Source organism: Pinus tabuliformis, chromosome 1_2 (assembly GCF_031772625.1).
Source record: "Pinus tabuliformis cultivar Carrire ecotype Pingquan chromosome 1_2, CPIR1, whole genome shotgun sequence".
In the NCBI taxonomy this organism is placed as follows: domain Eukaryota; kingdom Viridiplantae; phylum Streptophyta; class Pinopsida; order Pinales; family Pinaceae; genus Pinus; species Pinus tabuliformis.
In genome coordinates this window covers 669773984-669846072 of record NC_142298.1, presented here as the reverse complement: position 1 = coordinate 669846072, position 72089 = coordinate 669773984, and the positions used below count along the sequence as shown (strand labels likewise).

Here is a 72089-nt window from a genome sequence, read left to right as displayed (position 1 = left end):
AATTAAAGATGTTTTATTTTTTTATTTTTTTATATGTTTAAATTTATTTTATTTTATTTAATATTATAAAATTAAGTATAAAAAATATCAAATTTATTCAACTGAGGTGCTTGAGGTGCAACACCAAGTGGCTCTTGTTTTAACTAGTATTTTGAGTTTTGCAATATTTTTAATTTTATTGAAATATATAATTTTAAGTTTCATTTTAATTAATAATAATTTATAAATTTCACTAGATTAATTTTATATTAAAAAAATAAGAATTATTTTTTAATAATATAATAATTAATTATTATTAGTAAAACTGTAGTTTATATGCTCCAAGTTTCAGAGAGTTTTTGATATATTTTCGGTTCAAATTTTCTAGAATCCATTGGGATTTCTTAGAATCACAAGTTTGAATTGTAAACTCTCTACAATCTAAATATCTCATAAATTTTCCAGAGTGCTGAATCCATATATATAATCAACAACCAATATTAAACAACCAAAATTAAAATTTGATAACTAGTAATATCCGAGTGACAAGTAAATAATTAATTTACTTTTACTATAGTAATTCAGTGAATTTAAAATTTCTTTTGATTTTATTTTTAAATTGGTTATGGTCAAGGAGGGAATTTATAGGAAAAGACACTAAGTGAAAGTTTCACTTACCAGATAATTAGAGACAGTTACTCCCATCTCTAGAGATAAATAACCTCAGTTTGGGGAAAGAATCCAAGGAGGGTATGAGAGGAAAAACCTAAGGCAACTAAGAAGGGAGATGGGAAAATACTAAACCCCCTAGCAGGACGTTGATTGCAATCACATTTTTTCATGTATTTCTCATTTTTTGTATAGCAGGGTCCATCAAAAGTATGCAACATGGGTACTCTTTGGATGAGGAATTAAATTTTTGATCCAACGAATACTACTACTCGAAATTTGGTAACACTGGAGATAAGTTGAAAATACGAGTTGAAAAAATAGTTTTATTATTTTTTAATAATTTTACTTTTTAACTCCAAAAATGGTAAATGATCCCCATGGTTGAACTCATCATCTTGAATCTTATTGGTTCTTATAAAGTTTATTTTGGTTGTACATTTTTTTTAGAATTCCCATTTTAGGCCTCAAAATTCCCTTAATAAATTCCTTAAAAAAAAAGAAAACGAAAAAACACAATTAGAAGTGAGCACCTGTAACTGCACCATAATCTTGAGAAATAACATTTAAGCCTTAAGTGACCTATGGAAGGTGGAATCTGAAATTATTGGGGAAAAGGGCCTTGGATCGAGGAAACCACCCTGTGAGTAGAAGAAACTGAAGGCGTAGGTAAGTAAGCTAAACAATATTCTCCTTCCTACATAAATATAACGAGTACATTAGCTTATGTTGAAGCCTCTTGGTGAAATTGAAATCTAGACATGGTATTATGACACATAAAGAAAAGTGTATGGGGATTTACCTCAAATAAATTCGAGGAAAAGAACCCTGTAAGCATGCCTTACCACCATTGATAGTTTTTCCATCACCTAAAGCAGAAGATGCAATTTTCCAGCCGGTAAACTTCATCGAAAGACGAAACCCTAAGGAAATTGCAGAGAGGCATTGCAAAGTTGGTAGGAGGTCGAATGAGGGCTCTAAGGCGCGAGGGAGGAGAGGGTAGTTATCCTCTAAGTCCTCCAAAATTATCTTTGTCGTTGATCTTCCCCCGAAGTTATAACTTCTTTGATCTACTGCTAATTCCCAGATACTTTCCCTCCATTGATCTGTTGGAAATTTCGAGGAGGCATTGCAGAAGAATGAAAGGGCTTCAAGAGACTTCGTAATATCTGGGTTAGGCTAACCCAACTTCATCAACCCAAGAACATACGGTGGGGTGATTAAAAAAAAAACATCAATAAATGAAATATAAACATATAACTTTGGAGTTGTGCCAACCACCCAGCGCAAATAAAAAATATTAGAATATGAAGTGTTTTCATTTGCCAACATTTATATTTTTACCAAGTTACATATATATTTTTTATTTGTGATATATATATATATATATAATCATTTCATTCCAATTCACTTATCTTTCTAATATATTTATATTTTTTTAATTGAACTTTCATTTTTAATGGACTTTTCTTTTCTATGAATATTCTGTTCCAAAGTCCATAAGTCACTATGAAGAAATAGAGTTAAAAACTTGAGGTTGCCATTATTGTTTTCTTTTCTGCTTACACTTAATATATTACCCATTACCTTTTGAATGGGCAATCCATCCTATTCAATCAAAGCAAATTTATAACAAAGCCTTATGGCAAACTAGGGAAACTACGAACAACTAGTTGGTGTCGTTTGCTACGTTCAATGAACCCACCATTAAGTGTACGTCAAGAAAGTGAATTCAACGATTTAACACTAAGCTAGTACCTGATTGCAAAATACTTAAACTATACATGTGTTTTTTTGGGTGCGTATAGCACTTAGAAAGGGTAAGCAGCAGGTGGAACTCAAACTGCGTTGGAGCTTTATGTGATTTTTCAAAATGGTTTTGTGATTTTTTTAATTAGTATTTTGAATTTTGGAATATTTATAGTTTTTTTTTTTTGAAATACTATAGTTTTAAGTTTCATATGAAGATTCATCTTAATTAATAATAATTTATAAACTTCATTTTATTAATTTTATATTAAAATATAAAAAATAAATTTAGTTTTTATTAATATAATAATTAATTATTAAAAATAAAAAAATCAAAATTATTTTTAAAAATATAATAATTAATTAGTAAAGTTGTAGTTTATTTGTTTTGAGTTTCTCATGATTATTTTTTTATTAATTTTTAAGTTTAAATTATCTAGAATTTTAAAATCACAAATTTGAATTGTAAACTTTCTATAATCTAATATCCCATAGATTTTTTATAGTGCTAAATTCATATATGTAATCAAAAACCAATATTAAACATAAAAAATTTAAGGTAAATAAACACTGTAATCACTGCAATACTATAAAAAAAGCATTGGAGCTTTCTACTAAATTGCCCCATCATTTATAAGATGCCTTTTTCAATTAGTTTCAATCTCATTTGGTTGTCTTTTTTTCTAAGTATAATTTACTTAGTATTTTTTTTGTCGTTTTTCTTTGTATGAAATAGAAGTTGTGGATTTATCCACGTTTTTGTTAAAATGGATGTCTCTAAGGTCCGTTCTTTCCCTCAAAATTTAGGAGGGGATTAATATATCATGTAGGGTTAAAAAATGTCTCAAAAATTAGAAGAATAACTTATGATTTATTCCAGAGTGAAGCGCACAATTATACAATTCAGATATTGCTTTATGTTGCAAAGGCAAATTACAACTGAGAGAAAGATTAGTTTAAGAGATGAGACACAAACCTTCGAAACTGTCGGTGCTTATTTTGACTTGTTTCATTGACTTGTGATGTGTTAAAGAATCTCTGAGTGATGTGTTGTTTTAAGGTGGGAGGAATCATCAATGCACATTTGGGAAGGTGACTATAGTTTGCCTTGAGGTATAGGGAATTACTAAAGGAAAACTACTCTTGTGTTTCTCTTCATCAGCTAGGAGACTTAAGGTACATTCTCTTCATGACATAGGAAGCAGAAATTTCAAATACGAGAGTAATTTTGATTCTGTATTTATTGGGCACCAACCATTTTTTGTAAATTTTAAAGCTCACTAGAAGCGGCAAAGAAGTGAACGTATGAAATGCTATTAAAACCAACTGGTTCAGGTGCAAACCAGTTCGACCAACTAGTTTAGGTGCCCAAAAACAAAGAAGGAAAACATCTTTGTAATCCACTTATAAAAAACCTAACCCTCATCATGACCACTTCAGACCTAGTCATGTCAGCGAATCAACCTCCTTTTCAGAACTGTATTTAACTTATAAATTTATAATATTAATTCTTAAACTTAACATTGAAAGTTGACACCCATTTCAAAACGGGTGGTAGTGAAATCTGACTCATCATACCACACATGGAGAAAATAGAAAGTGGAGCATTTACAACTTTTAGCACACTTAAACAATTTTTCGGCATTTCAACATATATATGCAAGATAAGACCCTGGACTCCTTTAAAGTGGAACATTTACAACTTTTAGCACACTTAAACAATTTTTCGGCATTTCAACATATATATGCAAGATAAGACCTTGTACTCCTTTCTTCACTGCTTAAGCTGGGAATTGTAGAATTCTAAGATTGAAACCTAAAAGGGGAATAACTTACTCAATGGTGCCTAGTGATTAAAGCTTACAGAATGCTAGCGCAACGAAATCATCAAATGATAGTGGCTATCAAAGCCAGTCCCCAAGAGAAAACGAACTTCTGACTGAAATCATCCAATGGTAGTGGCTATCAAAACCAGTGCCCAAGAGAAAACGAACTTCAAATTCTATTATGCAAGTTTGTGCAGTGGTCAATGATTGCGAAATTTTAAATTTTACCACATGATAAGTGAAATGTTCGCTCAGTCACATCAGTCGAATATCCTTCATTGGTAAAACTTTGACAAAACTTCAAATTCTTAAACTCAATTGAACCATTCATTGGTAAAACTTACAAAACTTCAAATTCTTAGACTGAATTGAATCATTCTAGTAAGATATACTTCCGATGATCTATGGCCTCACCTGATGAATCAACACGGTAAGATATAACGACATACCTCCGGAATTGGCATGTGTGCATGTGATCGATAAATCAAATACGAAGTTCTACTGCATATACAAATAAACATTAATTTACTTTGTATAGTGTCATACAATGGATGATGTCTTGCCTCAAGATTTTTAGCCTTAGTGGGGCTGCGGGCAGACGTCACCCAATTTATTACAAACTAAACCCCAATTAATGTCTTGAAAGGTGCAATTTCTTTGATATAGCTGCAGGCAGGTTGAACACTGCAAAATCTATTTCCTTGAATCTTCCGTTATTGTCAGTCAACATATATTTGATTTGTATGTAGGTAGGTTAATACCAAATTTATTAAACTATACCCAAATTTATCCCAATTCATTACCATCTAAACACCAATTCATGTACTGAAAGGTGCAATTTCTTTGATATAGCTGCAGACAGATTGAACTCCAAAATTTGTTTCCTTGAATCTTCCATTATTGTCAATCAACATATTTTTGATATATTTGCATGCAGGTGGACCAGTCAAAGTCTCATTCCTTGGAATCATACCTTATTGTCAGTCAACTAGAAATTGATGTTTGTGTAATAGATAAAATTACAGACAGCAATATATTCTCTATTATTCATGAATAAGGAAATTACACACATATTTATACAATCAATAGTCTCAAGATAGGAATGCTATCTTAGACGTACAGTAGTGTGGTTGAGAGATTCTCTCAACCACACACTAAACTAGGAGAAACTAAATTCCTATTATGTAGGAACAAACTCCTCAAATGGAGAATTACAACCATAGACAAGTAGGAATTAATTATTTCTAACTCCCCCCTTAATGACTACTTGTCATGATAGTGATTCACAAAGTCTGGTTGTGGTAAAACATAACAAAAAATATGTCGACGTCCATAAAAGAGCAACCATCCACAAGAATGTATGTGTACCAACCGCTTCAACCGCTAGTCCTTGTGCATACATGATTCTGTCGACCATTATCACTGCATATATGTACCTACAAATCCACCACCATCGGGCGAATTGCATGTGCAGAACTTCCCAAAAACAAAGAGAGATCAGTGCCTTTCTAAGCCAAATATTCATGTCCAAATAACAATCGCAAACAGTTGCGTTGATTGCGCCTTTCGACGCAACTGTCAGATAGAAAAGTGCACCAACCCTCTTATGCTCAGACACACCAATATCTGAGACCATGAGCCAGGTGTTACTGCAGTCCACCTGCTCCTACGAGCACAAATTTCTCGTGTACACGTTAGCCACTCAGGCAATATGCCACCACCGGGCAAGTCTGATCTGCCACCACTGGGCAAATCCTGTAGCCACTAAGCACCACCGGGCAAGTCCGATCTGCCACTACCAGGCAAATCCTGTAGCCACTAAGGCTCTACCACCACCGGGCAAGTCCGATTTTCCACCTCCAGGCAAATCCTATAGCCACTAAGGCTCTGCCACCACCGGGCAAGTCCGATCTGCCACCACCGGGCAAATCCGGAACTTAAATGTGCCACCTTCGGGCAAATTCTGTAGCCACTAAGGCTCTATGGATGGTTTCTGGCTCACCACCAACCAGCCACACAGGCAATCCATTACAAAGTGGTTTTAAGATCACCACGAACTTTCAAATACCTTTAAAAGGCTTACATTTCATTCAACATTTTGGAGTTTCTGGGTACATACAATGACCATTACAACAACTGGACTTGTTTATAACATGCTAGGGAGTCTATTCCACAAACCACACTAACTTAAACAAACATATATTTTACTATCCACCATAAACATTGTCGCTGCTCCTTTACCTCATCTGTGAGGGGTCCACTGATAAAGAAACCGGAACATAGGCACTCATAGTCACACGAAGAGACCACAATTTTCCCTTCAAGAACAATAATCCAGGACTCCACAGTCCAATCCTTTATCGCATTTCAGTATGCAATTCTCCTAGCATCGCAACATAATGCCACTTCCCCTACTCACAGTGTCAAGGCTAGTCACTATTTTCAAGCATACTGCCTCATGCTCGCTAACAATCTGCAACACGATCTCGACCATCCTCCAATCTCTGATGTAGCTCAAATTGATGTCGTTTTCATTGTCATGTGTTCACCATTCCCTGCAAATTTGCTTAGTGTTGGAATGACCAGTTCCAACACACATTCAAAATTGTGACAATAGTTGGTCATTCTAATGTCACTTAAATTACAACTAGTTTCATTGTCATGACAGTTAATAAATATATATTGCAACATCATCAGAGAATTAAAAAATAAATTTCGACAATAGCATAAACTTCTCTATATATCAAGCAGTTCCAACATGGCTGCTCACCGCCTTCCATGCACAACCGGCCACTCTCTAGTGCAAAGTCGGTGTATTTCTCTCTGTGTTGGTGAAGGAACTCGGCATAGTCCCTGCCATCTAGTAGCAATACTTGTTCCACGCGGTAAAAAATCCCTTCCAACGATGCTCTCCAGCACAGATTATTTGTCGGAGCTTTGTCCTCCCACAACAACTATGGAGGGAAGGGCATCCCAGAGAGTCGGCAAAGCGTTCTCTTCTCCATGGTCACCGAGCGTGGTGCAGGTCCTCTGTATCTTGTTTACCAGAGTTATTAAGTTATCCATGACGCTGCCACTAGGTATCCCAAGATCGCCTCCTCGCGAAAAACTTGAGCTTTCTGCCAAAAGCAACGGGCTTGTCCTGCTGCAAAGCCTATGGATCCTTCGTATATACGATCCATGAGCAATAGATCCGAACAATTACGGAACTCATACACTGCAACGACTTCCTCCAGCAATGACTTCCTCCACAAAGTACTTTGTCGGATTAAACCTCTGCCATCACCAACCGTAAGCACAGGTCGAGTCTCGGCTTCTGTAAATCCGACACCAGCAAAATTTCATCACAGAAAAACCCAAGAAGAATAAACCAGTCAACAATTCTGTGACAGATATCCAGATTCCAACTTACTAACACGATCCCCATCACAAGTGATGTGGAACCATCCACATGCACTACTACTATGATCCCAGCTTGAAAATATATTAAGAGGATCTTCCAAGTTTCCCTCCAATGCAATAAGTGCATCACGGAAAACTGAGAATCCAGATTCCAGATAAATTCCAAATTTTTATTTTACCACGACAGAAAATTTCCGAGATAAATTTCAAGCGGAAGAGACCACTACCTTTCCTCTCTTGACTACATGAAGGATCCAATGGAAATTGCATCATACCATGAGCAAACGGAGGACAAACGGAGGTCATGCGGGTCCTTATGCATATTGATCTCCTCACACGCTTCGTGCATTGGGAACTTACAGTGCCCCTGCTCTTCTCGTCGGTCATGACAGGTCCCGCAGGTAGCAGATCTCAACACCAGTTCACCTATTCTTGTTGCAGTGATCGGTTTCAAATTCATAGAGCTTTCCTTGGCCAGAAAAACGATGAGCGCCACCTCTGCATTGCACAACACTGAAAGCTCATAGGCTTTCTTCATCAAACCACCTCGGCGCTTGTGGAAGGTCACCTACCTGTGCACGCTATTCTCGATCTTCTTGGTTTCTATTTTACCACGCCCCAACAGATCTTCCAAACTCTCTTTCCATTCAGGATGAGCTTCTGCGGTCTTCTCAAGTATTTCAACCAAGTCGCCAGCTACAGCCCATTGTTTGCATGCTATGAACTTAGCAGACTGCACTGGAAGTTCCGTGACTTCAAAAGACTTTGCCAAAGTTTGTGTCTGGTAATTCAGAATAGAGACTTGCAAACATCCATGGCTTCGTAGGATGAAGATCTACAGACTTTACATGTTCGGACCTTTGGGCAAGTTTCCTCTTGATTTCAAGTCGGAGAGGCATGGCCTCAAAGTGTGAGACTATGAATCCTTTTGTAATGTTAAAACCGCTGCTAAATCACATAAAACTTGCAAACTTTCAGAATCTGATAGATCTGAGCCAAACAAAAGCAATAATGAGAGCCCCATTCTCAACTCAGAATTTCACCAATGTGGTTGAAATTTAGCAGCAACAACGTTCACAGATCTTCTCAATTATTTCCCTCAACGCAGGAAGGGCCAAGCCCAGGAGGGGCCAGGCCCTCATGGGCTCTGATACCAAGATAAAATTACAGACATCAATATATTCTCTATTATTCATGAATAAGGAAATTACACACATATTTATACAATCAATAGTCTCAAGATAGGAATGCTATCTTAGACGTACAGTAGTGTGGTTGAGAGATTCTCTCAACCACACACTAAACTAGGAGAAACTAAATTCCTATTATGTAGGAACAAACTCCTCAAATGGAGAATTACAACCATAGACAAGTAGGAATTAATTATTTCTAACTGTAATGACTAAGAAAGGCGCAGGGATAGGATTGTGGATAGCTGGTTTGTTGGGACTGTTTTGCCGTATCTTTGTGGAATTATTAATAAAGGTTTGTGGAATGTTTGTGGAATTTTTTGCCATAATGAAAACCCAGCAACCGGGAAAGACCACAGGAAAGCACACGAAACAGTTGGGCTGCAGGAGACTATTTTGTCCTCTCCTTTCCTGAATTTATTTATAAAAGCTACCGCTGGGAAATCGATTAGAGGGTGTAGCAGAGAGAGCGTGGGGCAACAGTGCTGTAGAGGCTGCAAAGTGTTGGGCATAAATTAAATGCCATTCTCCCAGTAACTGAAGAAATCATTGGGTGCAGACTGCAATTAGAGAAAGAAATCGGTGGCTGTAACGATTTCTGTGTAAGAGATCAGACTATATGTTATCCTTAAATCATTATCAGACTAGAATATTGTGATTTTGCTGTTGTTGAATCCAATCCAGAGTCCTTGTGCCTTTTCTTTTGTCTCATGAGATGCATGCAACATTGATTACGGAGTAATCTACCCAGGCGGAGGAATTTCCCGGTTTCCGTTGCCGCCGGGAAAAACCTCCGGCTCCGGCCACTGGAATTTCCTCCTCCCTCCACCACCCTGACGGACATTCCGATTTCCATCGTGTCTGACCACCGGGAAGTTAATTCACCATGGAATTTGAATTCAGAAATAACCCGCGAGCTGCTCCCTCACCAATTCCTCAGCCTAGGTAAGCTACTCCCTGCCATTCAACTCCACACAGAATCCAATCCCATGAATCTAGTGAACGCTCCTGCCATGGTCAACCACGCAGACTCTTTTACTTATGTCTCTCTCTTGCAGGCTTGCATTCGAAAAAACGATTTGTGGAGAGAGCAGCCATGCTGGTGTCTACCTCTGGTCTGAACCCCTCTGAGGGCAATGGCAAGGTCGTCAGTGTCATGGATCCATCTAGTTATGTAGGCTTGTGGATTGTTCAGGGCCTTCTGCAACAAGGCTATTCAGTGCACGCCACTGTGCAGAGAGACGCTGGTATGTTTATTTATTGAAAAGAGAACAAGATTTTGTAGTTTCTTGATAAATTTCACGTTAAGATGAATCTATGAATTTAATATTTTAACCCAAGTTTGATGCATTACCTTTTTTTTCAAACCCCTAAGAATAAATATATGAAAGTTGTGCCATCCCATCCCTATTTTGAATTCCCAGTCACCTTGAAATTGAGATGAAGGTTTTCACATTTCTTTTTGATTGAACTTATAGTATGTTGGCATTCTTCATTGATGATTTTAAATGGTGGCAGGCGAAGTTGAGTCTCTCAGAAAATTGCATGGGGATCGATTACAGATCTTCTATGCAGACGTCTTGGAGTATCAGAGCATTACTGATGCGCTCAAGGGCTGTTCTGGTCTGTTCTATACCTTTGAACACCCTCAGAGTGTTGCAGGTTATGATGTAAGTTAGTGAACCTTTGAATTAAAGATGTGGGCATTTTCGTATATGTATTGGAAGGGTTGAATATTGATAGATGTGGACTTGTGTAATACAGGAAGTGATGGCAGAACTTGAAGTACAAGCAGCCAACAATGCACTGAAGCGTGTGCTCAAACCGAGACCATTAAGAAAGTTGTGTTCACTTCTTCTGTGGCTACAACAATTTGGAGAGAAGATGGAGACTACAAGGTTAATGCCCTTGATGAGAGGCATTGGAGTGATGCAAATCTTTGCAGGAAATTGAAGGTCTGTATATATAATTTTTCAATGACAAAATGTTAAGTTTAGTATACAATCTAAGTAAAGTGGACTGATTTATCACTTTTTCCTTTTAACTTGTTAACGATATCTAACTGAATGGTATGTTCGATAGCGTTGGTCTGATTAGTTGCTTAATCTAGTAAGTAACTCAGAGGTTTTCATCTAACGCTGCTTTGATCAGATTAGTTAATCTAATAAATAACTTCAATGTTTGCATCTACAGTTTTTCTAAGGCTAGCTACAATAGTAGTTTTCCATCGAATCCATGACAGTAGTATTTCTAATATGAGCTAAACATGTCATTTGTAACAATTGTATCTGGGTGGGAAAGCATAATTGCTCCTTCCAATCTAAAGAAATAAATCCAATTGGCTCTTTCATATTTTAGTTTGTCCACCATCATTTTACTGAGCTATACAATGCATCTTGCTTCAGCCTTCTCTCAGTCCATGAATCCACATCCAATTAGCTTTTGGCTTTTTGAAATTACTCAAATGATAATACATGCTACATATTCATCTTGCTTCTCTCAGTCCACGAATCCATATCCAATTAGCTTTTGGCTTTTTAAAATTGCTCAAAATACATGCTACATATTGCAGATAACCCTGCAATAATCCATATCCAATTGATCTTTTGCCTCTTAAGATTGCTGAAATGATGCCACATCATAGACAACAGAGTGCATATATCTTCTCTATGTGCAACAATCCATATCCAATTCATTTTTGTCCTTGAATTTTCCCAGGTTATAAATTCATCAAATAATGAGAAGGTCTAGATATGTAACCTTTGTCTAAATCTTTGGTGCATACTGAATCAGGGCTAAAATGGCTTTGTGCTAAGTCTATATATTTTTACAGAGAGAAACTAAATACATTGTGGTACAGTATTCATCATTTTATTGAAGGGGTATATGTATAAAATTTGGGTGTTTCTCAAAGATTGTGGAGTTCAAAGCTGTACAGTTTAATAACAATATTCCGAACCTTGCAGTGATCTGTGGTATTATGTTCTAATTATACAATATTTTCTGTTCACAGTTGTGGTACGCATTAGCCAAGACACTATCAGAGAAGGCTACATGGGCAATGGCCATGCATAGGGGGTTGAATAAACTCATCTCTGATTGTGGGGCCTGGTATCACATACAAAAGCTCAGGATCTACCATTGCATATCTTAAAGGTGAGGGTGAGAGATCTGCATATCAAATAGACTTTGCTCTAGAATGTACAAATATGGTATAGTAATCCCTTAGAGAGGATCTAATCTATGGAAGTGCAAAATATTAGCTAGTTTATTTACAGTGGCTAGTCTTTGTGATCGCAGGGGCTGCACAAATGTATGAGAAGGGCACTTTAGCTAGTGTAGACATAAGGTTTCTAGTGGATGCACATACACGTGCTTATGAAGATCCATCTGCCTATGGGAGATATATATGTTTCAATCAAATAGTCAGTAATGTAGAAGATGTTGTCAATTTAGCACAGAGTTTGCAACACCTGATACCATTCCCTGATAGGTACATAGCAATTAATTATTCTTCAGATACTAAAATCACTAAAGATTTTATATCTTCAAGATTTAAATTGGGTTGCTTACCTAATGATATTTTATCTTAGCTATTATGTCACAATGAAATTAATCATACATAGATAGCGTCGAAAGATAGTCATAAATTCATTATTTATTTGATTTTTTTCATAATTTGGTAACATATTTCAAGACTCGACGGTTTGCCAAGAGCGTCTGAGTAATAAGAAGCTAACTGGATTAATGGTTGGATATGGAAACCGTGCAACCCTAAGCAGCTAACTGTAAGGGAAGGGGGAACTTTTCCCCATGTTATAGCTTAATAGCAGCCATCAATAAGGGGCATAAGAAAGCTTGGGGAGTTTACATGTTCAAACTATATCCATTTTTGTACATAATGTAATGTAATTTTCACTTCAAGGTTTGTTGGATAGTTGGCAATTAGTCAATTTCCTTCACTACAAGCACCAACGTTCATTTGATAGTTGGCAATACTCCTAAGTCGATTTCCATAATGACTAGCATCAAAGTTTAAGCATGTGACTAAAGCTCTCTACCATGTGCATTTTTTTGGTTAATTTCTGAAGTAAAATCAAATTCATGATTCCTTGCAAGGAAAACTGAAAGCAAGCTTTGTTGATGGGTTGTTTTGTGTGTGAATAAAAAGTGGATACCTCACACTCTAGAATTGTTTTATCATTATGAAAGTTCCTCCTATTTGTTTTACCATTATGGGAAGTTACACTTTTTAAGCATCAGCTATGTTATGAATGGAATGGGAAGTTACACTTTTTTTGTTTTATGGAGTGTGTAATGTTTTATGGAGAGTGTTGTGTAAATGTGTGACAACTGTAAATCCAATCTGAGTGATTTGTGCATGGAGTAATTTGCTCTCTGCCAAATCGTTTTTCCGAATGCAAGCCTGCAAGAGAGAGACATAAGTAAAAGAGTCTGCGTGGTCGACCATGGCAGGAGCGTTCACTGGATTCATGGGATTGGCTTCTGTGTGAAGTTGAAAGGCAGGGAGTAGTATATCCAGGCGAAGGAATTGGTGAGGGAGCAGCGCGCGGGTTATTTCCGAATTCAAATTTCATGGTGAATTAACTTCCATGCGGCAAGATGCGATGGAAATCGGGATGTCTGTCAGGGCCTTGTCAGTCGTTAATATTAATGCAGAGGGTGGCGGAGCTGGGCGGAGGCCGCAGAGGGTGGCGGAGTGCGGAGGAATTGCCGGTGGCCGGAGTTGGAGGTTTTTTCGGGCTACGATGGAAGGTAGACTACTCCATGTTATTGTGGTTATGATATCATATGGAATCATTTAGGTGTGGAAAAATTTTAGGTGAAATCTTAATTTGGGTTATTTAAACTGATTTTTTTATTGTAAATATGAATTTAAATTGGGTTTTTATTGTAACTAGAATTCAGCACTATGAAACACTCATAGTCACTTGGATTGTGCAGAGATTACGTATCAAGTTTGTGATTTCAATAAATTCTTCCAAATTTTAGAGAAATTAGACCCGAAAATCCCACCATAAAAACTTTCGAAACATCTTAATAAACACAATTTTCTTCTTTTCTGTCTGATGAGATGCAACCTTGCTTCTCTGGGGTAAAACAAACTTATTGTTTTGAATAACATCTTTTACTGTGGCTCTGATTTTGTGCGGATATGCTATGCATGGGTTTTGTTGCAGAAGTTGTGAATTGGAAGAGCGAAGATGGAACAGGCGGTTATTACCACGCTTGCAGAAAAAATGGCTTCAATGCTAGCTGATAAACTATTTCAAGAAGTATCGCTAGTTATTGACTTCAAAGACGATTTTGAATTCATTTGTGAGGAGGTGAATTCCATTAATTCCCTCTTGAACGACGCGAGAGGAAAGACCGCTTCCAATTCAATTGTGAACTGGGTGGACAAAGTTCAGGACTTTCTGTACGATGCTGTGTACTTAATAGATGAATTCGAGGACCGTGAGCTTAATTTTTTCAACATTATAATCTTCAAGTATCAGATGGGCTGTAGGATTAGGGCATTAAAGGAAAGGATCAAGAGGATACACAGTAGTGCTAAATATCTCAAATATGTGACATCAGTCCTCGATGCAGACGTTCGGCTTCACGCATTCAATAATGCGTATGATTTTGAAGAGCTATACAGCAGGAGAAAACCAAATGCTCTACTCAACAGGTGTCAATCTTACACAGTCGGCATGTCAGTTGAGGTGAAATGCATTACTAAATGGATACTGGAAGATGACGGCTATGGGGTCATTGCGGTTGTGGGTATGGGGTGACTCGGCAAAAGTCATCTGGTCGAAAACGTGTTCAACAGCCCAGAGGTCCGAAAGGGTTTCGCCCATCTAGTCTGGCTAACAGTTTCGCCGAAATGGTTGGTTATAAATCTCCTTTTGGTGACGGGAAGGCACTATATGAGGCTTGGGGAGGAAGACGATAAGGGTCATAAGATGTCAAAGCTAAGCGAGGCGGAGCTTGCCCACAGAATTAATAGACATTTACATGAAAAACGGTGTTTATTTGTTCTAGATGATGTGTGGGACAAAGAAGCTTGGGAAAAGATTGGGCTGCGTTTGTCATCTGACAGACGAAATAAGATTGTGGTGACCACTCGGGACAAGGATGTTGCAGAGCAGATAGGAAATCGTCAAAAGGGGACTCGTCAGATCCACAAAATGCAGTATTTGTCTGATGATGACAGCTGGGAATTATTCCGTTTTCATGCCAATTCTCCCGTGACTACTCTCCCCCCTAATTTTCCGCGTATTCTTACCAGTACTTCACCTCAAGAGCCACTATCGGAGAAGGGTATAAAATCAAACCAACCATCTGACCAAGAGCCTGACCAGCTGACCAGCATTGCCTACCGTATTGTGAAAAAATGTTCAGGATTACCGTTGGCCGTGAAAACAATAGCAGCGTCTATGACAAGGTTGAAGACGGTTCCTAATGAGTGGGAATCCACGTTGCATCATCTCAATGCCTTGATCGTCCAAATGAAGGAGAAGGAGACGCAGCCCTCGTTCTGCACTCACTCCGCTTAAGTTACCAAGCTTTGCCAGCTCACCTTAAGCCTTGTTTCCTTTACTGTTCTGCCTTTCCTCCACATTCTCAAATAAAGTCAGAATACCTAGTGCATGCGTGGATTGCTGAAGGTTTTCTTTCTACTTCTACTCGAGATGCAGATGCAGGAGATGCAATAGAGGTGGGACGCTCTTACCTAGACAAACTTATTAATCTATGCATGATCGAAATCTCAAGGGTTGTTTCTGATGGCCGAGTCAAATATTGTCGACTTCATGATTTTTTGCATGGTCTAGCTCTTCTTGAATCTAGCAAGGAATCCAAATGTTTGTTAGAGCCCGGAAAAGAGTTGAAAGAAGTGCCCATGGATAAGTGCAAGGGCGTACGTAGAATTTCTCTGATTTGTTGAAAATGTAATTTCAACCGCACATCAGTTGACCCGTGGAGCAGCAATTAATGCACCCAAAACCGCTCAGCGAAACCACCAGAGCATATCGGACCGCCTTTATCATAAAGTAGTTTCCGTATAATCGAGCCCGATACAATTATACTCAGCGACGTGGTCCTCTACATACGTCAGCAGGACTGACATTTCGGAGCCTAAAGTTCAGCGTGAAGTGGGCTCCCGATATTCATTCCAGCAATCCGATTTACTTGATCGTTCTCCGCCGTCCATCAACCAAAGTAGCATACGAGCCTCCATCGAATTCATTACATTGCGTGGAATAAAATTAAGTTTGGTTGACGCAATTTTTTTATTGAGGCATTTAATAAATTGTCATAGGTGTTGGTAAACATTTAAGTTTTTTTTATTTACGGCAAGTAAAGTTATTAAGTTTAGTTTTCAATAAAAAAGTCAAACAAGACATGTAGTTTTTTTTTTTTGTTGATGTACGTGTATTGTATTGGATGTAAAAAATATATATGTGGTGCACATCAGTGCGTAGAGTTAGGGGATGGAATTTTTTTTGGTTGACTTTATATGTGTAATGAAAAGTGCATAAGAAACTAGTCGCTCATTGTAATGTAACTCTGTAGTGTGAGAGAGGATAATGCACAGCAGTGCTATCCGCGAAGAACAAGGGGGAGCAGCATGAAGTTTTTATTTTGTATGGTTGATTATTGAAAAGAGGATATATGCACAGCAGTGCTGGGAGTATGAGTTCTTTTTGGAGTTGCATATGTAAAGTTTTTTTACAGCAGTATGCATAAAATAGTTTTACACCAGTAAGTGAAAAAGTGTTTTTACAGCAGTTTATGTAAAATCTTTTCACTGCAGTAAATGTAAATGAGTTTTTACACACCAGCAGTGTAAATACTCAGGAGGAGACAGAGTAAATATTTTGTTGGATGAATGTTATTTTTGGTGAATCCCTCTCAGTAAAAGAGGATGAATATGTATTAGGCATTTTGTTTTAATGAATAGAAATCATTTTCTGGGTGTGTAATACTCTGTTCTCAAGAAATTTTTTTAAAGCTTCCCTGTGCAAAGGATCCTGAGGAGAGAAGGAAACAGAGCATTGCCTCTGTGTGTTTAGTTTTTATTTGTTTTTGGGATTTTACCAGAAAAATCCCCAACATTGGTATCAGAGCACGCTTAGGCTCTTTGAAGGTGTTCAAGAAGCTGAAGGGAGGAGTCTTTTGTTGCAGCAGTAAATCTTCTCCAGCAAAGTGAAGTCTCAGGGAAAAGATTCAAGTATTCCTCAAAGTTTTCTTTTTGTTACTGCTGAAACAGTCAGTGTTTTAAAATACTCAGTCAAGAAATTGAAGCATAGTTGAGGATGCAAGGAATGGCTAGCACCAGCACTAGTATGGGTATGTTTAATACCCAACTCCCACAGTTTAATGGGAAAAACTATGACTATTGGGCCATAACCATGAGAGCCTTGTTTGTCTCACAAGATCTATGGGAGCTTGTTGAATCTGGGTTTGAAGAACCAGCAGATGAAAATCAATTTAACAACTTAACATGGGCAGAGAGAGATCTGCTGAAGAGCAATAGGAAGAAGGATGCAAAAGCCATTGTATTTTTGTATCAAGCAGTGGACCAGAGTGTGTTTCCAAGGATAGCAGCAGCTAAGACATCCAATGAAGCATGGCAAACCCTCAAAACAGCCTATCAAGGCATGGAGAAAGTAAAGACAGCAAAACTACAATTGCTGAGGAGAGATTTTGAAAATCTGAGCATGAAGGAGTCAGACACCATTGACTCATTTTTCACACATGTAATTGGTCTGGTCACACAGATGAGGACTCATGGAGAAACCCTTGAAGAAAAGAGGATTGTGGAAAAACTGTTGAGGGTCCTACCCTCAAAGTTTGATGTGATTGTCACCACCATAGAAGAGACAAAGGATCTCTCAAACTTTTCAGTTGATGAGCTTCATGCATCACTGATAACACATGAGCAGAGGTTGAGTAGAAATGAAAACTCATCTCTAGATCAAGCCTTTAAGACCCAGATGTCCTTTGGAAGAGGAAGAGGTCAAGGTAGAGGAAACAAGAGAGGAAGAGGCAGAAGCCAGAACAGAGGTGGAAGGAACAATCCAGCAAATTCTCAAGGAAGAGGCAGCAATCCAAATCAGAACCAAGGCCAAGGCAGCAGCCAACAAAGAGGACAACATCATGCTCAAGGACAAAGGTATGAAAATCCAATGTCCAATGCTATTATTGTAAAAAATATGGGCATTATTCCAGTGAATGTAGGAAGAAGCAACATGATATAAGTAATAGACCAAATGCAAATGTCACCAGAGAAAACATCAGCGAAGATAATGTGTTGTTAGCTTGTAACATGGCTGAAACAAACAGTGATGACATATGGTTTTTAGACTCAGGTTGCAGCAATCATATGACAGGAAACATAGCCCTCTTTTCTGCCCTAGATAAAAATATGAAATCAGAAGTCACACTAGGAACTGATAGCAAAATTTATGTTATGGGAAAAGGAGAAGTAAAAATATTTACAAAGCAAGAAGAAAGGAAAACCATAGCAAATGTCTACTATGTCCCCAGAATGAGATGTAACCTTTTGAGTATTGGACAGCTTGTTCAAAAGGGTTACAATGTTTTCTTTAAAAATGATGTATGCACCATCATGGATATAGCACCCAGCAAACGATGCATTGCTGAAGTGAAGATGACAAGGAACAGGATGTTCCCTCTTAGAATAAGGGCAGATTTGAAAAACAAAGGAGAAATTGCAGCAGTCACCCAAGAGGCTTTCCAAAGTGTGCCAAATGATGAAAATTGGTTGTGGCACTTGAGATTTGGACATCTCAACTTTGGAGATCTAAACTTGTTAAGCAGAAAAGGAATGGTAAGAGGATTACCATTGATAGAGAAACCGGACAGCCTTTGTGAAGGTTGCATTTTGGGAAAACAACATAGAGAAAGTTTTCCATCAGGTAAAAGCATAAGGGCAAAGGCACCCTTAGAGATTGTCCACTCAGACTTATGTGGACCAATGCAAAATCCATCATTAGCAGGCAACCAATATTTCCTAACATTTATTGATGACTTTACAAGAAAAACTTGGGTATATTTTCTTAAAAACAAAAGTTAAGTATTTGAAAAATTCCGAAATTTCAAAGCACTTGTGGAGAACCAAAGCGGGATGCATATAAAAGTTTTGAGAACTAACAGAGGAGGTGAGTATATCTCCAAGGAATTCCTACGATTTTGTAGAGAAAATGGAATTCATAAACAATTTACAGCTAGGTACACCCCACAGCAAAATGGAGTTGCTGAAAGGAAGAACAGGACCATCATGGATATGGCGAGGAGCATGTTGAAGGCAAAGCATTTGCCAAATGATTATTGGGCTGAAGCTATAAATTGTGCAGTGTATATTTTGAACAGGTGTCCTACAAAAGCAGTGTTGAACAAAGTGCCGGAAGAAGCATGGAGTGGGAGAAAGCAAGGAGTCACCCACATGAGAGTTTTTGGATGTGTGGCCTATGCACACATACCAGATCAACTAAGGAGGAAGTTGGACAGCAAAGGGGAGAAGTGTATTTTCATTGGATACAGTGAGGAATCCAAAGCTTACAGGTTGTATATCCCATCTACCAAGAAGTTTTTTGTCAGCAGAGATGTTCAATTCATTGAGGAGGAAGCTTGGGATGGAAGCATAGCGAAAACAGTGAATGTTAAAAATTGTTTGTCTCATGATGAAGATGATGAGGAGGTGGCTGAAATGCATCCCCAAAGAGCAGCGCCAACACAAGGACAGCAAGGGACACCATTGAGGATAAATGAAAGTGCTTCTCCAAGCACATCACAAGGAGGAAATTCAAGTGCATCTTCAAGCACTTGCACACCAAATGAAAGAGGTAAGAAGTTTAGAAATTTAAGTGACATTTATGATGAAGGAATGAATTCCTTATTTTCTTTGTATTGTCATGTTGATGATCCTATTCATTTCGAAGATGCAATTAAAGATAGGAAATGGATAGAAGCTATGGATGAGGAGATTAATGCCATAGAGAGAAACAAAACATGGGATTTGGTTGAGCTACCAAAAGGTAAAGAAGTCATTGGAGTTAAATGGGTCTACAAGACCAAGAGCAATGCTGAAGGAAAGATAGAAAGACACAAGGCAAGGCTGGTTGTCAAAGGGTACAAGCAGCAATATGGGAGAGATTATGAGGAGACTTTCGCACCGGTTGCAAGAATGGAAACCGTGAGAGCAGTGCTGTCTATAGCAGCTCAAAACAAGTGGAAAGTTTACCAAATGGACGTGAAGTCAGCATTCCTAAATGGAGTGTTAATGGAAGAGGTTTACATTGAACAACCTCTAGGCTATGAGAAGAAAGGTGAAGAGCACAAAGTGTGCAAATTGAAGAAAGCTCTTTATGGGTTGAAGCAAGCGCCAAGAGCATGGTACAGCAGGATAGATTCTTATCTATTGGATAATGAATTCGACAAGAGTGAAGGAGAACCCACTGTCTACATCAAAGAAAAAGATGTTAAAATTTTAATTGTTGTCTTATATGTTGATGATGTTATTTTCACAGGTAATGTTGATCAGCTCATTGAGAATTTTAAATCAGTCTTGAGAAAGGAATTTGAAATTACTGACATGGGTTTCTTGAGATACTTCTTAGGCATAGAAGTAGATCAAAATGAAAAAGGAATTTTTATCTCACAAGCTAGATATGTAAATCAAGTGTTGGGCAGATTTAACATGCAAGAATGCAAAGCAGCGATCACTCCCACAGTAATGGGATTAAAACTCAGCAGAGAGGACAGCAGCAAGGATTTTGATCCTAGTTTGTACAAGAGTATTGTTGGCAGCCTTATGTATTTAACAGCAACTAGGCCTGACATTATGTTTGTTGTTAGTTTAATTTCCAGATTCATGGAGAGGCCAAAGGAGGCACATTGGCAGGCAGCAAAAAGAATTTTAAGGTATGTCAAAGGTACCAAAATGTTTGGCATATTATATAGTGTCTCAGAAAGTTCAGATTTAGTTGGATACACTGATAGTGATTGGGCTGGAAGTGTAGATGATCGGAAAAGTACTTCCGGTTATGTTTTTCATATGGGTTCAGGAGCCATTTCATGGGCTACTAAGAAGCAATCCATTGTAGCATTGTCTACAACAGAGGCTGAATATGTGGCAGCTACAGCAGCAGCATGTCAAGCAGTTTGGATGAGAAGAATGTTGACGAGCTTAGGCCAAGAGCAAGCAAAAGCGACAGTGATTTTTTGTGACAATAGCTCAGCTATTGCATTGTCAATGAATTCAGTGTTTCATAAGAGAACGAAACACATTGATACAAGGTTTCACTACATCAGAGAATTGGTGAACAATGGAGAAATTGTCTTAGAACATTGCAGGACTCAAGAACAGGTAGCAAACATCTTGACAAAGCCATTGGATCAGAAAAGCTTTGAATTTTTGAGGAAGTGTCTGGGTATGACCGAATGCCCAGCAGTTGAAATTAAATGGGAGTGTTGAAAATGTAATTTCAACCGCACATCAGTTGACCCGTGGAGCAGCAGTTAATGCACCCAAAACCGCTCAACAAAACCACCAGAGCATATCGGACCGCCTTTGATCATAAAGTAGTTTCCGTATAATCGAGCCCGATACAATTATACTCAGCCACGTGGTCCTCTACATACGTCAGCAGGACTGACATTTCGGAGCCTAAAGTTCAGCGTGAAGTGGGCTCCCGATATTCATTCCAGCTGTCCAATTTACTTGATCGTTCTTCACCGTCCATCAACTAAAGTAGCATACGAGCCTGCATCGAATTAATTACATTGCGTGGAGTAAAATTAAGTTTGGTTGACCGCAGTTTTTTTATTGAGGCATTTAATAAATTGTCATAGGTGTTGATAAACATTTAATATTTTTTTATTTACGGCAGGTAAAGTTATTTAGTTTAGTTTTCAATCAAAAAGTCAAACAAGACATGTAGTTTTTTTTTGTTGATGTACGTGCATTGTATTGGATGTAAAAAATATATATGTGGTGCACATCAGTACGTAGAGTTAGTGTAACATCCCTATGGTAATAGTTGGCGTAAATTATGCAGTTATGAAATAGTAATCCTTTTTTTTTTAAAAGATTACGAATTAGTTTCAACAACTAATTCTTGTTATCCATAACGCTGTCAATTAAAGAATGACAGGGGATGGCGCTAATGGCGGCTTGGTTTTGGAAGCTTCTGGAAAACCAGAAAGCTGGACAGGTGGTCTATGCGGAGGCAGGTAAGGATTTCGTGGATATCCTTGTCGCTTTTCTTGCGCTACCTGTTAGTGCCATCATCCGAACTATACGAGAAACTAATTGAGGGGATCTTGGTAAAAAGAAAACCGCATGGCGGTTGATTCGGTTTTTCTGGGAAAGCTGAGATTATCCATTCACAGGGCTTTTAAAGGAAGGTCGTTTTATGCTAAACCGGGGGGGCGGGGACGAAGCTTGGATCGATAGGACATTGCAGTTTCCAGACACAGTTTATCCAAATTTTTGGTCTCCAACTTTAAAATAGTTTGAGAGAGATGGTAATGTGGAGAATATTTACTCTCCAAAGATGAGCTGCCACCACGTCGAAGGCGGAAGGATTGGAAGGTCCGCCTTCTTCAATGGTTTTCTTCTTTAACCGTCGCACCATTTCTTTGGATACACGGAAATTTTTCAAGGCATAGCCGCCCTAGCTCGCCCAACTCATCCCATTGAAACGACATTCCCATAGTTTTTTCTCCTCGGAATTAATTCCACGTTCTATCAGTTCGATTAGGTGCTTGAAGGGTACCACGCTCTTTAGGTTTGGAGGGCTTGCACTTCCTGATGCTGTCACAAAAAGACGAGTGCGCTCATGAATTGGCTGAGGTCCTCTGTTCGGTCAACGCTACTCTGTATCTTTGTTGGGTCCTGCGTTGGATCTTTGTTGGGAGAGCGTGAGTCTGCGTCAGACCAAATATATGAAGGTCGCGTGTTTGATCAGCGCTCAACGCAGCTAGCACTTCATAATTCTACCTCGAATCACGTTGGAGGTGAACAATGGCCACGAGCTTCGGCAAGATGGATTGCGATGAACAAGATAAGTTGACCTCGTGAAATATTCTTTGTTTATGTGCAGTAAAAGGATGTTAAATTATATGTTTTCTTAGTGGAAAACTTGTTGATGCATGCCGTTAGAAATGATTATTTGATGTATTTTCTTGGTGAAGAAAACATATGGTAAAGCATGCGGTGAAAGATTTTCATTATGGTTATCATATTTATAGTTTGAAAGTATTTGCTTATGCTTGTTTACTTGAACAAAGGTCTTCTCCGGCTACGGTTAAATCTGAAGTTGATTCCCTGCCCTTTTAATCTGATCTATGGCTACTCCTGTAAGGAGGTGCTACGGGAAAGTAACAGAAGCTTAGCCCGAAAACACATGCATGTAGTTATTCATGTATTTATGTTGTTATAGATCTGTTTGCAAGACCATGTATTTATGTTGTTATGGTTCTGTTTGCAAGACCATGGGAATACCCGTGTTCAGGTATTAATTTCAGACGTGGTTGTAGAATGCAGTTTAATATACAAGAACGACCAGGTTATTCACTCTTTTGTTGCTCTTTATGAAGACTTATCTTGGAAAATAGGAATCTGGTTTTGATTCTTTTCTCGGTTTTACATGAGCTAATGAGTTAGAACTCTTAAAGAGAGTTATGCATTAGTAAACATTGTGGAGGTCAAACAGTATTATTTGGGTATATATATGCTAGTTAGCTAGTATGTTATGCGTGCTCATGCATATGAGTGGATGTTAAAAGATCTCTTTAGATGTTGATTATTGTTTGAATAATAATGTAACTAATCTTGTTGCCAAGATTGTTGATGACTGCATTGACAGGAAACGATGGCAGATGGTGCCAAGGAAAGTGATGTTTAACATTATGGCAGGAAAAAGGATTATTCGTCCATGCAGATGAAGTCAAGCTGCAGTATTGTCCATTGCTAGAACAATTATGCCACAAGGAATGCTGCATGTGGCGGTATGTAAATAAAAGATTACATGTAAATTGTAATAGTTTTAGCTAGTTATGTGACAGCTTAATGATAATTCATTGTAAAGATTTTAAGACAATGGTTAAGGGATGGAATCCCTTATAAACCATTGAGTGAGGGGTGAAAACCCTCACGAGCGTTTAATAATAAGATTAAACGTTTGCTGGTTTTCACCCTACGGGGTTTCCAGGGTATATCCGTGTTCTATGGTGTGATTGATGTGATTTCCTTATGTGTCTGTTGATAATGATGGGTCCTTAATGATGATGGTTCTTTATTTGATGTGACAACCATAATGTCTTAGTACATGATTATCTAACATGGTTAAGGATATCAAGAAATGGATGCATGGATTCATGAGACAGTTTGTGTTATTACAGTGATGGTTAAAGGCTATGTAATGGTTATGAAATTTACTGTCTTTGATGGCAATTTACTTGATGTACTAATGAATAGTATATCTAATGGTTAGTGATGATTTGTGGAGTTGTGAATTGATTAATTACTTGTGGTAATTGTATAAAAAAATTCTAACTCCCTACTTTTACATGCGAGGTTACCGGGGTATGTGACAAGTGGTATCAGAGCTAAAGGTTGCAGTACTGGCGCCTTTGGGAATTGGTAAGCGGAAAGGATATTGAGGTACGCCATCAGTAGGCATTAACTCAGGTACGAGTTTAATCATTCACATATTCATTTATGTAGTACACTACTTTTGGCATGATAGGTGTGATTCATGTTTATAACTGCTTTAAGTAGTAAGTAATAAGTTGTTGCATAACTACGTTCATAACGTTAAATTCCTGATGAGGATAAAAGACAATGAAACTTTTGTCACACCTAAGAACAATATAGAGTACTCATTACATTCATGAACAATATTGAACAGTCATTGAGGAAAGTGACAACGAACTACCAACTTTTGGTTTGCAAATATGGTAATAACAATGATATATTCATTTAACAAAATTGAAGTTACAATGAACGAAAACTTAATGAGTCAATGCATGTATATAAATTAAGGGGAACATCCTTGTAGTGGTTCCAGCTAGGGTGCTAGACTGGACTCTATATTTAATATCGACCGAGGTGCGTAAGCTTAGAGGCGTGGTCTAAAATATATAGACATAAAGAATTACCGCCCAGGTGATTATGAGGTAAATTGCAAGGCTTCTTTACAGAAGACCGTTATATGCAACCTATCCTTCACACACCTAGATTACCCTACTGATGTATCTGACTACAATGCGGGTTATGACATGCATCTATCAAAGCAAACTGTGAATCTAAAGACTGTGTATGATTGTGGCAATGATTCTAACCCCCTTACAGAGGTATCACTCAGAAAACCTTTGCTTAGTAAACACACACAGCATGCAAGATATTTACACTATGAAACTATATAAAAAGAACATGAATAGACTGTGAAATAAGGCAGAGTTTATGAGCATGCATCTGTAAATCACACAAGGACCAAATCCCTTACAAGATTCTCGTTCCAGATCCTAGTGCTGACCATTCAACATAACAATAAACCCTTCGGATGCGCACACCATATACATGTAATGAAACTCAAAACATAAAGGAATCGAAAGCTCGGATGACTGCAGCGTATATACTATGTGAATCAACAGTTATGAAAATCGAAACTATGATGCAACCTGTGTGATACATAAATCGAAACCAATACAACACTGTGTAAGCATATAGATTGAAACTAATACAACGCTGTGCAAACATATATATATAAACTGAATGAAATGTAACAAAACGAAGAGCAGTATACCAAACAAAGGACGCAGGGCCCGTCCGCGCCTAAGGGTATACTGACTACCACCGTTCAGCAATTAACCAATGCAAAAGAGTGAACACACGTTGGGACTGTAACCGGTTCTGTGTATTAACTAAACTCTGTTCTGAGAAAATGTTTCAACAACTGATAAAAATTAACCTTCAAAACATTTAACTAACTGTATTTACACATGCGTACATACAGCTATGTCATCGATGCAGTGAATGTACATAGTGCTGTTGCCGCGTTTTTACATAGATTTTTGCAAAATGTTTCCATACCATAAGTTTCAAAAAGAACAAAAATCAAAATGAAAATAGAACAATGATGTTGCTGCTTTTATGCGCCAGAGTACCCTGCTTTGACTGAAGTTGACCGCATGCATAGGAGGCTCGATTTGGATGGAAGATAGGTGTTTGTCCATCCTTGGACATTCCACTTCTCGCCCATGCTTTTCGTTCTCGCTCATCCGCTGCGCCACATGTCAAACGGTAAACTCATTACAGGTTGTGGGTACTTCCTGTAGTCAAGTCATCAAAAACCTCTAATTCTGGAACATTAAAACTCCTAAATTAATTCTTATGCAATTTAATAACTATAGAACAATTAATAATCAATATTCAAGGATTTTGAGGGATAAATGATGAAAATGTATGGATAAGTGATGTGAAACTGGGAAGGAAAAAGGGTCTTAGGATGATACCAACATCTCTCCCCGACTTAAGGACTTAGCATGTCCTCATGCTACCCCAGAGGTACTCCCTTTGAACTCTGTGCCTGCATGGATCTCTGCTGCCTTGAGCAGGGTATCTACATTCTTCTCCACCTGTTGATCCTTCTGTCCCTTGAGCTCTTGCTTCAGCTTTTTATATTTCTCTTTAAGAGCCTTTTTCTGGTTGTACCACTTAGTGGCCCAGTTGGAAATCTCAGACTGCTCAGTCTCTAACTCACTGATCCTTTCCTTTAGCTTTTCATTTGTCTTCTGTACTTCTTTTCTTTGTGCCCTGAGCAGTTCATTTTCTCTTTTGATAACCTTTTCCAACATGTTAGCTTCCATGAGCTCTTCTTTCAATTCCTCAATTTGCTTTTCTAACTTCTTCTGTCTCTTGGTAGGAGGTGGTGAACATTTCTCCTGCTGGTTATGGCTTTCCACCTCTATGTCAACTTCTGGTGCTGGTGGTGAATGACCACCACTTTCAACATCCAAATGGGCAGGGGCAGGAGATTCAAATTGGTCTTCTTGCAGCTGAGTTTTTGAAGTCCTCCTTGATCTTTGGGAGTAGGTGGTGAAGATTTTGTCTTTCTCAGCTCTCTTGACATCCTCTTTTTGCATGTTTCTGGTCCTTATGCTGCCCTCAGGTTGACGTGCTCTGCTGGCCTTGGACACTGGAATTTCCTCATCTATATCCTTCATAAACCCAGAATCTTCTTGCAGCTCTTCTTTTTCCTCCTCATCTTTGATCTGGTTGACAGTTAAGAATTCTTTCCATGGCTTCCCTCGCTTCTGCAACTCATGTTCAATGAGGATTTTAATCAAGCCAAAATGGTATAGACTTTTGTCCTCATTCCCTTTTTGTTTCTGGATAGTTTTGGCCATCTTTGTTAAACTTTGCAGCAGAAAATATGGCACACTGATTATACATTGTTTCTTTAGATGGAGGAGTAGCTTGATGTGATAGAGATAAACAATGCTGTATCTACCTTCACATGTTATAAACTTTTGGATAATGTAGACCATTTCATCCCAAGGATGAACTAACCAGCTTCTTGGAACTCCCTTTTTCCAGTTTACTGAGGAAACTCTAGACCTGGACATGAACTGTGTCCATGATTTCTCCTTGAATTGTTTAGTTTTAAAGTACTTTTCTCCCTCAGGGCTGAGTCCAATTGCCTGAGCTATGGTATCCTCTGAGATTCTGAAGGAGAAGGTGCCTATTAGGGCCTTTTCTCCATTGAAGGTAAAGGCAAATTGTTTTGTGACTTCTTCATTGCTCCCATGGAATTTTTCCAGAAAAGGTAACCACTGTGCTTCTTGAAGAATCTCAATGCAATCGTTATGGTACTGTGAGCTATCGAATGTACTAGTTTCAACTCTATTAGTCATGGTGATGGCAGAGGGTTATGCCTCTAACCCTTCTCTGTCTACACTTTTAGAATTTAAACACAGAGATGTCAAGTCGGTTACCTGGTATATGTAGCTTCCTTCAATCTTCAATTATGGTGCTTTAGCTGGTCGATACGACTACTGTGGGTGTTAGAAGTAGAATGGTGATGCTTCCCTTCTCGGCGCTTACCGGTTTCACTGTGTAAACCGACCCCAAACAGTGATACTTTCCTCTGCGCTCTTTGTTCAAATTTTCACTTTGTAACCCCACTCAAATGGTAACAATCGCCTCGGCGTTCCTTGCTTCACTCCTTTACATTGTAACTCTACCCATATGATGACAATCTCCTCGCGTCCCTTGCTTCAAACTTTCGCTTTGTAAGTTATGGGAACCGAGGATGTGAAATACCCTGTACTCGCCTTACAATGTAATCATACAATTTAAAAACAGAGGGTTGTACGCTTGTATGCATATTAGCATAAGGACGCTGAGAGCGTACCGAAAGTGCTGAGCTATAATGCTGGGTAGCAATGCTGGGCGGCGAGGTTATAATTCGGGTGTGTGTGTGGTGTAAAACATATAGGCTGTTTGTTATGATTCGACTGTATGGAGTAAAGAATATATATATAGGCCGCTTCTATCTCATCCTTTGTATTTTTTTTTTAAAACAAACACACAGCTCACCACGTGCCCTTTTCAATTATATTCAATTATGTAGAGAATGTTGGTATGCCTGGAGGGTATATGTGTTGGTGATGGGTGTTAGGGATAAGTGGATGTAGGGAATGATGAAACTTGGTGGGATAAAGGGTGGTAAGTGGATGTATGAAGGTGTCCTTGAAATTAATTACAACAGCTTATAGTCACCAAAATTACATTAAAACTAATCTAGGAAATTAAATGCCCAAGAATAGAAATACATTACTCCTTTGTTGATCATGTGACATATTGAGTTGCTAATCCTTTTGACTGTTCTTTTGACAGGTCCTCTGAGAAAAGTTTTGAAGATATAACAGGTCCCTTTTGAAAAATTTGAATGTACAGGTCCCTTTTTGAAGACTGAAAATGTAATAGGTCCCTCAATGTGAAAACTGAAGATGCAATAGGTTCCTTAGGAAGATTTGAAGATACAGGTCCCTTGAGAAAACTGTAACAGGTCCCTTGAACAACTGAAGATGTTCATGCAGCTCTTTGTATTATTACAAGTTTACTGAGCTTGCAATTTGCTGGAGTGTTGGTGGAAGTCTGTTGAAGTAGCCTTTGATGTCAAGAAATTTTTAACAGGTCCCAACTAAATGTTTTAAACAGGTCCCTACTGCTGGCTGGAATGTCTCAAACAGGTGTCAATTGCTTAAAACAGGTCCCTTCTGAATATCTTAAACAGGTCCCATTGCATTGATGGTGTTGATAGCATAGGTGTCTGAACAAAACAGGTCCCCCTGCAAACTATTTATAACCAGGTCCCTCTGAAAATCATGACAGAACAACTTATTTGTTAAAGTCTAGAATGCTGGTAACAAGCTGCTGTTGGAAATTTACAGTGAAATATAGAATAAGAAATCTGAAGAATTTACAAGGGAGAGATAAAAGTAACAGAACAGATGTCTCCCTCTCCCCGACTGAAAGTTTGACTTGTCCTCAAGTCATGATGCAACTGAGAAATGAAACAAGAAACAACAGAAATAGAATTCATACCCGCCAATAAATTGGTTTTCAGGTAGGAATTCGGGGTTAGATTGTGCCAGATACTGGTTTTCACATCTAACCCATTATTATATATATATATATATTTTTATTTTTATTTTTTTTGAGTTTTTGTTTTATTTATTTATTTTTATTTATTTATTTTTTTTTTTATTTTTTTTTTTATTTTTGTTTTTTTTTTCTTTTTATTTTTTCTTGATTTTGAAATTGAAAGAAAATGAAACTAAGGCAGTGATACTGCAGCTGAGGGCTGCAGTACCTCAACCTCTTCTTGCTGAGATAATGTATTGAGAAAATCTTGTTTGCTGATGGGCTTGTTGTACAGCTTCAGGCGATGACCATTGACTGTGAAATAATGACCTTTGCCATCAATAGTTTGGAGTTTTACTGATCCATTGTCATAAGCCTGAACGATTTCATAAGGGCCCATCCAATGGGTGGTGAACTTAGCTTTATGATCCTTGAATTTTGAATCAAAAAGCAGAGCCCAGTCACCTTCTTTGAAGTGCTTCTTCTTAATGTGTGAATCATGCCATTGCTTCCTGTGCTTTTGCATGAGGGTGGTGGTTTGTTCTGCTTGTTGCCTCATCTCATCCAGCTGGTTCAACTGCTGGATTCTCTCTTTCTGTGCTTGATCCAAATCAATTAGTAGATCTGCAGCTAATTTAAAAGTGTGAATTTGGAATTCAATAGGAAGCATGACATCCTTACCGTACACCAACTGGTATGGTGTAAATCCGGTGGTATCTTTCCAAGTAATCCGGTAAGCCCAGAGTGCCTCCTTGAGCTTTTCCTCCCAGTTTTTGCGGTTCATTGCAACAGTTTTGGTAATGATCCCCTCCAGAGTTTTGTTGGTTGATTCCACCTGCCCATTGGCCTGTGGATGGTAGGGGGTACTTTTCCTATGCTTTATCTGGTACTTGTCTGTGATGTCCTTCATGAGCTTGGAGGTGAATTGGGTACCTTGATCAGTGACAATTTCTCTTGGCACTCCATACCTCACAAAGATCTCCTCAAAAAGGAAATTGACTACTGTGTGTTCGGTTGCTCTTACCAGTGCTTTTGCTTCTGCCCACTTTGTGACATAATCAGTACACACTAAGATGTACTTCTTACCATTAGAGGCTGGGTTGATCGGTCCTATGAAGTCCAGAGCCCACTTATCAAATGGTTCTAAGTGAACTTGGGGCTGAAGGGGCATCTGATCCGTAGCTGTGGGTCTGCCCATCCTTTGGCAGCTGTCACAACTCTTTACATACTTCTTGGCATCCTTGAAAATGGATGGCCAATAGTATCCAAGAGTAAGAGCTTTGAAGGCTGTTCGCTTCGCTGCAAAATGCCCACCACACGGTTCATCATGGCAAGATTTTAAAATGTCAATTACCTCATCATTTCAGACACATCTCTTAATGATCATATCAAAACCAGTGTAAAAGAGATCGCCATTGAGCCATGAATATCTAACACTTTGTTTGATCAGTCTTTTCCTTTCCTTTGCAGTGAAATGTGGAGGTGTCCTACCTGTAGACAAGTAATTAGCTAAATCAGCAAACCAAGGAGTTACTATGGAAATTGCGAATAAGTGCTCATCCGGAAAAGAGTCCTCAACAGGAACAATCTCACCTGGATTTTGCAGTCTAGAGAGGAAATCTGCCACCTGGTTTTCTTTGCCTGGTCTATCTAGCACTGTGATGTTAAATTCCTGCAGCAATAGTAACCATCTGGTAACTCTGCCACTAGTTATTGGTTTATTCATGAGATGTCGAATGGCAGAGTGATCAATATGTACAAAGACTTCATAACCAGTTATGTAATGGCGAAATTTGTTCACATCATAAATGATGGCAAGTGTTTCCTTTTCTGTAAATGTATAGTTAAGCTCAGCAGGTGTGAGATTTTTACTAATGAAATAAATTGCATATGTACAAGATTCTTCTTTTTGGCCTAAGCATGCACCTATGGCAGTGTCAGATGCATCGGTAAAAATATGAAATGGTAAACTCCAATTAGGCCCTCTTAGGACTGGTGCAGTAGATAGCTTCTTCTTAAGTTGTTCAAATGCATGTTGGCAGTTCTCAGTCCAATTAAAAAGTACATCTTTGGCAAGAAGTTTAAACAAAGGTAAGGCTATCTTGCTAAAATGTTCAATGAATCTGCGGTAATAGCTAGCATACCCAAGAAAACTTCTTACCTCTCTCTGGTTCTGTGGAATAGGCAAATCGGAAATAATCTGTATCTTGGCTAGGTCAACCTGGATGCCTTGAAAAGAGATATAATGGCCCAACACTATCCCTTCATTTAGCATCATGAAGCACTTTTCGTTGCTGAGGGACAGGTTAGCTTCAATACACCTTTTCAAAACTCTTTCTAGATTTTCTAATGCATGTTCAAAAGAATTGCCATATACTGAAAAATCATCCATATACACTTCAACACAATCATGAATCAAATCAGCAAAGATAGCTAACACAGCTCGCTGAAATGTAGCTGGAGCGTTACAAAGTCCAAATGGCAAAACATTGTAGGCATAGGTGCCCCAAGGACAGGTGAAGGTGGTTTTGTCCTGGTCCTCAGAGGCAATCTGGATCTGGTTGTAGCCACTGAAACCGTCAAGAAAGGAAAAGGATGATTTGCCGGCTAGGGTGTCTAACACTTGGTCAATGAATGGCAGTGGGAAGTAGTCTTTGAGTGTGGCTTTGTTCAGCTGTCTGTAGTCAACACAGATACGCCACTTGCCATTCTTCTTAGGCACAATAACCAATGGGGATACCCACTGACTGTCAGAAATAGGATATATAAAGTTGACTCTCAAGAGTTTTTGCAACTCTTCTCTGACAATGTCTTGGAGCATGGGGTTCATTCTTCATTGCGGTTGCCTCACCGGTTTAATGGTGCTATCAGTGTAAATGTGGTGAGTGCATGTGTCGGGGTGAATCCCATGCATGTCAGTGTAATCCCATGCAAAGGCTTTTTGGTACTTTGTCAAGAGCCTAATCAATTTTTCTTGTTGAGATGAGTCTAGGTGGTTGCCTATGTTCAAAGTTTTGCCCGGACTGATCTCTATGACTTGACTCTGAGTATTGGTGATGGATTGAACTGGAAAGATGTCATGAAATGTAGATTGCAAGGAGTGGATAGTGCATGTTTCTTGAAAGTTTTGAGCTAGAAGTACATCTGCAGCATTATACTGTTCATTTCTCAAGTTTTCAGATATATCAGGCTGTGAGAGAAATAATTCTACCAAATCAGTATTATCTTCATGGAAATCATAGATCTGGTCAATGCTAAAAACAGATTGTACCTCCTCTTTGTCATTAAATTTGTCATCAAGCCACAAGTTATGTGTGACTGCAGGTGATTGTGCTGATGGATAGAGGGTGAGCTGTTTCCTTTCGGTCCCTCTAGAGATAATCATGTTACCTGATCGACATCCAATAAATGCATCAGCAGTCGCTAACCATGGTCTGCCTAGAATGATAGGATGTCCTCCTAGATTGGATTTGGGTTGAAGGACTAGGAAATCCACCGAATACTCCCAAGAGTCCAGTGAAACAATGATATCTTCCAAAATCCCCTCAGGAATGACTTTGTACCTATCAGCTAGTTCAAGAACAATTGTGGTATGTTGCAAATTCACAAGCTGGAGTGTTCTCATAGTTTCAAGGGTCATGACATTAATTGCAGCTCCAAGATCTATCAAAGTGTTTGGGATCCGTATGTTGTTAATGGTGGTGGTCACTTTTGGAATGCCCGGATCAACATACTTCTCCATGGAGATGGTATTGGTCATAAGGCCTGCTAAATTTCCTAGAACATGAATGGTCTGAGGATCAATCCTCTTCCTAGCAGGTTTCTTTAGACACATATCTTTGATGGCTTTGGTGTAAATAGGAATGTCCTTTATAGCTTGCAGCAAATGGATTTTTATGTAGACATTTTTAAGTTCATCCAAGACATCAAATTGTGGTGGAGGCAATGGTGGTTTGACTTGGACCAAACGGTCCGGAAAAGGTGGTTGCAGTCACTGCATTTGTTTGTCTCTGGTTTCACTGCTTGGTTGTGTTTGAGTTGTCATTTCATTTTCTTTTTCTAAGTTTTCTCCTTGTTGATCTATTATTGGAGAATCCTTTTGGAGGACCCTACCAGACCTCAGGTTAATGTTTTGTAAAGGCAGTGTGGAGTAGGAAGTTCCTTCCTCTACATTATAAGCTGGCCTCTCTGCTCTATTGTTCGGATTTGGGACAGTTTGAGCAGGTATTTGTGTGGGTCTGGGAGGTGGTGAATTAGTTGGAAATTGAAGTTGTGGGACATTTATTTGTGGAGGAGCAGGCAAAGTTTGTTGAGAAGGTTGGGGCTGATAAACAACTGGCTGAGGGTGCTGCTGATATGGCTGTGAATGTGATGGGTATGACTGAGGGTACTGCTGATATGGCTGGGAGTAAGGTGGGTATGATTGAGGATACTGATGGTAGGATTGGGGATATTGTTGAGATGGTCTCCATTGATTTTGTGATTGGTTTCCATGCTGCCATGGCATAGGTATATTCCATGAGTTTTGTGCATACATCTGATCATTCATAGGAAATTGCATATTTTGATTAGGAAACATACCTTGGGGTGCTTGCCTTGGTTGCCATGGTCGCTTTGCACCCATGTAGTACACGTTCTCCATCTCTGTGTTGGCTGCCATGTTACAGTTCTGCACAATATTAACTTTAGGACAGTCAAATATATCATGATGCTCAGTACAGAAAGCACATACTTGTATATTGTCTAGAGGACAGTCTTTTAATGCATGCTTCTTGCGACACTTGGGGCAGAAAATGGCCATGATATTGTCTTCTTCCTCTTGTTTCTTTTTGGCTTTTAAGGTATCAATTTGGTTTCCTAGAGTACTCAACAAATCTGTTTTGAACTCTTCTAAAAGATTACCAATTTCAGCCCGGGTGACACTAGCAGAGGCAGTTTTTATGACCCTAGATTACAAGGTCCTCTTTCCCATTTTGGCTTTACTTCTTGAATATTTTTCACACAGTTCAGCTATTTCTTCAAAGGGTAGGGCAGAGATATCACCTTTTCCCATTAAGTTGAGATCATCCATGTATTCTTCCCTGATACCTTTCAAAAATATTGTGTGAACTAGATCAGGAGGCATGGTTCGGTGTTTAGATTTTTGCAAGTTATAGACAAACCGTTCTAGATATTCTTCTAAGGTTTCATCCTCCTGTTGGCTCATTCTAAAGATGTCATCTTTAGAATATTTGGACCTGCAATAAGGCTGATATTTCCTCAGAAATATCCTCCTCATGCCATCCCAATCTACTATGGCATGTTCCCCTAGCCCCATAAACCATTTCAAGGCTGTTGCCTTTAATGTGGCTGGAAACAATCTCAGTCTGTGAGCATCATCTGTATAACCATAAGTGCGACACACAATGTCGAACTCAAATAAGAATGAGTCCGGATCCTCTGATGCCATACCATAGAAATTGGGTAACACGGATGGGGGTATATTTTTCATTTTAATCTCCTCATCCTCCTGTGGTTCTTGTATAGGGAATTTAAAAGTGGATTCCTCTTCCTCTTGATGGGGAACTGATCCAGATCCCTCCTCAGCCATTTTGCTTGGTCTCTTAGTGTCTCTTGGTGGAAAAGAGAGAAAGGAATATTGTTTGGTAATGGTGCTACTTTTCCCTTGGGTAGAAGATTTAGGAAAAGGTTGCTGCTGTGATTTATGTGCAAACAAAATTTCTCTCTCAGCAAGAGTAATATGCTGTCCTGAATAAAATTTCTCAGCTAATGTTTGAATATCCTCCTCAGTTGGTGTTGAGTCTGCTCCTGATGATGATGGATTAGTGTTAAGATGGTGGGGGGTTTTCACAAATCTCCCTTGATTGTCCCTAAGTCTAGGCATATATGAACATGATTCTAACTGTGTTTTTGGTTGTTTTTGTGTATTGAAATTTTTTTTCTTTTTGTTTGAATTCTTCACGTACGCCTCCCCGGCAACGGCGCCAAAATGTAGTGGTTCCAGCTAGGGTGCTAGACTGGACTCTATATTTAATATCGACCGAGGTGCGTAAGCTTAGAGGCGTGGTCTAAAATATATAGACATAAAGAATTACCGCCCAGGTGATTATGAGGTAAATTGCAAGGCTTCTTTACGGAAGACCGTTATATGCAGCCTATCCTTCACACACCTAGATTACCCTACTGATGTATCTGACTACAATGCTGGTTATGACATGCATCTATCAAAGCAAACTGTGAATCTAAAGACTGTGTATGATTGTGGCAATGATTCTAACCCCCTTACAGAGGTATCACTCAGAAAACCTTTGCTTAGTAAACACACACAGCATGCAAGATATTTACACTATGAAACTATATAAAAAGAACATGAATAGACTGTGAAATAAGGCAGAGTTTATGAGCATGCATCTGTAAATCACACAAGGACCAAATCCCTTACAAGATTCTCGTTCCAGATCCTAGTGCTGACCATTCAACATAACAATAAACCCTTCGGATGCGCACACCATATACATGTAATGAAACTCAAAACATAAAGGAATCGAAAGCTCGGATGACTGCAGCGTATATACTATGTGAATCAACAGTTATGAAAATCGAAACTATGATGCAACCTGTGTGATACATAAATCGAAACCAATACAACACTGTGTAAGCATATAGATTGAAACTAATACAACGATGTGCAAACATATATATATAAACTGAATGAAATGTAACAAAACGAAGAGCAGTATACCAAACAAAGGACGCAGGGCCCGTCCGCGCCTAAGGGTATACTGACTACCACCGTTCAACAATTAACCAATGCAAAAGAGTGAACACACGTTGGGACTGTAACCGGTTCTGTGTATTAACTAAACTCTGTTCTGAGCAAATGTTTCAACAACTGATAAAAATTAACCTTCAAAACATTTAACTAACTGTATTTACACATGCGTACATACAGCTATGTCATCGATGCAGTGAATGTACATAGTGCTGTTGCCGCGTTTTTACATAGCTTTTTGCAAAATGTTTCCATACCATAAGTTTCAAAAAGAACAAAAATCAAAATGAAAATAGAACAATGCTGTTGCTGCTTTTATGCGCCAGAGTACCCTGCTTTGACTGAAGTTGACCGCATGTATAGGAGGCTCAATTTGGATGGAAGATAGGTGTTTGTCCATCCTTGGACATTCCACTTCTCGCCCATGCTTTTCGTTCTCACTCATCCGCTGCGCCACATGTCAAACGGTAAACTCATTACAGGTTGTGGGTACTTCCTGTAGTCAAGTCATCAAAAACCTCTAATTCTGGAACATTAAAACTCCTAAATTAATTCTTATGCAATTTAATAACTATAAAACAATTAATAATCAATATTCAAGGATTTTGAGGGATAAATGATGAAAATGTATGGATAAGTGATGTGAAACTGGGAAGGAAAAAGGGTCTTAGGATGATACCAACAATCCTTGAATAGGATGAAAAATTGTTTAAAAAGGACATTAGAAGAACCCCTTAGATATTGAAAACATGCAATGAGTCAAGCAGCGAGACTTGATTGTCATAACTAACTTTTGATTCAGTCTTGTCATGAATGCATGAAGACGATTGGTAGTTGAGATTGGTTAGTGTTGTATGACTAACCCATAGAACTTATATGCATTCATTGAATTGGACTTAAGATTATTACAATTCGAAAATAAGTGAAGGTTGATTGATGTCACATGCATGGAATGTGTGTATGAAGATTCTTACTCTCTCTGTGCTATAGTTCTAGTTGTTATGAGAAGAGTTCTTAATTTTATTCACCATGAGAATGCATGAAGAATAGTATATGCTTATGCCTTAATAGATTTAATGATGATTACCCTCTAATTAAGTGAAATCCATTAGCATGGTATGTGTTATGTTAATCATTACTTGTTAGGAGATAAAAACCATTGGAGCCTCGATTTAACGATGGTTGAATTTATCTCTACTATGGGAATGATGGATTTCTTATGCATGTTGCATTCCAGGGTAAAGTTAATTGTAGAAGCATGTTCAGTGGGTAACATTTCTAGGACCCATTCATGGTATAATTACATGTGATAATTATACATAAATAGATTACCTGTGTTAATACAGTTGTCAGTAAACTCTAACTACCTTCCCCAACTATAGATGCTTCCAAAGGAAAAGGAACCAAGGAGAAGGAAGAATACCGTGCTGTAAGGACAGACGGAGAAAGGAAAAAGAAACCGTTAAGTCTGGTGATGACCAGATAGAGCAAGTTTGGAGTATCAGAATCTTGCAGAAGACTCTAAGTCTGGGGACGACTAGATAAGCGCTCGATGTGCATGTTAGTATTCCCTTGACCATGCTTAAGGAGTTGGAAAATGATAACTATAGTGTGTTGATGATAATGATTTTCGTAATGTCTCCTTGAACTCGTTATTCTGAAATGGTCACATAGTAGAGTTATGATAATTGTTGCATCTAGCATCAAGTGATAACTCTGGTGCATGTGTGTCACTTAGGAGATTATGCTTCTAATTGCATATGTAGAGCAATTGCTTCCGGTAAGGGTGGTTTAATTTGTTAGTTATGCATGTTGAACCAAGGAGAAGATAAGTATCTTGCTCACTTTCTTGGAGAACACGTATGAATGTGTTATATGATTTCTTAGTAGAGAAAGTATTTGAATGCATGCAATAAAAGAATGGTTCTTTTATAGATTTTCTTGGTAAAGAAAATGTGTTAAGGCATGCAGTTAAAGATTGATTATTTTGTATGTTTTATTGGTAAAGAAAATAGGTAGTTCCTATTAGGAAGACTCCACGTGAGTCTTGTGTGTGAAATGCTTGTCTTTTGTCTATAAAATCCTTGCTAAATATAGCCAAAGTATCTTCTTGAGAAAAGAGGATGAGGTATATAAATGTCCTGAGGACATAGCATGGCAGGTGGCCAAGTTTTCTTGAATTAAAATATGTATCTTTATTGATAAAAGCTTCTTGGAAAATATATATATATATATATATATATATGCTAATTGCATTATGATTCTAGTTAGTTCTAAGCTCTAGTGAAATGATTATGCATTACATGCATGATAAAGATAGCTGAAGATGTGCTTCTAGGCACATAGATATTCATTTCTAACTTTTTTGAAGAAAGAGTATATTATATATATACATAAATATAGTTTTACTCTAAAAGAGTGTGCATACTTCATGTATGAAGATAAAGGATTTTATGAGAGTTCTTGAAAATGGAAATAGAGGTTCTTTCCTTTAAAGACACATTAGAATAGTGTTCATACAAGAACCAAAATCCTTACTTGTTTCATGAAAAGAACTATGTGCATTGAAGTAAAGTAATTGTGTTAGGAGAACACATGTTGCATATTGGTAGCTATTGTGACTTTGGAATTATGAGTCTGTGTGTATTTAGAGAAAGTGGTCATGTTAGCTTCCTTGAAAATAATAATCTCTTGGAGAGATTGTCTTGTTGGATGAGCTGTGTTGATTGCTTGATTTTGATGCATAAAGGATAAGTAAACCTTGTTTTTGTATCTTGATTTTTATGCCTAAAGATAGATATCTTTAATAATTTCTTGAAAGGGAATCTTGAGAAAACCTCACATCGGAAGTTAGAGAAATGAGGATTAAAATGACTTCCTTTAAGAAAGAGGTATGTGGTTTGTTGTATGAAATGATGGTAGTCTTCTAGTGAAGGGAATAAGTGTTGCATACATTAAAGAAGGGCTTATATGATAAGCAATGGTATGCACAAAGATTAGTCATTGTGACATAAGAGTTATGTTCTTGTATGTTAGAGAAATTATGTTTAATTATACTAACGATGCATGACTAAAGCTAGCCATAGTAAACGTAAGATAATACTCCAATAATGACGATTTGGATTAAGACAACAGACTATGGAAAAATTGGAAATGTTTAGATTATTAACTCAACTGTTGTCGACATTTATACATTGATGAATATTTGCATATGCTTGTATACATGACAATATTGTATGCATGAGAACTCTTGGAAATGGAATACGTGTTAACTGATGCATATTTATAACTAACGTTGCTGATGGGATTAAGTAGTGGTAGCTTAACGGCAAGAAGAAAACTCATCACATAAATTGCTGCAATGTGAAATGCAATTATAAATGAGAAAGAATGATGTTATATGATATGCATGAATTATGTTATTTGGAAAATTTGCATGCATACAACATGTATGATGGATATGTTTCCCATCAATCTTGACGTTGTGGACCCATGTTGGGGGTTAAGTGTAAATGCATGGTATACATGCATGTTTGTTGTGCTAATGATAATGATTATATGGTTCATTGTGTAAATTACTTCGAGAAAGAGTAATAAAAGAGAAATTTAACATGCCAGACAGTTGCGGATAGTTGGGTTGATGACAGTTACCTGCCCGGAGGGGTTGATGGTACTTGTCTGCCCGGATTGTGAAAGGCTTGAATGCCTTGGGTTGATGACAGTTACCTGCCCGGAGGGGTTGATGGTACTTGTCTGCCGGATTGTGAAAGGCTTGAATGCCTTGGGTTGATGACAGTTACCTGCCCGGAGGGGTTGATGGTACTTGTCTGCCCGGATTGTGAAAGGCTTGAATGCCTTGGGTTGATGACAGTTACCTGCCCGGAGGGGTTGATGGTACTTGTCTGCCCGGATTGTGAAAGGCTTGAATGCCTTGGGTTGATGGCAGTTACCTGCCTGAAGGGGTTGATGGTACTTGTCTGCCCAGATTTACTCTTCCTGAAATTCTTGAGCTGGTAGGCCAGTGGAATCCCATGTTAGACCTGGTAAGGTATCTATCAAAGAAACTGTCTGGATGTGAAAATGACTCGGTCTGGTTGTGGAAACCAGTTCCCATGAGTTGGGAATTCTTTAGCCTATTATGGTGCTCATAGCTAAAGAAATGAATGAATCAGCTATATGATATGTTGAAAATAAATTTTATATATAGTGGTGTGAAATGTGTTATGCACTCTTAACAAGAAATGAGTTTAATGTTCAATAAGAAGTTATTGGAAATTTTAATTCCTGTATCATTTTATTAATTTTGTGAAAGTCTTAGTAGGGGCTCAGACCATTTCCAAATGATGCAGTGATTGACTGTTTTGATGATTAGAGAGCTAGGTGCTCTTTTGGTACATCTAGAAGCACCTTGCGGATGTCTTTAGTGAGAATTCGTTCAGTGTGCACGTGAGCAGTGATTTATCATTTGATGATTAGTGTTGGTGCTCTTTAAGTACTTGTAAAAGTACTGTGATTTAGAAATCATTTAGCATTGCACAATTGATTGCTAGTCAAAAGTATTTCATTTGACTCAAAATATAGTGACTAATGTGATTGAATTTGTTAGTCATATATTACAGGAATTACTTACCATGGAAGGTTGAAGAGTGGTCCAACCACTATTGAAATGCTTACATGAAGGTATTCATGATCTTCAAGCATAGATGGTAAGCAATGGTAAGTTGACACAGAGAATTGTTATCATGAATGAATAAGGGCCAAGTGGTGGCGATTAGAAGTTGCATATTTTTGCAATTACGAATGCTTATGTTTATTGATGCTTATAACTAATGATATTTCTTATGACTATATCATTACTATTTTGTTGGTTGTCATTTCCTGGAATGACAACTTTGATTTTAAAAAGGAAGGATCACATTTTGTGTGGTTTAGATGGTAATACCATGAGTAATATCTAAAGTTCCAATGAAAAATGAACACCGAGGACGGTGTTCCTGTTAAGGGGGGGAGTATGTAACATCCCTATGGTAATAGTTGGCGTAAATTATGCAGTTATGAAATAGTAATCCTTTTTTTTTTAAAAGATTACGAATTAGTTTCAACAACTAATTCTTGTTATCCATAACGCTGTCAATTAAAGAATGACAGGGGATGGCGCTAATGGCGGCTTGGTTTTGGAAGCTTCTGGTAAACCAGAAAGCTGGACAAGTGGTCTATGCGGAGGCAGGTAAGGATTTCGTGGATATCCTTGTCGCTTTTCTTGTGCTACCTGTTAGTGCCATCATCCGAACTATACGAGAAACTAATTGAGGGGATCTTGGTAAAAAGAAAACCGCATGGCGGTTGATTCGGTTTTTCTGGGAAAACTGAGATTATCCATTCACAGGGCTTTTAAAGGAAGGTCGTTTTATGCTAAGCCGGGGGGCGGGGACGAAGCTTGGATCGATAGGACATTGCAGTTTCCAGACACAGTTTATCCAAATTTTTGGTCTCCAACTTTAAAATAGTTTGAGAGAGATGGTAATGTGGAGAATATTTACTCTCCAAATATGAGCTGCCACCACGTCGAAGGGGAAGGATTGGAAGGTCCGCCTTCTTCAATGGTTTTCTTCTTTAACTGTCGCACCATTTCTTTGGATACACTGAAAGTTTTCAAGGCATAGCCGCCCTGGCTCGCCCAACTCATCCCATTGAAACGACATTCCCATAGTTTTTTCTCCTCGGAATTAATTCCACGTTCTATCAGTTCGATTAGGTGCTTGAAGGGTACCACGCTCTTTAGGTTTGGAGGGCTTGCACTTCCTGATGCTGTCACAAAAAGCCGAGTGCGCTCATGAATTGGCTGAGGTCCTCTGTTCGGTCAACGCTACTCTGTATCTTTGTTGGGTCCTGCGTTGGATCTTTGTTGGGAGAGCGTGAGTCTGCGTCAGACCAAATATATGAAGGTCGCGTGTTTGATCAACGCTCAACGCAGCTAGCACTTCATAATTCTACCTCGAATCACGTTGGAGGTGAACAATGGCCACGAGCTTCGGCAAGATGGATTGCGATGAACAAGATAAGTTGACCTCGTGAAATATTCTTTGTTTATGTGCAGTAAAAGGATGTTAAATTATATGTTTTCTTAGTGGAAAACTTGTTGATGCATGCCGTTAGAAATGATTATTTGATGTATTTTCTTGGTGAAGAAAACATATGGTAAAGCATGCGGTGAAAGATTTTCATTATGGTTATCATATTTATAGTTTGAAAGTATTTGCTTATGCTTGTTTACTTGAACAAAGGTCTTCTCCGGCGACGGTTAAATCTGAAGTTGATTCCCTACCCTTTTAATCTGATCTATGGCTGCTCCTGTAAGGAGGTGTTACGGGGAAGTAACAGTAGCTTAGCCGAAAACACATGCATGTAGCTATTCATGTATTTATGTTGCTATACATCTGTTTGCAATACCATGTACTTATGTTGTTATGGTTCTGTTTGCAAGACCATGGGAATACCCGTGTTCGAGTATTAATCTCAGACGTGGTTGTAGAATGCAGTTTAATATACAAGAACGACCATGTTATTCACTCTTTTGCTGCTCTTTATGAAGACTTATCTTGGAAAATAGGAATCTGGTTTTGATTCTTTTCTCGGTTTTACATGAACTAATGAGTTAGAACTCTTAAAGAGAGTTATGCATTAGTAAACATTGTGGAGGTCAAACAGTATTATTTGGGTATATATATGCTAGTTAGCTAGTATGTTATGCGTGCTCATGCATATGAGTGGATGTTAAAAGATCTCTTTAGATGTTGATTATTGTTTGAATAACAATGTGACTAATCTTGTTACCAAGATTGTTGATAACTGAATTGACAGGAAACGATGGCAGATGGTGCCAAGGAAAGTGATGTTTAACATTATGGCAGGAAAAAGGATTATTCGTCCATGCAGATGAAGTCAAGCTGCAGTATTGTCCATTGCTAGAACAATTATGCCACAAGGAATGCTGCATGTGGCGGTATGTAAATAAAAGATTACATGTAAATTGTAATAGCTTTAGCTAGTTATGTGACAGCTTAATGATAATTCATTGTAAAGATGTTAAGACAATGGTTAAGGGATGGAATCCCTTATAAACCATTGAGTGAGGGGTGAAAACCCTCACGAGCGTTTAATAATAAGATTAAACGTTTGCTGGTTTTCACCCTACGGGGTTTCCAGGGTATATCCGGGTTCTATGGTGTGATTGATGTGATTGCCGTATGTGTCTGTTGATAATGATGGGTCCTTAATGATGATGGTTCTTTATTTGATGTGACAACCATAATGTCTTAGTACATGATTATCTAACATGGTTAAGGATATCAAGAAATGGATGCATGGATTCATGAGACAGTTTGTGTTATTACAGTGATGGTTAAAGGCTATGTAATGGTTATGAAATTCACTGTCTTTGATGGCAATTTACTTGATGTACTAATGAATAGTATATCTAATGGTTAGTGATGATTTGTGGAGTTGTGAATTGATTAACTACTTGTGGTAATTATATAAAAAATTCTAACTCCCTACTTTTACATGCGAGGTTACCGGGGTATGTGACAGTTAGGGGATGGAATTTTTTTTGGTTGACTTTATATGTGTAATGAAAAGTGCATAAGAAACTATTCGCTCATTGTAATGTAACTCTGTAGTGTGAGAGAGGATAATGCACAGCAGTGCTATCCACGAAGAACAGAACAGGGGGGAGCATTGTAATGTAACTCTGTAGTGTGAGAGAGGATAATGCACAGTAGTGCTATCCACGAAGAATAGGGGGGAGCAACATGAAGTTTTTATTTTGTATGGTTGATTATTGAAAAGAGGATATATGCACAGCAGTGCTGGGAGTATGAGTTTTTTGGAGTTGCATATGTAAAGTTTTTTTTACAGCAGTATGCATAAAATAGTTTTACACCAGTAAGTGAAAAAGTGTTTTTACAGCAGTTTATGTAAAATCTTTTCACTGCAGTAAATGTAAATGAGTTTTTACACACCAGCAGTGTAAATACTCACGAGGAGACAGAGTAAATATTTTGTTGGATGAGTGTTATTTTTGGTGAATTCCTCTCAGTAAAAGAGGATGAATATGTATTAGGCATTTTGTTTTAATGAATAGAAATCATTTTCTGGGTGTGTAATACTCTGTTCTCAAGAAAAATTTTTAAAGCTTCTTTGTGCAAAGGATCCTGAGGAGAGAAGGAAATAAAGCATTGCCTCTTTGTGTTCAGTTTTTATTTGTTTTTGAGATTTTACCAGAAAAATCCCCAACATGATTAAGAACGAAATCTCCAAAATCAGCGATCAGGCGCCCCTTGTCCAGAACTACGCACTCTATTGCTATGGAACAACACCAAGGTTGAATCCATTCCTGACAAGTTCTTCAATAACTTGAAATATCTGGTCGTTTTAGATTTAAGTCAGACTTGTATCGAGTCATTGCCCACCTCCATTGGAAATTCAAAGCATTTGAAGTTACTAAACTTGTCGGAAACGAAAATCAGGAAGCTGCCGGAGTCGTTGAGCGGTCTAAATCACCTCCAGTACCTCGACGTTAGTGGGTGCGTAAATCTGAGCAGCCTGCATTTGGGGATAGGTGGGCACAAGTATATGCTACATTTGAATGTGAAGAGGGCGCTGACTAATCACAAAGAAATTGGTTCAATTACAATCCGAAATCTGCGAAGAAGGCCTCCTCTAAGTATATTTCAAGTCGGAGTAGTCTATAATGCGACTTTTTGAAGATGATGGTCATACATGGCAAGTATCTTGATTTCCCGGCAGCTTCTTTTTCCCTGCTACGCCAGTTTGCATGTCGCGGAGGTCTGACAATGAGCCGTCGCCACTGTTCTGCCAGGACGACTCAATTAAAGCATGCATGCAGAACAATCTTTTACTTGAAATTCAAAATTTGAAATTTGAGCGCGCTACATGAAAGCCCATGCCCGGGGTGAATGCATGAATCCCTGTGGGGTGGAGAGGATGGAAATGGGGATGTCGACCGTGGCTTCACAAAGAATTTATACCTTCCCCGCTTCTGCAACAACTGCACCAATATCATCAACCTTCTCTTCAATCTTGTCGCTCGTACTTACTGGATATCTACATGAGACATACTGTAACTGTGAATATATGTATGGATTTTATACCTGAAGTTAGCCCATGATTGATTTATATGAATATATAATTTTTGTAGGTGTCTACATGCCCCACCCGTGCGAGGCTTACAGAACCCAATACCTTCGGATGATAAGCGAGGTTAGATCATTTTTTGTTGCTCCTACAACAATTGGTTTTGGTCATATAACAATTTCTCCCACTTCAGCTACATCTCCAGTCTCTTCATAGCTCAGTTATCAGGCCGTGATTCCAAAGCAATTGGTGCCCTTTTACGGTGATAGCGATGGTGTTGTCTCCCTGCAAAATCAAACTCCCCACCGTTGTAGTCAATGTCCACCAGAATGCCACGCCTACGGAATTTATTTCATTTTCTGCGATAGAAGCATACTATAACAACCGCGGTGATACCATATACAAGATATCCACGATTTCTGTGGGTTTCCAGGAGCTCTTTTCGTTGCCTTATTTTCTTGTGCGCGCCAAACCGAGCCAATAATTGTGTGTGACGTTTGGTGGAATACGCTCATTCCGTCCACCCTTGTTTTTTCGACCATTGTTTCCACAACAACGATCATAGTCGTCGTCCTTCACGAATTCGTGGACGATTCAAGCTGCTCAAACTTGAAAGGCAACATCAACAAGAAAGCAATCCGCTACTAGGCAACTGTCTTCAAGAGGGAAGATTGACGAGGAGTGGGCGATTTCTGTTGTTGAACTTCAGAAGAGGGTTCGCTATATCTGGAGATCGTGGGGACTTTTGTTAGTGGCTGCTAAGATGTGCATTTATTGTCATTTTAATCGTCTTCTCAGCATGCATCTTGTTCGCCTGGTCCCATCTCCTCTGCCCATGGGACAAGGCCTCAAGATTTCCAGTTTGTCTAGGTTTGTGGAGTCAATGTGATTTCCAGTTTCTCTATTTTATGGAGGTAATGTATACCTCTTGTAGTTTTTCCTTCCAGACGCTATTAGAGTTTACTTCTTGAATAAATGTGTGGCTACTAAGATATGCATGTTTTGAAAGTTTAATCGCTTTCTCATTAAGATGTCCATGTATTGCGATTTTAGTCGCTTTCTCAGCATGCCTCTTCTCCGCTTAGACTTGTTTCTTGGAATGAGAACGAACATTATGTTCTGGTGGTTTTATGTACGTTTCATGCTTTTCTTAATTACAAAGAAATAGGCGTCTCCTGTGTTCGTGTGTAGGTGAAATGGACCTGTTCTAGGATTTACTTTTCTTAAATATGGACGTTGCATGTATTTTTAAATCATAATGAAATCTATTCACTATTCTCTAATATGTTAGGGTTCACGTAACTTTTATGTATTTTTGAATTATAATGAAAACTGTATTCCATATGTTTCGAAGGTTTTTTTTGTGATTTATTGCTTTAATAAATATTAGAAATTTATTTAGTTTTTTAAATATTTATATAATAATTAAAAATAATAAAATGGAAAATTATTTAGTTTATTAAATATTTATATAATAATTAAAAATAATAAAATGGAAAATTATAATGAAAAACCTATTCACTATTCTCTAATATGTTAGGGTTCATGTAACTTTGATGTATTTTTGAATTATAATGAAAACTGTATTCCATATGTTTCGAGTTTTTTTTGCGGGGGGGGGGGGGATTTATTGCTTTAATAAATATTAGAAATTGGGGGGGATTTATTGCTTTAATAAATATTAGAAATTTATTTAGTTTTTTAAATATTTATATAATAATTAAAAATAATAAAATGGAAAATTATAATCACGTTGTTTTGTTGTCGACACAATATTTTATTTAATAAAAAATAATATTTATAAATTTTTGTTTTTTAAAATGTGTTTTTAAATATATAAATAAATTAAATTTTCAAATTGTTAATTTTTTTTGGAGTAATTAAATTTTATAATTTAAAAGAAATTTTACTAAAGTATGTATAAATTAATTAGAAAAAATAAAAATAAAAATATTTAGTCTAAAGAGGTGATGATTTGTGTAGGTAAGTAGGAATTAAGAGGAATCAAGAAAGAGCTAGCAATGCCTTATAATTTGCAACAAAGTGGAGTGACAAGGAAGAATAGTAGTATAGTTGGAGTAGCCAAGGGCATGATCCACGATTAGGATTTGGCTATGTTGTTGTAAAAGAAGGTTTGGGACATAACAATATACCTATATAACATGATTCCTCTGGAGGACAATATTCTTGACTTGGCTTTACAGGAGTGAAATCAGAGGTGAACAACTTTTGTATATTTGGAAGTCCAATGTATGTCCATATTCCTTTTGAGAAGAGGACTAAACTAGAGCCCTCATTTGAGAGAGGGATATTTGTTGGATATAGTGAGATCTCAAAGGACTACAAGGTCTACATTCCGGGGCAGAGTAAGATAATAGTTAGATGAGATGTCATATTTGAAGAGGGTAGGACCTTTAGAAGGACATATGAGACATGTCTAGCAGTGGAAAAGGATTGGGAGTGTGAGGCTTCGAAGATTGGGGAGGAACCAACAACACCAACAAAATGGACACAATCTTCTAACCAAGAGGAGGAGCAAGATGTTCCTTCGAGCTCTGTTCTGAGGAGTCTAATATGGGATAAGTAGAAATTGAGAGATGCTAAGGAGGACCATGTAGATTCTCCTAGCAACACTTTCAAGGAGAGTAGATGACTAGCCATATTTGCCAATTATATAGCCTTGGTGAGAAACATCAGTGAGTTTGAGCCTTTTATCTTTAAAGAGGCAACATACCCATAAATTTTGAGGAATGCAACGGTGAAAGAGTATAATCCTATCATGAGGAACTATGAGTGGGAGATAGTATCAAGGATTAAGGGGAAGTCCTTGGTCACTTCTCAATAGATCTACAAGGCCAAGTATGAAATGAATGGTAGTATTGAGAAGTACAAAGCCAACTTTGTGGCAAGAGGATTCTCCCAGAAGGAGGGAGTGGATTATAAGGAAATATTTGCACCCGTTGCCAAATATGCATCTATGAACGTAGCTATATTTATTGCCTCAAAGATGGGGTGTAAGATTCATTAGATGGATGTGAAGATTTTCTAGCTTAATGGGGAAATAGAGGAAGAGGTGTATATTGCGCAACCTCAAGGATTTGAGGTGCATGGGAGGGAGTCCCATGTATGCAGACTAAAGGACTTAAACATACTTAAGAAGAAACCTTGTGCATGTTAATATAGGATTGATGAGTACCTATTGGGATTGGGCTTCACCAAAAATGAGGCGGAAGCAAACTCGTATTATGTACTTGTTGAAGGTGATCTGCTTATTTTGGTCCTCTATGTTGATAATCTTTTCTTAATTAGATCAAAGAGGCTCATAGGGATGTGAAAGGAGGACATTGCTTCAGAGTTCGAGATGAAGGACATTGGTTTGATGCATAACTTCTTGGGATTGCAGGTATGGAAACAACTATGAGAGATTTCCCTTGGGTTGGGAAAGTATGTAGTTGAGATTATGAGGAGATTCAAGATGGAATATTGCAGGTTCATGTCTACATCTGTGACCACCAATTTAAAGAAATAGAGTGCTTCTAAGGGTGAGTTGGCATTTCTTCTTCCCACCTTTTACAAACAGTTGATTGGGTCCTTGATATATTTGGTCAAAACTAGGCCATATATTTGTTGTGTTGTGAACACACTCAACCAATTCATGGCGGATTCGAAGAGGGTTTCGTGTGTGCCAACAATGCATGTGCTCAACTATCCTCATGGCATAATGGAGTATGGAATGAGATATGTCAGAGTTGGTGGAGTGGAGTTGTGGTGCTACATAGATTCATACTGCGAAAGGAGTGCAACGAACAAGAAAAATACTTCAAGTTGTTTTAGCTTGGGATTAGCTATGATCTCATGCTACAATAGAAAGAAGCACTCTATGGCACTTAGTTGAGTAGAGGTTGAGTACATGACAATGAATTTGGTGAGTTGTAAGGCCATACAACTTCACAATATGCTAATACAATTGTTTGATCTTGAGATGGGGCCCACTATGATTCACTGTGACAATTAGAGTTGCATTAAATTCTATGAGAATCAAGTTTTTCATGATAGGTCCAAGCAAATAGAGATTAGATACCACTTCATTAGAGACAAGGTCCAAAGTTGTGATATGAGATTGTAGTACATCTCCATAGAGGAGAAGGTAGTAAATATTCTCACCAAGCCTTTAGTAAAGGGAAAGTTTGTGTTTTATAGGGACAAGTTGGGGGTGGTGGAGAATGTTGAACCATGGTTGTCATTGATGTCAACCCAAACAACAGCTAAAATATGCCTCACTTTTTATGACCAGAATGAAAAGGAATATCAAACTATTTTGGGTCAGGATCATCATTTTTTATTATCCTTTTCATGTCGATTCTGATAGTAGGTGGTACATCTACTAATTCCTCGCAGTTGGCGAGTTACGCCTTTATGAAGATTGGAGCCCCATTGCTGGCCAAGAAAACCCAAAAGGATATGCTACAAGTCATTCTTGTTCATTCAAAGAAAATTAATTAAATTGGGTTGATCCTATTCTAGTCAAAAGTCAATTCTTATAAAGGATAAATAACCAAAATTTCAATTAAAAGGGTTGTAGGGTTTTTGGTTCCAAAATTAGTTTGTGAAATTCAAATTTCAATTTGGCTCCCACGAGTTTTCAAGTCCACTTTCCTCCTTTTCAAGTCTGCTCCTAGAAGCGTTTATGCCTATATATAGGGTCACATATTCCCTCCTAGTAAGCAAGACTGATCAATCATTAAGCGACATATCTTTGTTTTGGATTGCAACATGGAGTAGTCTTGAATATTTGATGAAGGTTAAAGACCAAAGAATGGTTTCTAGGTTTATTTTTCTTATGGTTATTCACTGGGATTTTGGAGCATTTTTTAAGCTCATTTGGCCTCTTTTGAGGAAAATCTAAGACATGTTTTGAAGCCAAATCCAAGGCTTTTTGCAAAGGACTTTTTAGCCCTTGTAGGAGGACTATTTGGCCTCCTTCCTGAACACATCTAAGGCATTCAACATGATATATTTTCTATCTTTGTAGCGTTTGAGTAGTCAAGCATATCTCAAGGAGATCTAGGGTTTATCCTTTTGTTTTTCAGGTCATGGTGATTTGTTGGGTATTGTGCTTTCTCTGTAGGTTTTCAACCCTTTGAGATAAGGAAAGTCTAAGCCAAAAATTCAGATTGAACTTGGATCACTCTATGTAAAACTCTTTGAAGATCATGTAGACTCATTTAAAAAGGTTCTTGGTTTATTCGCACTATTTTTGAAGCCTAATTTCATAATTCAATAGAGGTGAATCTTTGTGGCATGGATACTCGGATCCTTCTATAGCACTATTTTGTTTTGACCCTAGAAAAGGAGGTTTCTCATATGTTCGATTCAGTCAATACTCAGGCCTAAACTTTTTGATATATCAATCACCTATTAGGGAATATATGTTGATTATTTGTTGGCATTTTCGTTGTTTAAATGCAGATCTGTGACCTAGTCTAAGGATTCTTTAGGCAAAATTTTTGAGAATTATTTAAGGGCTTCATATGTAGCTCTTTTGAGGACAAAAGTGGGATTCATGGAAATATTTCATTAACTCATGTGCATGTATCTAAGGAATATATAAAACCATCATGAAGTTATACCTCCTGAAGCACAATATTTGAAGTAAACTTTGTTGTATTTAAGAATTGATCTATAAGTGAAATGGGCTCTCTTTTGGTTTTGTTCAAAAGAAATTTTGGCATCAATTTTTTGATGTTTGTGGTAAACTTAAAGAACCTAATCCAAGCCATATCAAACATCGTTCACTGATGTCTAATCCAGGTTCATCTTTCACTTCAAGGACTAGTCGTTAAAGGAGCTAAAACATCTCAGTTTTATGATTGACATAGGTCTTTATGGATTGAACAATGTAAACTTTGAAAAGGGAACTATAAACTCAAAATGAGAACTCTGGCCAAAAAACGCCAAAAAAACATCAAAAACAGTGCTAAAAACGAAAAGTGTGTATACTGGAACAATGTTTTTTTTTTTAGGGACAATTTTGAACATGTTTTAAAAATGACAATGAAAACAAAATTTTCATGCAAAATATAGCTTGAAAATGAAAAATTGATTATACTGGAATGATGATTTTTTTTTTAGGGTCAATCTTCAAAATTAAAAAAAAAATGCTTGTAAAATGATCTAACAACAAAAAAATGACTCATAACTTCTCATTTAACACCATATGGAAATCAAAAATTTTATTTCAAGAGACAATGCATACATCAGTTAGATAAATTGTCTTAAACAATTATTCAAAATCACTCATATTTTCTTGCACGCCATCAGAATTCACATCTTCAGATGAGTGACTAGATGCTGATGAAGATGTTCCATATTCTTCTCTTTCATCAAATAGTGCCCCATCTGAGTCCACATGCATGCCCATCATTTCAGGTTTCAAAATTCTTCTAGATCTACGACTAGTTTCAGCAGACTCCCATCTCAACACTGTTCCTTTTGGTAACAACCTTTTCAAAATCTCTATCGTTTTGAAGCGAAGAGTTCCCCTCTTTGTTAAATTGAAGTCATAAACAAGTATGTCAACATCCTCCAATTTCAATATGTCTATGCGGCGACGATTTATATTCGTACCCTTTCTTTTTCTCTTTCCACCATTTTTTTGTCAACTACCATCTCTGGCTTATACACACCATTGAATGGGTGTGTATTTGTGGCATACCAATGTACTTCAACACTTGAAACATCCTCATTTTCTGTAAATACCTTTATAACTTTAGCAACCCAAAATGGAAAGCCATTGAGATCTCCATCGCTAGCACTGTGATCATGCAACCCTCCTTAATATCCTGTACTGAACCCCTGTAAAGGTCTTCCATGGCTTCACGTTGTGCATGGGATCTTTTGGAACCAATATACATCTATCTTTCCTTTGCCTATGAAGAATTAATGATACCTTGAGATTGTTGTTGTTCAACAATGGTTATTTCCTCATGTGCATTCGACACATTTTGTGGCCAAATAAATGGATTTTTCAAAGGTATATATTCATTTGTTCTTGTTGAAATGATATCACTTTGATTATTGAAAAATGACTACCACCAAACTGAATCAGCAATGTCAAAGTACTCATATGTATATCTAATACATTTTTTAATTTCTTCTAGGCAATCAAAATAATTTAAATCTCTATTTTCTTTGCGTGCATTATGAACTTCACCAACTGATTGTAATAACAATATTTTCTATGCAAATATTGGATGATCTGGAATGAACTTCAAAAATTGCAAACCTGATGACGGTGCCCATTCTGTAGTAGTTGAATACTTCTTGCCCCATATTAGTGTTTTCCCATCAATTTGTTTGATACGAAATTGATGTTGGAAGCTAATGTCATTAAGTTGTTCAATGCATTTCCCCTCACCATATGATCCCATAATAAACCTTCGCATGTCAACAGTTTCTTCCAACACATCAAAAGTAGGCTCTGGCATGTATGATTTCTTAATACATTCAATTAATGATGGTAAGCTCCCAGCTTCCTTCCTCCTCAATGTGACTGAAAAACGACTGAACATCTAATCAATATGGTCATGAGTGTGCCCAACAAGAAGGAAAGCAACCTTTACCTTCTGAAAAATTCTCAATTCAACAAGCATGTTTAGATATCCAAAAACAACCCGATTTTTGTTTTCACGGCAAGTGTTGTCCAATGGTAGATACAAAACTTTAGTAAGATTACCAGACCAATGAGAAAGAACATCATGAATTATGGTTATGGTCAGATTTGCATCATTATGAATACTTGGAGCTGTGAAGTACAAATTTGGCAACATTTTCCCATTGAAGACCATACAACCGACCAAGTGATACTGAATAAAATTTTCCTCCTGTAGATTTTTGGGTGTGCAAACAAAATGTGGTAAAAGTGTTTTCTTCTGGTCCATACCATCAATTATCAAACCCAAATATTTATTTGGATTATCATAACACTTCTTTTGATGCTTGTACAACCTTTTCCGCTCATTTGTTTGTTGTTCGCAATGCTCCTGAAGTTCTTTGACAATTGAATCTACACAACATAAAAGAAAGCCATTAAGAAATATGTTTTCATACTTGATGAATATACAATCTTAAAAGTTAAAGTTATGAATGCCTACCTCTTTTTGACGCTTCACATTTGTCCCTTTTTTATTTAAGAGAAGCACATGTACTGCAAATCCCCATCCTTGTCTTCTTAGGAATACGGACATTGTTGAATTCTTTCTTCCATATCTTCACAAAATATTGATATGTAATAAACCGACCATGTCCCTCAGCACCTTCTGCATATTCTTTATATAAGTTGTAGATTTCACGTCTTGAAAAATTATCTGGAATATGTATTGTCTCTCTATTTGGCATACACTCTCCATGCTTTGAAAATAAATCTTTCATCCATGACATTGCAGTGTTTGATAATGGCCCAAACTGTCTTTTATGACGTACTTTAGAATAAAATGTGGGATCCTTTTCCAAATTTTCTTGAATTCTCGAGAGACGAAAATTCCCAATCGAATGAAACATTTTGAAAGCTTTTCTACAGATAAATAAAGTCTTAATATGATAATCATAACCTGACAATGTAGATTGCATGCACCCAACTAAATATGAATTTTGCATGCTTTTATTCATTGACAAATATCTCTTCCTGCTCTCTAATGCAAATTTGAAATCCATATGTTTCAAGCAATCTTTTTGGCAACATTCACTTGAAATGAGTGCGCTGATAGAACTTCTTCTCATCAGATATTCTGCTCTACCCCTTGTATAACTAGAACATCTTGCATTGATACGAAAAGGTCTGCTCCTACTCCTCGATACAATATTTCTTGGCAACATCTCCATCATTAGATCATCATTTGTATAAGGAATTTTATCATCATTAAGAGGAACGTTATCCACACTATGATCAACTGTGATTTTCAAATACTGACTTAGAGGATATTCTTCATCTTCCCCTTCTTCAGTGCTACTGTCATAGTCCATAGAATTCGGACTCAATGGAAATTTTGACTCAATTTTTATTGGATATTCTTCCTCGTGTGCATTTTTAGTGCTGCTCTCAAAGTCCATAGAATTAGGACTAAGTGTATCGTCTTGTCCTTCATCACTGCTACCTTTATACTCATTAGAATTAGGACTAAGTGCATCATCATGTCCTTCATCACTGCTGCTCTCATAGTCCTTAGAATCAGGACTAAGAGGACATTATGACACTCCATTCTTTTGAAATTCATCATCGCGCTCTTCATCACTGTTGCTCTCATAGTCCTTAGAATTAGGACTAAGTGGACACCGTGACACTCCATTATTTTGAAATTCATCATCCCGCTCTTCATCACTGTTGTTGTCATAGTCCTTAGAATTAGGACTAACTGGACACCGTGGCACTCCATACTTTTGAAATTCATCATCCCGCTCTTTATCAAAGCTGCTTACATAGTCCTTAGAATTAGGACTAACTAGACACCGTGGCATTCCATACTTTTGAAATTCCTCATCCCGCTCTTCATCAAAGCTGCTCTCATAGTCCTTAGAATTAAGACTAACTGGACACTGACACTCCATACATTTGAAATTCATCATCATGCACTTCATCATTGCTGCTCTCATAGTCCTTAGAATTAGGACTAAGTGGACACTTTGACACTCCATTCTTTTCAAATTCATTATCACGCTCTTCACCACTGCTACTCTCATAGTCCTTAGAATTAGGACTGAGTGGACACCATGACACTCCATTCTTTTGAACTTCACCATCTTGCTCTTCATCATTGCTGCTTTCATAGTCCATAGAATTAGGACTAAGTGGACACCGTGAGACTCCATTCTTTTGAAATTTGTCATCAAGCTCATCATCACTACTGCTTTCATAGTCCTTTGAATTCAGAGAAAGTGGAATATGTGACTCTTTATTTATTTGAAATTCTCCATCCCCTCTTTCATCAGTGCTGCTCTCATAGTCCTTAGGATCAGGACTAAGTGGAAGAATTGACTTTCTATTCATAGTGGAAGAATTCCCGCTATATTCATCCATATGAATAGAGTTTTTATGCGATGAAGATGTTGATGCTGTATAAATCGAAACTTCACTATTAGGACAATCCATCCCCTTCAAATAGAAGATGTTGAATGATACAAATGGAGAGTCTCCTAAAGATATTATAATAGCTTAGAGAATGAAATTTTCCCTCCAAAATTTTCCCTCCCTAAAGATTTTGCAAAAATATTTCCCTCCAAAAATTTTCCAACCAAAAAGTTTCGTGAAAATATTTCCCTCCTAAAAATTTGTGAGATTTATTTCACTTCATTATTTTATTATGCAATTTAATGAAAAATGTAAACTTAATTTTTTTTATGAAATAAATCATTAAAGTTAAAATTATAAACTACAACTTCTACCTAAATTATTTTAATAGTCAAAGTATATAATATTTACTAAACAATTGAATGTTTTTTTAAATTTTTATAATACATTCTGAAACAAGTTAATCCCACATTCACCCCGCTATAAAACAATTCCATACTGTTCGCTTTATCATATTTTCATTCATCGCCATAAAAAAATTAACATGTTAAAATTTATTAAAACTAATTAATCCCGCATTCACCGTACGGTAAAACATCTCCATAGTTTCACCTATATATTCCATTATCACTATTACTCACGTTACATCAAGGTTTGCTGAGGTTCGTTAAAAGACTTGGAGTGAATTTGTGGAGCAGCTACATTGGGATCAACAACATATTCAACGAAGAATTCCCGCAATTGAAAGGTCAGTTAAATTTTTTTCCTTGAAATTTCTCATATTAAATTAGTTTAACGAAGTAGATTTTTTTTCTAAACTTAAAATTTTTTGTCAACCAAATTAAGAAATATTTCCGCCATGAGCATGGTGGGCCCAGGGCAACCCCATCCTGCAATCGACCGACCACTAGATTTTTTTTTATAAACTTAAAATTTTTTGTCAACCAAATTAATAAATATTTCCGACGTGAGCATGGTGGGCCCAGGGTAACCCCATCCTGCAATCGGTTGGCCACCCACTCCCTCCGCACACCCTTCGGGGCCCCTCCCCAAACTCAGCAACCCCTTTCCCCCTCACCCCTCAACCCCCCTTCTGCCCCACTTCCCTACCCCACACGACCCCGTCACCCCTACCCAGCCCCCTACCTCACTCCTGTGGAGCCACCCACCTACCCCCCTACCCGACTCCCCTTCCCCTCCCCCTCACCTCACCCCTTGTTTCCCCGACTCCCATTCCCCGCTCCCCCACCTCACCCCTCGTTTCCCCCCATCCCTACCCCTACCCCTCACCCTTCCCCTCCTCCTCACCCCACCTTCCCTCGTCCCCCTCCTTTCGCTCCCCCTCACCGTCCAACCTACCCTCACCCATCTCTCTACCCCCACCCCTCCTCACCCCTCAGTCACCCCGCCTACCCCCTCACCCTACCCATTTAACCCCCCTCACCACTCGTCCCTGTCTCACCCCTCTCCCCCACAACCCCCCCCCTCCACCTCACCCCTCGGCCACCTCCATAACCCCCCCAACCCCTCCGCCCTCTCCCTACACCCGTTGCTTCCTCCCACCACTAACCCCCCAACTGGTCCCCCTCACCTCACCCCTACCCCCCGCCCCACCCCTCGGGTGCCCCCCCAAACCTACCCCTACCCCCCCCACCTCTCGCCGCTCCCCCCTACCCCCCCGTAACCCTCGCCCTACCACCCCCATAACCCTACCCCCCCGTAACCCTCCCCCTAACCCCTAACCGACCCCCTACCCACCCCCCCGTAACCGCCCCCCTACCCACCCCCGTAACCCCCCCCCCCCATAACCACCCCTATAACCCCCCCCAAGCACCCCCCCTAAACCGCCCCCCTACCCACCCCCGTAACCTTCCCTGCCCCCTCCCTGTAACCTTCCCCCTACCCATTCTCCCATCCCCGCCTCCGCCTCCCGACCTCTGCCCACTTGGACGACCACTCGGGCCGCTGGGGTGGCGTGGGGTGGGCGACCGTGCCCCGCCCCGCGCCACCCGATGGCCCGCTCGGGGTGGCCATCTGATTCCCGGAATTGGACAACAACCTCGGGCGGGCCGCCACGGTTGCGCGGGGAGGGGCGGGGGTGGCGCGGAGAGGGCGGCCACGGGGGCCGGCCAGCCCGCCTGAGGTGGCCGGAATTGGACGGCCACCCCAGGCGGGCCGTCGGGTTGTCGGGGTGGCACGGGGAGGGGCGCGACCGCCCTCCCCATGCCACCCCGGCGGCCCGGCCAGCCCGGGCGGGCCGGCGGGCTGTCGGGCTGGCGCGAGGAGGGGCGCAGCCGCCCTCCCCGTGCCACCCCAGCGGCCCGCCTGGGGTGGCCGTCCGATTCCGGGGAATTAGATGGCCACTCCGGGCGGCGTGGGGTGGGGCACGACCACCCACCCTGCGCCACCCCGGAGGCCCGCCCTCGCGCCCGGGTGGTCGTTCGAGGGGGCGGAGGTCGGGAGGCGAGGGAAGCGGGATGGTGAGGGTTTTAACGCTCACTCATCATATGGGTGAGGGACGGAGTCACTCACTATTCATATGGTGAGGGATTCGTCGTCCTGCCTGAGCTCTACGAAGGTTCTCCCTTGAGGTAGATTCCGGACACCCTTCCCCCCACCCCCTTCCTTTGAAGGGGGGCCCGGCTAGCAAGGAGGCCAAAGCCCGATTTTGTTTCCTCTCCATATCGGACGGATCAGAAGGGGGGGCAAGCTCCTCCCGTGTCCAATCTCCTTACCCTCTCCTCGGATGTATCGAGAGATCCCACCCACCGCTCAGAAGAAGAGATCCCCCCCTACCTATTTCTTTTATTCAGTAGTTTGGGCTGCTTCTGGTGTGCCGCCCGCTCCTCTTTCCTTCCCTGCGTGTGCATCGGTATGCCCCGGCGGCCCTGCCCTCGCACCACGCCTGCATCTCTTTATTTCTAAGTCAGTTAGGGAGGGGCAGGTGGGGAAGGGCGGGGGAGGGAAGGGGGCATGGAAGGAGGGGGGGAGGGAGGGAGGGAGAGGGTGGGGCAGGGAGGGGGGCGTGGTGGGGCCGAGGGGGGAGGTTAGGGGGAGCCGAGGGGTGAGGGGGGCGGTTGGGGTGGGTGAGGGGGAGCCGAGGGGGGAGGTTGAGGGGGAGCCGAGGGGGGAGGTTAGGGGGAGGTCGAGGGGTGAAGGGGAGGGGATGGAGGGGGGTAGGGGTAGGGTTGGGGGGGGGCCGAGGGGTGGGGGGGTAGGGGTAGGGGTTAGCGGGGGTCCGAGGGGTGAGGGGGGGGGTACGGGTAGGGTGGGGGGGGAGGTTGCTGAGGGGTTGTGAGGGGGGTTAGGGGTTAGGGGTTAGGGATGGAGAGGGGAGGAGGGGGTTGGTTAGGGAAGGGCCGATGGGTTAGGGGGACCAAGGGGTTGGAGGGGTAAGGTGAGGGAAGGGGTTGGGGAAGGAGTCCGAGGGGTGAGGAAGGGGGGTGGGTAGGGTGGCCAAGGGGGGAAGGGGGCCATGGGGTGAAGGAGGGGGGGTTAGGGGTAGGGTGAGGGGGGAGGGCCGAGGGGTGAGGGGAGCGAGGAAGGGGGGGTGAGGGGAGGGGAAGGGGGGGTGAGGGGAGGGGCAGGGGGGACGGTTGAAGGGGGGGTAGAGTGAAGGGGAACGAGGGGTGAGGGGGGCGGCCGCTTAGAGGGGGGCAGGAATGAGTGGGGTGGATGAGGGGGAACGAGGGGTGAGGGGGGAGCACTAGGTAGAGGGTGGGAAATGGGAGTGAGGGGGAGGGATGAAAGGTGAGGTGAGGGGGGGGTGTAGAGTGAGAGGGAACAAGGGGTGAGAGGGCAGGTTGGGTAGAGGGGGGGGGAAGGGGAGTGAGGGGGAAGGTTGGGAGGGAGGAGGTGGTGAGGGTTGGGGGGGGCTGGGTAGAGGGGGGCAAAGGGGAGTGAGGGGATGAGGGCTGAGGTGAGGAGGAGGGATGAGGGGTGAAGGGGGGTGGAGTGAGGGGGAACAAGGGGTAGGGGTGGGCGCGGGTAGTGGGGGGGAAGGGGAGTGAGGAGGAGGGGTAGGAAGAGGGGGGGATGAGTGGTGAGTTGAGAGGAAGGGAGGAGGAGAAGATGAGGGGTCGGTTTGAGGGGAGTGAGGTAGGGGGGATGAGGTAGGGGGTAGGGGAGAGGGGGGGTTAAGGGGTAGAGGGAAGGGCGGGTAAGGGTGGGCTGGGGTGGCCATCTGATTGCGGGGTGGGGTGGCTCAGTTGGGGTGAAGGGGGTAGGCTGTTGGGAGTTGGGGAGAGGGGGAAGGAGGTGAAGTGGCATTGGGGTTGTGGGCCGAGAGGGGGGCTGGGGGTTGGAGGGGGGCATGGAGGGGAAGTGGTTGGGGGGTGGGGTGGCATGGGGGTAGGGGGGAGGTGTGGAAGGGGGGTAAGGATGCGGTTGGATGGCCGTCCGATTGCGGGGTGGGGTGTTGTGGGTCGATTGAGGGGAAGAGGGGTATGGGGCGTGCAGGGTAAGGGGTGGGGAAATCGCCCCCCACTTCGTGGATTGACAAGGTGGTGTCAATAGGCTTCTGCCATTTCTTAGTGTTAATATTTTTTTAATTTCAATTATCTGATTATACAAATTAAAAAATTTAGGATATATTTTCGTTGTGGATTTAAGTTAATATGTTTTCGTTGTTTACTAATTTGTGTTTCTATTTTTCAGGAAAATGGCATCAAAGAAGATTTCTGTGAATATGTCTGGACCAAAGACACTTAAAGGTGCATCTTCAAAAAACATTGGTGAACGAACTCCACCTGGGCTCATGGCTACAAATCTTTCAAGTGCCTCAAATGATAAGAAGATGATTTCAGACTGGAAGAATTCAAAAGAGGTGAAATTCCCATAAAGAATATGGTATGTGAAAGAAAGAGAAATCCAAAGTGTGAACATATATCTATATATTGATATACCGAATGAAAATGGAATTTTTGAGCTGATGAGAAGAGTCATAGATATGTGTTCGGTACCAGACACTGAAGTTGTTTACATACTTACAAAAGCTCCCAAGTCACATGAAAGGATTAAATATCAACTAACATATTCATTATATGACATGAGAGAGGTATCTACAAAGTTGTGTAAACAAATCGTAAATGAAATGAAACAAAACATCATAAGTATTGTCATTTATAATTGTATTTTGTTTTCTTGAAAGTGTCTCGCTATATTTTTTATTTTTTTTTTTATTGACATATGATATTTTGTTTGGCAGAATTTTGTTGAAAGTTGTTCAATTAGGTTGGGAGGCATTCATTTCATAGAGCATGATATCATGAAAGTTGTCAACAGTTTTTACTCAGTGTCAGAAGAACATATGGAAAACAAGAAAAATGTAGTAATTGATGATGCTACGAAACTACATCCAAAAGATCAGAAAAAAAGGCCTCTAGTGGATAAATCTAGCAAGGGTAAACAAGTTACTTTTGAGGGCAATGAAGTTGAAACTGACAGTGAATCATATGTTGCCGTTACCGAAGATGACATTGGAACTAAGAAGAGCCGTAAAAGACCAAAAGTAACAACGCCCAAAAATAAATCTATTGAGAATGTTATGGAGAAGAAAAGTAAAGTTGAAGATTTTGAAGTAGTCATTACCAACAGTCAAGAACCTAGTGAAACTTCAAAAGAAAGCAGAGAAATCATTACACCAGGAGTTGATTTAGAGGATGGCATTATCAAAACAAAACAAAATTCCATTCAACAGAATTTGACAGAGAAAAACTTAATTGATGATGGTCGTACATTTCAGCTTAATGTCAGACACACCTATAAGGCAAGTGAAGGACAATGTCAATATCAAGTCAAAAAGCCACACCATCTGCATGTTCACAACTTGAAGACATTGATGAGGTATAATCCATATGCTCATGTGGTTAATTATGTGCTTCTTGTTGATCCAATTCAAGTTCCCAACAAAGAAGCATTTGATAAGTCAAAATGTTTTGAATACAATTATTATGTGCTTGGGGGGAACCATTCTGTAGAAGCTCAAAGACAATTGATGGAGGAATATCCCAATAACCCACATTTTGAAACAATGAAATGTATCATTTATGCTAGTTTATTGGATACAGAAGCAAAGTTAGTGGCATGGGATCATAATTCAGATAATGAATATAGGATGTTTATGACTTTCATCTAAATGGTTAGATTTATTCATAGTGAATTTCAAGAAAAATGTGGTGGGGACAGGATAAATGTTACTGCAGATTTCCGAAGGGAATGTTGTATGGAAATAGGCTATCAAATTGAAGAGAAACCCAATTCAAAAGGTAGAAAACGCAACCTTCCTAGTGATATATTCAGAGGTGTTGATAACATTTTCCCATTGGCATTTAGAACTGGAGATGTTTGGAACTTGATTGATGAGATTTTTAGCATGTGGGAAAACATTAGCATTAAAAACCAGAAGGTTAAAAAGTCTAAGCCATTGATATGTGGTGGCAGTAAATTAGGTCCTGACTTGAAGCAGCTTCCAGAAGATATGACTATCACACTTTGGAGAGCAATGCAAGGAGTGAAAGATGAAAAAATTGTCAAAACAATATTATCTCATGTGAAGTCAGGGGAATTATCATTGGAAGAAATGTCCGAAGAATTTCAAAAGTAAGTTTGTTGAATTATTTTTATTTATTTCTAGATTATAATTTTCTTTTAAATAAAACATGTTGTTCTTGGTAGTATTTGTTATACATATCATTATATTGACTTTTTGTTACTTTATCTATGTAGTCACAAAGTTTACATGAAAATTCAAGAACAAATGGTTAGATTGTTGAATGAAGATAGTTGGGATGATGTCATACGCAACTATCCAGATTCAAGTTCTACATCAACATTAAAAGCTTTTTATCTTACATTTAAAAAGGTATGTTGATTTACACATTCGTTTTTATTCATCTGTGTACTATTTTTAATTTATAACTTACACATATATTTGTTTATTTTATAAAAGATGAAGAAGGATGATAATGGAATTCTAACTAGCTTAAGAACTTTTATTGAAAAAATAAAGACCGAAAGACTGAGGAAGCAACGTGTTAAGAATGTTGAACTTGATCCAACTCTTACTCATTTCATTTGGAATGGGCTAGACACTATTCAATATCAGGTAATTCAAAGCGACTGTGAAGACATTGCTAAAATCATGCCTGAAAGGGGGTATGCCCTAGTTATTGCAGATATTCCCCATGGTTTCAGTATTCCAAATATTGACTACGATAGTGACCCTTATACTTATCAAGCTTTTAGTAAATTGGTTGCAGGATTTGTAGAAGTCACGTCATCACCATTATGGAGATTTGTGACATTTCATTCAGACACAAAATTGGCAATGATATTGTCAAGCTTCAAAGGGAAAACAAATTCAAGGATGCAGCTTACATGGTAGGACGTTTAAAATTTATATTTGATTAATGTTGAAAAAATCATTTATGTACAAGTTGATTGACCTTTTATTATTTCATGTTACAGGAAAAAGTCAAATCTTCTTAACCGTGACGATCAAGTATTTATAAATGATTGTGAGTTCATTCATATTGATAGTTGGGAAAAATATGATAGCTATATGTCTATGATTTTTAATCAGGTGGACGGAAAGAGTTATAGCCAAACACTGAGTTATGATGTTGTTGTGAGAAAAATAATATATGAAGACAAAGAAGCAAAAGGAGAGATAGTTAACATTTATCAAAAACCACAATTATTGATTAACTATCTTATAGACATATGTTCAAAAGAAGGAGATTGGGTTCTGGATTTATTTTCTGGATCAAGTAAGTTTTATTATATAGAATTGAATTTCAATATGTTATTTTTTTAATTAATATGTCATTGTACTAATTTACTTCATTATTTCTTTTGTGCTTGATAACTAGGTACAACACTAGCCTTCAAAAAGGAAGAAATTGCATTGCAATTGAAAAAGATCCATTACAATGCAATTTCATTCAGCAAAGAATTAAAGCTCTTCAATTTCTTCCAGATGCAATGCAAGAAATTGGGTTGAAGAAATGGGACTTTAGTGAATCACGTGTGGCAAAAAAGGCAAAGGAACCTCAACCACCATTACATGGGATGTTTGGAAAGACATACATTGGGAGATTGACAGACATGAAAGATCCATTAGAAGACGAAAATGAGCAAAAGGAAGCAGAAAATATTGAGGAAGAAAACAATGATGAAACTCTAGAGGACGAAGAGTTTGGATTACGTGACATTGTTGATTAAATTTAAGTTATGCTTGGAAATCAAGCTCATTTTTTGTAACTATTAAGTAGTTATACTTGCAATGTTTTGACTTTGACATTTTATGAGAAGAATATACACTCAATTGAGGTTGTTATACATTCAATATTTGTAATATGTGATTTTAGCATTAATTTTTAAGTTAACCATTGTTTTTTGAAAAAAAAAAGAAGTGATTATTATTATTTTTTTGACATGAAATTTATTTAAAAAACTATTATTTAACTATTTTTAGTTAAAATTTTCGTATAAAAATTGTGATTTTCGCATGTCAATTGTAGCAAAAAATTATCAAAACGTGTAGTTTTTTAATTATATTTATGTTAAAAATGGCTATTCTTTGTGTCAATTGTTAAAAAATATTGTTTTTTAGAAGCAATTATTTCTTGTGGATTGAAAAATTAATTAACAATGTATAATTATGTAGAATATCGAAAATTCAAAATATCAACCTTCGTCTTTAAATATGTGAAACAATAAAAACCTCACTACAAAAAAAATAAAATTAAAATAAAAACAAGAAAATATGAAGAAAAAAACCACTTAAAAAATTATTAAGTTTACAAAATAATTATTTACATTTCATACATTAGAAAATTAAAAAAGTTAAAAAAAAAGAACCTTTTAAAAAAAGGGTCTGGTGCAGAATTACCACGTTTTTAAATCAGCATAAAAAACACTACCATTATAAAACGCAATGTACATAAAAAAAATTATAGTGCCAAAAACTAAGCTTTAAAAAACACATGTGTGTTCTGCATAACCCCTTTTCGAAATCAGGTCACTTTTTTGCTATCTCTACAAAACGGGTAACAGTATGGGTTCCCGTTTCAAAGTTTACATTGTTGTTGTTGTTTATCATGGTATGAGAGCTTTATGTTGTTGCATATGTATAGCGATAAGGCTCAGTGGTTTAACAAATCTCCAAGGAATGATCCTTAGCGACTGCGAAAGTTTAGAGGTACTTTCAAATTCCTTTGGGAGTTTGGAAAATCTCAGAGGCATTTTACTTTATGATTGCAAAAGATTGAAGAAGCTTTTAGATTCTTTCACGGATTTAACAAATCTCCAACACCCCCAGATGTCTATTTTGGATAGATTGAATAAACTTCCAAAATTCTGGGGGCATTTAATGAATCTCCAGTAAATTGGTCTATCTGAGTGTAGGAATTTAAAAAAAAATCCAAATTCCTTGGGGGATTTAATGAATCTCCAAGGAATCATCCTCAACAACTATGAATATTTGGAGGTACTTCCAAATTCGTTTAGGATTTTGACAAATCTCCTACACATTTAACTCACTGGTTACAAAAGATTGAAGAAGCTTCTAGATTCCTTCACAGATTTAACATATCTCCAAGGAATCCATCTCATTAATTGCGAAAGTTTGGAGGTACTTTTAGATTCCTTTAGATATTTGAAGAATCTTCAAAGCATTTGCCTACGAGGTTTCAACTTGAATATGCTTCCAACTTCCTTTAACCATTTAACAAACCTTAGGTTCATTACGCTGCAGGATGTAGAAGTTTGAATATGCTTCCAAATAATTTATTTTGTAATTTAACAAATCTCAAATGTGTAAGTTTGATCGATTGCAGAAGTTTGGAAAGTCTTCCACACTCCTTGGGAAATTTGACAAAACTCTGATCCATTAAGTTTGGTAACTGCAAAAGTTTGAAGAAGCTTCCGAAATCATTCGGGAGTTAATGAATGTCTGAAGCATTGATTTTTCTGGATGCAAAAGTTTGAAGAAGATTCTGAATTCGTTGGGGAATTTATTGCAACTCGAATTCCTAGTTTTGAGTCATTGTTGCATGTGTTTTCCCATAACACTTGGAAACATCACCACACTTCAATTCTTATACTTATTAGGATGTGTTTGGATGGACTTAGTATTGTTGTCCCACCTGGAACATAAAGTGTCGTTGGTATGGTTAAATACTCTGGGTACCAACTTAAAAGAGTTGACCAATGCACAGACTACATGCCTAAGGAATTTGAAATATCTTTACCTGGGAAGTCGTTTGTTGAAAAAGCTGCCACATTCGCTTGGTTTCCTATCGAGTTTTAATATGTTGTTGCTCCATGGATTCCAGGAATTGAAACGCCTTCCCAATTTAGTTGTACAGTTGACTCAGTTGAGTATGTTGGAGATATCAAAATGTGGAATACAAGAGTTACCTAGTCTCATGGAGATGAACAATCTCCAAATTTTAAGAGTATGTGGTTGTTCGCTGCGCGAACTACCATTTAAGGAGTTGTATGCCCCAAGAGGAAAGAGAAAGAGAAGAGCCAAGGACAAAGGCCTGATTCGGCTCAGGGAGATAGAGTTGTACTGCATAGAAGTAACAGAGGTATCCTTTCCTGAAGGTGTGTGCATCAACCTTCAAATCCTTTGCATCATGTGTAACACCCTCCTCCCACATCCACCCAAGTAACCATGCAAACTAGCGTAAACATGAGATGAGAGGCTAATATGATCATATTTGACCTCCTAGGTGACCTTAAAGAAGTGTAATTAATGGAACTTCATACACAGTCATCCAACATCATCAGCAAAACCCTCAGAGACAAGTCAGCCACTCAGATAGCCTGTCCCTCAGTCCCATTGTTGTTCTAGACCTCTGAGGCCATAATCACTCTCATTCTATGGGTAAGAGGGTAGTTAGAGACCTAAAGTTGCTCTCTTAGGCCTATCTTCCAGCAACTGTGGACCAAACTTGCCAGTTTTGTGCTAGGGACCCCCAGAATTAAGCCACCTTTTCAGGCCCAAGCCACTGCCCAGAATGGAATGAAACCTCATAATCAAGTAAAGTACATGGAAAAAATGAAGCAAAAGTAAATAGTTGATCAAGACCTTAACCAGACTCCTACTAGCCATGACAAGAATTTCATCAAACATATCATAGACATGTAACCTACAGGTGTAAACGACATAATTAAGTGTAGGGATCTCATACTTATCTGAGAATCACCATGAACCATTGTTTCCTTGTGTCTTTTGTTTCCTTATCACTTATTAGGTCATAGATACAATATCCATTCAAATACAGGTGAAAACATGCCGAAAGCTAAACATAGTTGCTACTATAAAATGTACATATAAACAACATAAGAGGAACATAAATACAATAAACATTTCAGCCACCAAAATCCATATATACACCAGTACATTTACACATGAAATTCAATGCAATGAATTTATCATTAATCAATGCAATGAACCAACCGAAGATAGGACTACCACGTTCCACCTAACCATAGTTTGGATGATCCATGTCTTACTTAAGCTAATCACCCCCGTGCCATATTCCAAGCATGAATGTGGGACTCATAGAACACATCAAAAACACCAATCAATGTGGGTGCCACGGGAGTTCTCTGCCTACACCGTGAGGAATTTGAGTGCCTCCTAGTCTCTCAAGATTTACCATGCATCCGCAGTCTGATACAGGGATCACTAGGCCCTACACTGAGACATACTCTCCAAGCGTTACCGTGCATTCCATCTCAGAATCACTAGGCCCAACAGAGATAAAATCAACCTCTTGGCTTTATCGTATATCCCGCCATTCACTGGAAAGGATTCCTAGGCCCTCTGAGGCACACAATCTGACTTTACCGCAACCCACAATTCAATTCAGGGTTTACTATGCTAGTGGCTTTATGCATCCTCAGTCCGGTTCAAGGACCACTACCACCATGTGTTTGTCAATTCAGAGATCCACCCCACTCAGCTTCGAATCCAATCCGACCATCCCACATAAACCATATGAGAGAACCCATCTCATCAAAGCTATCAGGAAATGGGAAGCTAGGCTGAAAATACTATCACACCTAGAAAAAACCCATGCCATGGTAGAAAAGAAACACATGCAATCTCATGCATGCCAAATAGTTGCTTGATCTTGCATTTCCCCGCTTGATCTTTATTTTCTCTTGCCTTCTTTTCCTTTCTTGCTCCAATGCCAATGTGCTCCAAGAAAACTCTAAGTGTCCATGAGTATGAGAGAGAGATAATAATGAAAGAGCTCCAAAGCTAAACTGACAAAATGTTACCAACTAATCCTCAGAAGCCATTTTATGAATGAGGTCTCTATTTTCTTCATTTTCCACTATTTTCCTCCTCACATGCAACCTATGACCTTTCACCTCATTTTTCTCCAAATTTCCATTATTTTCATAAATAATTGTGTCAAAATTGCCATTTTTTCTTTTAATGCCTTAACCATTGCCTTTTCCAATTTCCTTAGCCATAAACAACCAAATGAACACCCCCTAGGATGTCTTTCCCAACATTCAGCTTGGAATAAGTGTCCCATTCATCCGTGGTTATTGTTTTATCTTTTATTACATGGAATTTTCACTAGGGTTGTTACATCATGTGTTGTAATGATTTGGTAAAGGTTGGTTCATTGCCATCAACTGTAGAGGATTTGATTTTGAGGGGTTGTGGTGCATTGGAAAAAATAGAAGGGTTTTTTGGGTTGGCAAAACCTTTGGAGGTAGGCATGCGAGGGTGTTATAATATAGCAATGGGGGAGCTACCACATGTTAGGAATTCCACACGTTTGTTCACCCTAAGTGACACTTACAACCGCAAGGAGGAGGAGGAGATGGCATATTTGCAAGAGGGTGTCCTACATTTCAATTTTGACGAAGACGAATTGGTTTGGCATGTTGATTAATTAAACTCTCTGTCGGAAGTCTTTGGTTTTTTGTGGAGTGTAAATATGAAAGGAGTAGTAGTGTTAATCTTTGTTGTGTTATATTTATCACTTTTAAATAAAAAATAAACAAATAAATGAGAAGCAATTACATTGGAAATGCGGTGGAGACATAAATAATTACTAATGATTTTCTTCTAAAAGTCGCAATGATGAAGGTATATTTAAGCATTATCCTTTATATGAGACGTGATATACTTGGAAAATATAATTTCTACTTGTCTTAATTGTGATGGTTTGAAGCTTGTTCCTATTCTTTAGGAGTTGTTTAGATTATTCCTACTTTAGTGTTTGGTTGAGATATTTGCTCAACTAAGTGATTGTGTGGTTAAGATACGATTTCTATTTTCAACCAATGATTGATGTATTTATAGTGTGATTAATCTAATGTAACATAAGTTTTAGTGTGCAATTGGTTTTTCAAATTGGCATTAGAGCTTGTATGGGCCTCAATCCCTCAAGGGAGGGCCCATGAAGATGGAAGAAATCTGAGGTTCTATTTTTTGTACATAGATAGTTAGGGTGTGAGAGTGTTTTCTTTCTGATTGTTGCAGTGTTGATATTGTTTTTCGTGTCTCGCTGGGCCTGATTGGAAGGAGCGGCGAAGAATATTTTTGTTAACTAAAGGAGGCGCAAAAACCAGGAATACCTCATTGTGGTTGCAAAGGGTGTACGTTAGTGCTGATGCAATTCTGGATCTAACCAATCTAGCAGCTTTTTACAACACGCTAGAAATTTTCTTAACCTAAGGTTGCGCTCCCAGGGTCTCGATTTGACTCTCATGGAAAACATGCATTGCAAGAAGCCTCCATTGGTCGTTATAGCACATCTGCTATAGTTAGAGTTCGACATCATCAATTACATGTGGCCTTGCTTATACTAATCTATAGAAACAAATTAGAGAGGAGATTTAGTCAAGTTTATAACCTGTGGTTTCCTTGTTTGTACCGTGCTTCCCTCGTCTGCACATGAAATTCACTTTATTGACGTATGGTCATTTACATTGTCTATGCAATGAAATAAAATTAAAACAATTTTAATTAAATTTAAATTTCCACGCTTCGTGGAAAAAAACATGTGATTCATGTTTATATTTCCTATTTTTTTCAACATTGAGTAGATGCTAGATTCTATGTTAATTGCTCCCAGATGCGAGTATATAATGGACCCTAAATATATGTTTCAACGTAGATATCCATGCATCATTCAATGCAAGGACTCCATTAATATGTTGTCAATCGTGGCATCACCAATCTATGATTAACTATGAGGAGACTTCTTTCTGCTTAGATGAGAGTTAATAGTTTCATGATTATTGGTCTTGTGAGATTTGTCGGTTTATTTGTTAAATAGTTTATTGTTTCACTTTGTAAGTTTGTTTGTAAAGAGGTGCATAATAGATTAATGAATGGAGTAATCCAAAGACGGAGGTTGAACCTATTGAATGTACAAAACAGTGACAATTTGTATGTTTGTCCTTATTGTGAACAATCGTTATGGTAGAAGTGCTCATGAAGCATGGCAAGCTCTCCGCACAGAATCAAGTGTAGATAAAAGTTCAGTATGGATGGTTTTCAAGTTATTTTCATAGTTGTGGATCTAGAGAAGGATCCCTCATTTGTTGAAGATGTGGGAGTGGCCTTCTATTGAGGTTACGTGATAGCTTGGAATGTTGTTCAGTAATTGAATTTTGGAGATCCATGATTTAGGAGTTCGAAAGTGAAACTTGAGAATCCATGTTTGCAACTACACCCTTATGAGGGTTATGAGACAACTTGATGGAGTTAGTAGCCTAGAAAATTTCAAAATTGAGAATGATCGAGAGGTATGCAGTTATAATGGTTGAAATAACCATGTATGGGAAGGACATCCTAGTAAATTGGTGGTTGTAGTGGTTGGTCACCGATGCATTTCACTAGATGGTTGTTCCTTTATATGGACGTCGACATATTCTTCTTTATGTTTGTAAACACCACCACAACTAAACTTTGTTGATTGAGATTGAGATAAGTAGTCATTAAGGGGTGGACTTGAAAATATAATTCCTACTTGTCGTAGTTGTGATGGTTTGGAAGCTTGTTCCTATTCTTCAGGAGTTGTTTAGATGATTCCTAATTTAGTGTTTGGTTGAGATATTTGCTCAACTAATTGATTGTGTGGTTAAGATAGAATTTATATATTCAACCAATGATTGATGTATTTATAGTGTGATTAATCTAATGTAACATAAGTTTTAGTGTGCAATTGATTTTTCAAATTGATTGTTTCCATCAAGCTATTATTTTGGTTGTTTCAAATATAAAATTGTCCTATAATTTTTTTTGGTGTGAATCATATTGTTTCTGTTCGGAAAAGTTGTCCAACTTGGTTAAGAACACAATTTTAAAAGGTCAAGGATTTTAAAATATTTTAAAATAAAAAATAAAAATTTACGAAGGTTATAAAAAAAATGCTATTTAACAATGACCCTTAATGCATATACAAAAGTAGAAAATAGGTAAGTATATTAGATGGAATAAATATTTTAACATGTACTTTAAAATAAATATATTTTATAATTTTTATAAATAAAATTAGAAATACTAAAGATTTGAAAATTAAAATAGTAAAAGTTCTATATGAAAATTAAGTAATTTGAAGAAAAAATAATTTTTTATATAGAAAATAAATGATTTGAAAATTATTAAAGATACTTAAAATATTGCAACTGGCAAAATGAAATTTTTTAGTTACTATATTTTAAAAAAGCTTAATGACTTTTTGATTAATTAAATATACTAGATCATGAAAGTAAGATGGACTTTTGGTGTAATAAGAGACATTGTGGTAGCGAACTCTAGGAATTATTATTTGTGATTTCAAAATATTGTTAATGGGTTAAGGAAGGAATAATTCATTATTTAGATCAGAATATTCATCACTTTATAATTAAAATTTTGTTTTCTTGTTGATGCAATTTTGTGAGTAATTCTCTTCATATTTAAAATTGCTAATTAGAGAAGGAAGAAAAACATGACACCTTACAAAAGGACATTGGACAATATTTTCATAACACTTATCATCATGCACTATGATTATTCGTTGGATGTCTGGTCCATGAGTTGTATATTGAATATGAAAGTAATATGAACCCATCTCATAGATGTGTGTAGGGAGTATTTATAATACATTGACCATATATAACATTCTTGTGGATGACAATATACACCTTCAAAGGTAAAAGGCTAAAACTCACCGATGTTGCTCACCAAGGCCATATAATTGGAAAATATGGTTGGTCACCTACTCTCCCGGAAAGTGTTTCCAAGAGCATCTACATTCTACTTATCCCATATCAGACTACTTAGAACAAAGTTCGAAGGAATATCTCGTTTATCCTCTCAAAATACTGTGTCCATGTTGGTGTTGTTGGTCCCTCCCCAACCTTTAAAGCCTCTCACTCCCAATCCTTTTTCGTTGCTATACATGTATCATATGGCCTTCTAAAGGTCCTACCCTCTTCAAATCGACATCTCAGCTAACTATTATCTTCCTCTACCCATGAATGTAGACCTTGTAGTCCTTTGAGATCTCATTATGTCCAACAAAAATCCCTCTCTCAAATGAGGGCTCTAGTTTAGTCC

At 38.5% G+C, this 72089-nt stretch overlaps 1 pseudogene; it reads left to right on the top strand.

Moving 5' to 3' along the window:
• The first annotated feature begins 14025 nt into the window (after window positions 1-14025).
• On the top strand, window positions 14026-45045 carry LOC149207472 (disease resistance protein RPP13-like; annotated as a pseudogene).
• Window positions 45046-72089: the final 27044 nt, after the last annotated feature.